The sequence below is a fragment of the Rattus rattus genome, chromosome 2 (genome assembly GCF_011064425.1).
Source record: "Rattus rattus isolate New Zealand chromosome 2, Rrattus_CSIRO_v1, whole genome shotgun sequence".
In the NCBI taxonomy this organism is placed as follows: Eukaryota; Metazoa; Chordata; class Mammalia; order Rodentia; family Muridae; genus Rattus; species Rattus rattus.
Genome location: NC_046155.1, coordinates 102,064,937 through 102,137,025, shown reverse-complemented (window position 1 = coordinate 102,137,025; position 72,089 = coordinate 102,064,937). Strand labels below are relative to the sequence as shown.

Genomic DNA, 72,089 nt, shown 5'->3' with positions numbered 1-72,089 from the left:
ATTTCATTATCTTCAAGATACGGATTAAAATTTATCTCTATTGTTTCCATTTGTACAATGGCATAACTTTCAGCCATTTTATGTCTATTAAATACACTAATATAGCCCTAATGATATATGAATATATATGTTAATTATATAATCATATATATGATTATATATATGTATATATATATATATGATTAGTAGATATCATCTGGAGTACCACTGTGTGTTTGTAATTTAACACATAATAGGTTTTGGATATTTGACTATCTTATTTTAGCCTCTGAATCATTCCAATGAATTCACTGGAATAGATAAGGCACTAAAACAAAGGATTGTATTGTGGATTAAATAGAGTATTCTATTTAAAAACTCAGAACATGTGCCAATGACTATGATTCTATTATTTACTAAAAATATTGGAATAAATAATACAATTAGTATGAAAATCACTTTCTATTAAATGACACATTAAACGGTTAATCAATTATAATCATTAAATATAAACAACAACGAAAAATTTTATTATTGTACTATAAAAATTCAAATATGGTAGGGGTTAAAGAAATTCTCAGTTGTTAACAACACTGAGGGTCTGCCTTAGTTTCCAGCACCTACATAGCAGCTTACAACTATTCAGAAGGCCAGTATCTGGGGATCTGCTGCCTTTCAGGTATGTACATGGTAGTTATACATACATACACTAAAAATATATATACAATATAAATTAAGAAAATATGTAACTTCAAAAATTCCATTACCTAGTGGCTAAAGGCTTCCAAGGCTCTAATTCCTGCTAAGGAGCTATTAGCAGTTGATGGTGATATGAAGGGAGGATCACTTTTCTTTGTTGGGTTAACCACTAATAGGTTGTTCATTTCCTAGTTGAGAAGCACATATCCCTGCATGTATTGGCATCAACTGGACATTATCATTGGTCAAAATTATATACATTGTCATGGTCTCTTTGAGATTTTATGTGCCTCAACCCTGTTGTGTCTGGAAGGCACCTTTTCTTTGGAGTTATAGAACACCCCTAGCTCATACAGTCTTTCTAAATCTACTTTCATATAGATCTCAGAACTGAGGGGAGAGGTTCAAGAATTATAGGACATTTAGGTGGGATATGCCAAAGGTTTTTAAACTTTGCATATTGTCTAGTTGTGGATCTCTATATTATCACTTATTGTCTGAAGAAGCTTTTCTGATGAGGATTGTGTGATGTACACATAAGACTTGCACAAATTCAAGAAAGATTTTAAAAAATCCCACAAGGAAGAAGAAAAGTGCAAACAAAGTCTCAACCTTAGACACTAACTGTTTGTAATCAATACCTCCTGGGAAAAGGAAAATCAATTTTCTCTAATGAAGTGACACCAAGTATATCCATCACACTCTAAGGGAAAGCTCTATGTTCAGGAATAGTTGGCCTAAAGAAAATGAACTCCATTTTTTATGTGCTTATTGGTTTGTTGTGGTTTCTATAATTTGTCTCCCTGAGAGGTGTTCAAGGTGTGTGTGTGTGTGTGTGTGTGTGTGTGAGAGAGAGAGAGAGAGAGAGAGAGAGAGAGAGAGAGAGAGAGAGAGAAAGAGGGGGAGAGAGAGAGAGGGAAAGAGAAACAGAATATGGAGATATGAAGATATGTATAAAGATATGAAGGTAAGTAGAGAGGTGGAAAGGAACTGAAGGTAGTTGGAGAGTTGCAAAAATGATCAATATATTGTATTACAATTTTAATAAAAAAATATTGAAATTAAACAAATTTTTGAAAGGCACAAAGTTGGAAGGTGAGTGGGCACAGACATGTATATACATATAACAATGTATTTAAGTGTAAAATGGAAATGTGATATTTTTGAAAGCAGCAATGTACATGAACAAAAGAACAATTCTGATTTCAGAGAATCTGAAGTGGGGCAAAAGAAACAGTAGAAGAGGGAGTCATCAAAATTTGCTTAAGTCTGAGAGATCTAATTTGAGATTTTTACCCCAAGTTCTATCCTGAAAATTCATAGCAAAAACAAACAAACAAACAAACAAACAAACAAACAAACAAAAACAATGGCCAGCAAAGAATGTGAATGGGAAAAAGGAGTCTGGAACAAATTCAGTGGAGACTCAAATCCTCCTGCAGCAACAAGCCACATCGGGATTCAAACCTATATGATATCAACATATATTAATATATATTTAAATATTAATATATCTTTGAGAATGTCTCAGACTATCTGGATGCTAGAGGTGTGCACAATAATACCTAAAGTTAAAAAAATTTAAACTAGTGATGAGGGGGAACAAGAATACCCTTGGCAGGGAATAGAGAAATTGTATGTTACCTCATCAACACTCACCTCCCTAAGCAACTTTGCAACATTAAATTTGGGAACCACACGCTGAAGAATGAAAAGAATTGTATGTTTTATCTGAGTTGGTAAATTTATCTCTGGTAGAAATTTATATAAGCAATTTTAAGCTACGAAGTAATGGCCTGATGAAAACACAAGTGGCAAAAAAATAGGACTCAGCCCAAGTGATGATGCCTCAGTGCCACTTGGGTGGGAAAAGAAGGCCATCACAAAGTGAGAGGGAGAAAGGGATAGGGGAGGGAAGGGAAATAGGGATCATGGGAGAGGAGAACATGATCTGGTATTGGGTGGGGTAAAAGGACTGAAGCCTGGAGGGCCAGCAGAAAGAATGGAAACAGGCAACTTTGGGAGGAAGGAGGTTGGAAGGACCTCCAGAATGTACAAGAGACCTGGGAGGTGAGACACTCTCAGGAATCAAAGGGGGACCTTAGAAGAAATGCCCTACAATGGAGAGAGGGAACTTATTGAACCCTCCTCCAGCAGAAAGACAGGGCATCAAGTGAGGGATGGGGTTGCTGTCTCACAGTTAAAGCTCTGACCCATAATTCTTCCTGTTTGAAAGAAATGCAGGGATGGAAATGGAGAAGAGCCTGAGGAAAAGAAGGTCCAGCAACAGGCCCAAAGTGAGATCCAGCTCAAAGGGCAGCCCCAAGACCTAACACCATTACTGAGACTATGGGGCATTCACAAAAAGGGACCTATCATGACTGCCCTCCAAAAGACCCAACAAGCAGCTGAAAGAATCAGATGCAGATATGCTCACTCAACCAATGGATAGAAGCTGGTGACCCCTATGGTTGAATTAAGGAAAAGCTGGAGGAAGCTGAGGAGGGTAACCCTGTAGGAGGACCAGCAATCTCAAGTAACCTAGACCCTTGAGATCTCTCAGACACTGGGTCCCCAACTAGGTAGCATACACCAGCTGAGATGAGGCCTCCAACATATATACAGCAGAGGACTCCCCGGTCTGGATTCAGTTAGAGAAGATGCACCTAACCCTCAAGAGACTGGAGGCTCCAGGAAGTTTAGAGGTCGGGTGGGGTGGGTGAGATGGGGACATCCTTGTGGAGACTGAGGGAGTGCAGGGAGGACATATGGGATGTGGAACAGTCAGGGTATGGATTGGGAGGAGAAATAAATCTTGAGTATAAAAACAAACAAACAAAAAGGACCCAAGGTTTTCCATGCTGGAAAAAGAAATTTCAAAATAATTATTTTTAAAGCTATATGAATAAAGGGGAAATTTGCAACTTATAATTCAAACAATTAACATTTTTATCATTAAGGGAGTATTATGAGGTTAGAAAAACTACAAAATGTCAATATATATATATAAATGCAAAATTAACTTTAATGACATAATATTAATCTTTCTCAAAATATTCCACTAACTGTACCACATGTATTTAAAGATAGGAGCTTATAAGAGCTATTCTTATTCAAACTATCACAGCTTCCCTGTAAGAGAGGAAATTCTGTATAATGCAGCTTTCAGAGGTGAGGCATTGTTGCCACAGGAAGTGTGTCACCAGGGGATGGACTTTCAGATTTTGGAAGCATATTGAAGTTCCCCGTGCCTTCTGTTCCTCATTGCTGTATCTCAGGGAAAAAAGGCATCATGGGATTGCATGTAAGAGGGGTGGGCTCATCTGGAAGGAGTGGCTGGAATGCAAAGTATATATTGTATGAAATTACACATCAATTAAAATTTTAATTAAAAATAAAATATTAAATATTCACATTGAATTTTTTACTTAGCTCATAGATTTATGTATCTACAATGTGTGATATAATATTATTCAAAATAAAAGAAAATAATAAACAAACCACATGACCAAATCTCAATATGGTCCTACTTAGTGAAGGAAAGTAGATTAAAAGAAATTAAATCTAGTTTATCGATTCATACATTTTGAACTGTAGAAGAAACTAATACAAACTAATGTATTTGAGTTGCTTGGGGTAAAGATGTCAGCAAAGTATAAGTGTTCATAGGAGACTTGTACAGTATGATTTATCTTGACTGGGATTATGGCTCTAAAAGTTTTATACCATTTAAAAATTTATCACATGGCGTATGGTAAACCTGAGTCATTTAGCTCATGCCGATATTATTTCGGTCATATTATTAAAGTCAACACAAAATTTAGCAAAGTAGACAAGCATGGGGTATGAGGATTTAAAGAAGGGTTGCTTGGACAATAGGAAATTGTGGCAGGCAGGTAATGAGACGTCCATTTATACTGGATCTGTACATAGGTCAGAAATGGAAGAGAAGTGGAAGAGACTGTATTGCCAAGGGAGAAGGAATGGAGGCTGCTGCAAACAGATTCAAGAACAGTTTCTGTAAAGCATGCTGCCAACCACTTCAAGATGCCCCTGGAGCACTTGACAAGTGTTTTCTGCCTAGAATGAACAAACTGAGGCCGGATCTATGGAGAGATATGGTCATCATCAGAAATACCAAATTTCCCATGTGTGTTTCATTTTATAGTCTTCAAGTGAAGCTTTTTAAATACAAAAAAAGGCTCAAAATCACAGTAATCACATGGGCTCACACTGCTATGAGTTCTAAATATAGAATTCTTCTTCCTGTTCCGAGGACCTAAAGACATTAAAAAAGTATATTTTTATACAATGTCATTCTTCAGTCCTGTGTTTCATGCCTAGAAAGTGGTATTCTACTTTTGTTACTTTAATCAAAATATCTTACTGTACTTTAATATGTTTATTCATAGTAAATCCCTAGTTTGCAATTTGTATTTTGGCATTGTATTTGTTCCCATTTTTCTATTATAGCATCTCCAGTGAATTTGCAATATAATCTGGCCTGAAGTATTAGCACCTACGTGAATCCCCTACCTGACCTAGTAGCAGTTGTTTTCTCACTAAAGCAATTCCATCAGGAAAGCCAGTTAAATCACTGTGGCAACAGGCCATAAGTTGATAGCTCAATTTCTGTGGCTATGATGTATTTATGAGCCAGTTTCCATAAAACACCCTTCTAAGTTGTCTACAGGCTTACTTCCTAACACTGTTCCTAGTGGAGTAAGGGAGATATGAGCTGTATCTTGAGCCAGAAATTCAATAGCTACAGTGATTCTTGAAAACATGGATTTTCCATGTAAACCCTGAAGCATATGGAAGTTAGCTCAATTGAGAAAGATAGAGACTATTGAAGTTTCTACTCATCTCTCAAGAGATAACCTATAAGGAAATGTACAGTTGCATATTTAAAGTTTCAGACACCATAGTTCAAGAGTTTTATTTTTAAATATACATGCTACTCTTTGAGATATTTATTCAGTTATGTTTTCAGAGGTAATCTCCAATTCATAGTTATTACATAAATCACAAAAGTATGATATATTACCATTGGTTATGCTTGCTGTTATTTCTGAAATTACAACTAAATGAGGCCTGTCTGAGCTTGTTTTCAGAATTTTACAGTGTTTATCAGAAACAGACATTAGATGTACCAAGCACCCATTCTTATACTCTGCACTTTTACATGACAAGTGTAGAAACAACACTCTTGAGATGCAAAAACTTCTCCCGTGATAATGCTTTCAAAGACAAAACTGACTTTTGAATTTTAAGAATTACGATTTTCCTATGGATCAGTTATGGGTTCGAAGGACCGAGGAATCCACACTGTATTCTTGTTGATGTGTCTAAATAGTGTGTAGACTGGTGATCTAGTGAGGATAACACTCTGCTACATTCTGTTGGGATGTCCTCAATCAGACAGTCTTTACCTAGGACTGAGGAATTGTCCAATGATATTTCAATGTTTCTTGGGACGGAGCATCTTTAGAATGCGAACCCGAATCTCTTTGGTTTTGACACTGTAGACGATTGGATTGAGCATTGGGGGCATAAGAAAATGAAGATAAGATAGAAGCATGTACACCTGAGCTGGTAGTTTCTTTCTTCCGAAGCGGTGAATCATAGACAGGCTCACCAGTGGGGTATAAAATAGAAGAACAGCACAAATGTGGGAAATGCAGGTGTTAAAGGCTTTTAATCGTTCAGCGTTAGAAGCAATGCTCAGGACTGTCTTCAAAATCAGCACGTAGGAGAGGAGAATTAGCACAGAATCCATCCCCAATGTAGAGAGCATGACAAAGAGCCCAAAGCCACTATTGACGACTGTACTGGAACAGGACAGCCTTAGGACATCGGGATGAACACAGTACGAATGAGACAGAGCACTGACAGGCTGGAATGCCAGCCTTCCTAAGAGCACAGGCAAAGGCAGATGAAGAGCAGCACTGCGGACCACCACGGCCAGTCCAATGGCCCCGATACGTCTTGTTGTGAGGATGGTAGCATAGCGCAAAGGCTCTCTGATGGCCACACAGCGGTCAAAAGCCATGGCCAAGAGAACGGCTGACTCAATGACCGAAAATGTGTGAATAAAGAAGAGTTGCATAAAACAGGCTGCAGCTCCTATCAGTCTTTGGCCCAGGAGAAAAACAGCTACCATTGAAGGCAGTGTAGAAGCTGAGAGGCCCAGGTCAGCCATTGACAGCATGGAAAGAAAGAGGTACATAGGTGTGTGAAGGCTGGGCACAGACTTGACAATATGCATTATTATTATGTTCCCCAACACAGAAAGAATGTAAATTAAGCAGATGGGAATTGCTGTCCAGGAATGAGAAGTTTCCAGTCCTGGAAGATCCATCAATATAAAAAAGAAGCTGCTGGCATTGCTATGTTTAGAAACAGCCATAACACTGGAAAGGGATTTCCTCAGAAAACTGTAATAAAATTAAAACAAAACCTGTTAGTCATAGCACTCTTCTTGCGTGATACCTCATGTGCATTGCCTCACTGGCCACAAAATAGTGACCCTCAGTGTTTACCCACACTACTAAACCCCACCCTCTCAGCAGTTTCTACTCTAAAACAATGCAGACTCACTTCTTACCAATAGCTTTACGTAAAACAACACACTTGGGTGACTAACACGAACATAGCTCCCTTTCACCTTGAAGGTTTTTCAATGTTTGAAACTTGAGATCAATTCTATGTTCAGAACATAAAGCTCAAATACATGGGATATATTATTTCTAATAGCAGAATACAAGTACATTTCTAATGGAAGCAAGGTATGGGTAATTTATTGAATGAGTGTGTAGGAATTTAGAGGATAAATTATAAGTATATTGAACTATATTATCAGATATAACTTTTGTACTGAAATGGTCCCAAGGCATAACAAACCAAAGATAAGGTCAAAAATATATTAGAAAAGGTGTGTATTTACGTGCTCATTCATGTTATCTGAATAGTTTTCTCAGTATTTATGCCTGATATTCACTGAAATTTGAGGTAGTTGGTGTACATATATGAAACATAGATAAACTAGACAATATTCATATTTGAAAAAATATTTTTGGTAGAATAAAAAAATCAAAGCTCCTTGTCTAGAGGAAATATTGGTAATAACATCAGGTAATATATAGCTTCTACCATTGAAGAGCTATTGACTTACTGGTCAATATAGAACATACGTTTAAGCTAGATCTAGAGAACACTGACTTTAGACAGATTAAATGTATCGAGTAGCAATATCAATTATCATTGTTTTCTCCAGTTTACCTGACTCAAAATAATGTCAAGTACTGTAAAAGCACTAACAAAAATAAGCATAAACCAAATCCTGAGTATGGGGAGTTTTAGAGAAACCTTACAAACATCAAAATTGTACATTAAATGGCATTTTCTCTTCTGAACATCTTAAACAGTTTTCTTTAAAAATAGAAACTTTAAATGTACATGAGAAGTACATTAGGCAACATCTTGGACTGTTATGATATTCTAATTCTTGCTTATCAATAAATCTAAGTGGTGTGCCACATAGCAGAAAAAAAGCATCTATAATCATTAGTCCACATGTTAACTATTGACTCGGGGAATCCTGGAGTTACATTTCTATGAAGGTTAGACAAGGGTGTCTCATTTTGAAGTGACATGTAAAACTGAGCAAGAAACATGTTTGGTAACAAATGTAGGACAGATGAGGAAGCAAAATAACAGTTGCTCATAAACGTCTTCCATGCTGTAGCTGACCTATTTGAATGCAAAAATGAATTAATAAAAAGGTTGGGGTTGGGGATTTAGCTCAGTGGTAGAGCGCTTGCCTAGCAAGCGCCAGGCCCTGAGTTCGGTCCCCAGCTCTGAAAAAAAAATAAAAAATAAAAAGGTGAACTTGATTGTGCAACTACACTTTTGGAAAGGCTAAGAGGAGTTAACTACAAAAAAAAATCTAAAATGCACTGAGAAAACTCTGAATATTGACTGTAGAAAAAGAAATGAAACAAGGAACATGTTTTTCTTGATCTGCTTCTGGCAATGTTTATCTATATTGTGCACCACCAGAATGCTTCCAAGAATATAGGAAATTGTACCCTCTTTCCTCCAAAATTATTTGCCAATATGCTGAAAATTTCACAATTTGGGAAACTTGGCATTGCACCCATTAAAATTGAAGCACTTACAATTTAGTAGCCCTGAGTTGGACTTTAACATTCAATTGGATTTACTTGGCTAATAATTTCTTGAAACGTGGCAAACATGACTTGTTGGAAAGCCCCGTAGGTGGAACAATTCACTGACATGCTGATGAGACTCCCTGACAAAATTCTTGCCTGAGGAGAGAGGTGCCTAGAAATTGGATACAATTTTCTTCAACTTTTTCTGGTGTTTTTTACTTGCCTTAATTTTGCTTTTTTAATGAATGTTATAGGAGAGAGAAATGGACTGGAAAATAATACTTGGATTAAAAACAAAATTTTATTAATGAAAGCATTAAGCAGGATGTTCTTACCTTGTCATCAAAAGTTGGGACAGGTCAAGACTGTTCATGTAGACTCCCACAAATAGACTGAAACATTTCTTATTTAACCCAAACTGATAATATCAGTCTGAGTATATTTGTAGAAAGAAAGAAATTGAAGGAGATTTTAGGAAATTGAGAATTAGAGAAACAGGGTACAACTTCACATTCTATTGAAATTGGGTCGATAAAAAAGGGACAGGAGGCTTTCAGAAAAACCCCTCCAATAGTTCAAATAAAGTTTGGCCCTGAGTGCAAGTTTGGGGGAATGTCTCTGGTATCCTCCAATAGAAAAAAAAACCTCATTGCCATCATTGGAAATCTTAGAGCATCCTACAGGAAAATATCAATATAAGGATAGTGACTTTGTAGAGACTAGGATTAGGTATAAAAATAAAGGGACATGGCTTTTATCAATTTCTAGCTTCATGAAAAGACTGGGTAGATAGGGTTTACCATGGGTCTCTAAATAACTGAAGAAAAACTATCTCCAGTAAAACAAAATGTCCAAAGGAGTTTTGGAGGTCCTGAAACACACTCCTCATACACAATGGTGTAATGAATTAAAAGCATATCAAGAGACAAATACGAGAATTAGAAATAAGAAATAAAAAGGCTTAAAACTTGGTTATCACTCAACTTGGTAATTTTTTTGCTTTGCTTGTTAAAATTTAATATAAAAGATTTACTTCTCAAACTTCAAACTATCTGACACCTATAACCATAACTCTCTGACTCCAAGTTTAAAGCTTCTCCTCCCCCACTTATCTAAACTTTGTCTAAGCTGTGACAGGTTATGTGATCTTTGGACTTTAGACTATAACTACTAAAAATGTTTTGTTTTATTTTCCTTATAATAATTATGTATTAGAAACTCTTTGGAATGTAAGTGTTGTAATCACTGCTGTGAGGCATGTAAATATATCTTGTAGCTCTGAGAAAGCAGCTTTCATCTGTGATCTGTCTCTCAAGTACAGAGACCATACATTCTCAGAGGCTCAGAAAAGCTGCAAACTGCTGTCCAGAGCAATCCTCTTTGCATTGCCTGCTAAATCCACTCTGCTCAGGCCCTGTCCTCTGCTGGAGCTGGTTCCCAGCACGTGGTTCCATAAAACAGCTCTACAGATGTGTCACAGTGGTGAAAACCCCCATAGGTGGAATCCTAAGTCTACATGAAAATCTTATGTTTTATCTTTGTCAGTCTAGCCTATATTTATAAGTTATATGATAATTGGAAGGCATATTTCTTGTTTTACTTCCTATTCCCATTCTTCATATCTTTTTTCTATAACATCAATTTCTTTGCAATTCCAGTATTCTACATATAGTAGTATAACTTGATTTCTATTTGATCTTAAACTCTAAAGGAAACAGTTGAATGATTGACAGATGCGAAAATAGGAGTCAGAGATTGTTATCTAAAGTACTATCATATATATATATCATATACATCAATCAGTAGAACTGAGTACCTTCAACAAGTGTTCTTTCTGCCTCAGAGATCCTTGTAAAGAGTTAATATGTCATGGAATAGCTTCTGTCTTACATCCCAAATATTACAGGACATGATTTGACCTAACCTAGATTGGAGTGTTTTCATCACTCACCAGACTCCAGGGCAGAGCCACAGGTTGTAGAGCCTCATGAGGCTCCCTGCCTTAAGTGCAATGCCAATGGAGCAGGCTTATAAAGCTCTGATTCAGGCTCTCTCATGAGGCCCACAGCTATCTACCACAGGTTGTGAGTGTATTAACAACTAATGAGTCTTTGTAAACTTTCCAGAATAACTCTAGTAACTTGAAACTGGTTGCAAGCTTTATTTCTTATATTCTCAGTGTAAAACCATGTTAGCCCTAAAAAAAAATTCTATAGCCTATGTTCATTCTAACAATAACTTGCTTAATATTAGGAACTGCAGACAGACAAATCACCTGCATTTTCCAAAGCATTTTCTTTATTCTGTTCAAGAAAAAATTCTTAAGTTATAGGAATTTTGGAGCTAGAATAGGATATCTTTAGCACAGTGTTGGTGCTTAATGATTTTAGTAAATGATGTCTAGTATAAGTTTACCCCATAAAGAACATTAAGCCAGTTTTTTATTGATCTCACATTTTTTTCCTTTTACATTTTAAAAATGCGCTCTCATTTTCTGTGGAAATATTTTAAGGTTTAAGGTAGATTCAAGCTGATTCAAGAGGCACATATAGAATGAGCCTGGAGTGTTTTTGTTAAGTCGAGAAAAGGAAAAGTGAAAAATATTATAAAGGTAAAGAGCTACTATCAGTTGAAACAGAAACATCAGAAACAAGCCACAAGTGATATGAGATTATGTACAATAATTCATTGGTTCTTCAGAGTCATAGTATGCAATGTGATATATACTCATGGATAAGATTTAATACACAGCAAAGGATGTGGTACACTTGTCAGAAGCAAAAATACATAGGCAAAATTTAACCAAGTTTCTGTCTTCCATTTTTCTCTCTTCCATTAGTTGCCAGTGCCATGAACCTCAGAGAAACATTAAAGATAGTTCTGTCTATAGAGTGTGCTTGCAGTTTGGAGCCAGACTCCCTATGGAAACCAGTCACAAAGGTACACCATCTGTTACATGATCAACATTACAGTCCCCATACTGGACAGGAGACGTACGTAGATATTTAATTGTTCCTTACCGTGTAGCACTGATGTGGCTCATTCTGAGATGTTGCCCTGGTACAGATGATTGAATCACTACTTGGTAAATGTCTTGATATTACTCAGATATAGCCTTGGAGTTTTGTCAAAGGCTGTATTGATAAGCAACAACTTGTAAAATAGGTCCATTGCTGTAACATGGTTCCTAGAATATTTCATGTCATTTTAATGAAAATTTTATAACACATTAGAAATATTTTTAAATTGTTTTCATGTCTAAAATATGAATAATCTTTGGCTTTGGAATATTTTGACTGTAGTGGTGGAAATATATTAATTACATTCTAAGTAAGAAGTCAGATAATCAATAAACATTATAACCTTATGTGAAGCTATATTTGGATATTTAGCTTGAAATTTATAATTTACGGAGATCAAAAATACTCTGAACTATTAACTTTAAAGTTTTTGATCCTAATACACACACACACACACACACACACATACACACAAAGGTAGACTATATATAGGTGTTTATTATTTAATCATATTTTCTGTGCTAATAGGCATGCTAATATGGAAAGAAGAAATCTTACAAGCAAAGAACTACATGCAACTAATAAATTGAATCCCAAGAATAGGGAAAATGGCCTTCATGGGAGAAGATGTACCTAGCCCTGAAGAGACTTGGTATGCCAAGGTGTGGTGATACCCAGGGCTCTCCTCCCCCTCTCAGAGGAGAACAGGAAGGGGGTGGAGGGGGGGACTCTGGGAGAGAGGACTGGGAGAGAACAGCAATTGGCATATAATGTGAATAAATAAATTAACTAGTGACAAAAATAGTATTAACTAAAACCTCTCCAATTGGTCATCCAATATCAAGTGGTCAACCTTCAACAAACAACACTAGATGAACTAAGCACATTGTATTTATATATTTAGGCTATACAAGTAAGTATGTCTGCATACATGTGTGGTATGTGTGTGGGGGTGGGGGTATATATGTGTGTATGGTTATGTGTGCAAAACTACAGCAACTAAAGAAAAAGAGGCCATGACTTTGAGAGAGAATGATATAAATGATAAAATGATAAAGATAAAAATGATATAATTGTATTTTAATTAAAAATAAAATTCTTGTAATTTTGTCAATTGTGTGTGTGTGCGCGTGCGCACGCGCGCGTGTTTGTGTGTGTGTGAAAGCAATTCTACTAGAGTATAATATTGGCAAAACCCCATATGATCTCTAAAAGACTAATTTAAAGCTGAATCAATTTTGACCTTTTCTTCTAGGTGATACAATTATCCTTTTTATGGTTAATAGGAATATGCAGTGTGTAAATGACTTCTGAACCATTAGGGAGGAAAATAGAGTGAATTACATGTATCTAGGGGATAGTTACAAATATTTAAGGCACATCTGGGGATTGTAGAGAAGTACTGATACAGCCAGTGATGTATTATCAGCATTGGAAAACAAACTGACTAGATGATTACTTTGTTGTCATTTCACTATGGGTATTCTAGTGTCCTTAAGAAGCACAGAAATAAAAAAAATATTTGAACTGATTACAATGTCTCTTGTATAGTATAAAGTCATAAATCTCTGGCATGAATAGTCAAGAGTCCTTTGTGAAAAAGTTTGTGCTTATAAGTACATGTGAAAAATGAAATAATGCTGCTCATTATAGACTTAAAGAATATTGGAGGGGCTCTGCATTTCACACCTCAGACTTGTACTATAAAAGAATATGTCACTTATGAATAGTAAAGATATTGAAATGTAAAATATTAAAAACTGTTAATTTATATCATACAGTTTGAAGGATGTAATTCATGTTGGTAATATTTTCCCATCTCCTTTAAATACTCCCCTCTTTTACCACACCTCTTTCCACAGCAAGTCCCCCTCTTACTTCCTTCTATTTATTTTGTATACTCATTAGTGGACCATTGAGTTTAAACAGGGTTGTGGGAAACAGTACATATTGGGGAGGAGGGCAATTACTCAAGAGAGGAGAAATTAACAGTAGCTACACTCCTGAGAATATGACTTCCCTTAGTTCAACAATCATTGACTGTAAATACATGTAATACACACACACACACACACACACACACACACACACACACACACACATATATATATATGGTCATGGAGGGTTGGTATTTTGTTAGCCAATAGCATCCAAAATTTTACAAGATGAATGCAATCTTGTACAATACATGCACATCATGACTTCTGCTGTGTTCATAGGTGTTACAGACGTCATTTCAAGAATTTCTTCTTTTCTTCTGTCTCTTATATTCATTGTAAGAGGTTAATAGAAACATCTCATTTATAGTACTGCACTCAATAGTCACATACATACTCTTAGCAGTTTTTGACAATGTATAGTCCTGGTTTTATAATTGTATTCAATGTCAGTTTTTAGATACATGTTTACTTAATAATTTTTTGTTGTTACCCTGTTTGAAAAACATCAAAAGCCATTATAAATACAACTTGATGGTACAAGCTTCATAACATCAGCACTAAGAAGTAAATAGCTAAGGATGGAGAATGTAATTTTAAAGTCAGAACAGAGCGAATAGTGAAGTTTTTTCTCAAGCAAAAAATAAATAAAATTAAAAAAGAGAAAGGAAGGAAAAATGAACATAAAAAAAGCAGCAATGGAAAGAAGGCAGGTGGAAGGGGAAAAAGCTACTATGAAGGAAATTAACTTGTTGAACTTGTAGCTTATCCCTAATTCTTAAAAACATTAAGGATAAAATAAATACCACCACTCTATACAAACATACACAAGTGATGCAAAAATTAATTTTCTTCTGTCACATGATGAACCAATGTCTTTATTGGCCAAAATATACAGAAACAGTGAGAACAATATATTGCTTCAAATTTTCAACAGGAATCATGTGACAGAAATGGTTTCATAGTTCACCTACTCTATCACTTAATTAAAGACTAGAGAGTGAATAGAGCTCATGGCATGCTAGGAAGCACCCTCATTTGTAAACTAAGCCCATAAAAAATCTAGAACATCATATTCATTCGTACTCTCAGAGCAGATATTGCACACAATTTTATGCTACCCAACTTCAAAATAATTCATTTGTGCATGATGATACTAGGAAGAAGTGGACAGAGTAGCTGTTGCTGCTGCTGCTAATGGGAAATACCCATAAGCATTGGGGTGTCGGTGACTAAGGTAACCAGAAAGTTGCCAAACATGATATTGATGCCAAAAGTAACACCACATAAGAGATTATCTTGACTTTTTTTACGGTAACACATATTGGAATATAATCCTATTTCTTTGTTTTAATAAAAAAAGAATGTGTTGACTATTTTCTCTGGATGAAGCTTGATTGATACATAGCATCAGAGGACTGCCATGTCTGGACTCAGTCAGGGAAGATGCACCTAACCCTCAAGAGACTGGAGGCCCCAGGGTTTGGGGAGGTCTGGTAGGGTGTGGGGGTGGTGGGTTGGGGACATCCTAATGGAGGCATGGAGACAGGGGTGGGGCGAGGAGTTCTGGGATTTGGAACAGTCAGAGGGTGGACTGGGAGGTGGATAAAATCTGGACTGTAAAAAGATTAAATAAAATTTTTTTAAAAAAATGTTAGATTTTTCACAAAAAAAAGAAAAAAATAAGGACCATTGGATGTATGTTAAACAGAAAGTCTATAACAGATGTGGGTAAAATTAAAGGGAGGAAAATTAAATTGAGTACAGAAAATATAAAAATCAAAGCATGAAAATGTTATGGTAGATGTATACAAAGTCACACACACACACACACACACACACACACACACACATCCTTGGATAAGACTCACATAGTCAAATATTTGACTTTATTGACACAGCACATATTTTTCCATCCTCTGCATTTGCCCCAATATAGCCCAGATTCTGTACCATTTTCTGAAATGTGTTGGTTATGAGTGAAGTTATGGGAATTCATTATCTGAATTTTGTTGTTTTTACCTCCTTCTCACATTACTACTCAATCTATGCTGTTGTCTGAGATTGTACAACTTACTTGGTTTAAGGAACAAAGACAACACAATGAAGACAAGACAACCATCATATTTAAATGTCCTATATATCTATTAGATAAATAGACAGCTGTATTTAAGTGAAGAGAAAATGGTATGAAAAATGATGCAGGGTTTATCCTCTAGAAGACAAAAGAGAAATTGAATATCCTGTTCATGACACAAACTTACAACAATATATGTTAGAGAGATGGCTGAGAAGTTAAGGTTATGTATTGCTTTTGTAGAAGACCCAAGTTCTGTTCCCAGTACCTGGTCTGGCTAGTACAAGTAGCCAGGACTTTCCATGGCTTAGCTAACAACCATCAGTAATTTCACCTCAAAGGAATCCTGGATTGGCACCACTTGTGGCTTTTATGAGCACCAACACACTGGTGCATGTACATATACACACATACACTGAATTTAGTAAAATTTAAAACTGTTTAAAAGTTATACACATAATAATGAGCATTATTTCATGAACAAACTTTGTGATGAATTTACTTGTTGCCTTTAAACAACACCTGAATGGCAATATTTAAACAATAAGATGACAAATAGGGCATGAAAAGAAAAGAAAATTTTATGAAATTTGAGAGAATTTTGTGGACTTGAAGAAATTATATGACTTTATAGTTCTTAGTTTTCATATCTGTACAAAGCTCAATTTAAAAAAACTAATATTTTAGAGGAAAGGTTGCTTTTGATTGTGTTTAATATTACATAAATTTTTCATAATTTATGTTGTAGGTGAAACCCGAGCTTTCTCTGTTGCTTTTTTAATAAAGAGTTTCTGAATTTTGTCACGGATCTGCTTGGTTTTCACCACATAGACGATGGGGTTCATCACAGGAGGAATTAGAAAGTGCATGTTGGCCAGGGTCACATAGACATGTGAGGGGAGCTTTGGACCAAAACGATGCAGCATGGATAGGCAGATCATGGGTGTGAAGAAGAGGACCACAGCACACAGATGAGAGATGCAGGTGTTGAGAGCCTTGAGGCGGCCACTGTGGGAAGCCATACACAGTACTGTTTTCAGAATCAATATGTATGAGAGGAGGATGAGGAGAAAGTCAAGCCCCATGGTCGAAAGCACCACGAAGAGTCCAAAGATACTGTTGACACTAGTACTGGAGCAGGAGAGCTTTATGATGTCAGGATGCAAACAGTAGGAATGAGATAGTACATTGGAATGACAAAAGTACAGCCTCCTCAAGAGGATGGGGAGAGGCACCTGCACAACTAAGGTTCGTACAACAATTGACAATCCTATCCTGGAAATCACAGTGTCGGTAAGAATGGAGTGATAATGAAGTGGATGGGAAATGGCCATGTACCGGTCGAAGGCCATTGCCAGAATGATAGCTGACTCAAGGTCTTGGAAAGTGTGAATAAAGAACATCTGTGTGAAACATGCAGAGGTTGTCACCTCTCTAGCATTCAGCAAAAAGATTCTCAACAGAGTGGGGAAGGTAAAGAGAGAGAGACCCAGATCAGAGGAAGCTAACATGGCCAAGAAGAGATACATAGGAACATGAAGAGTCTGCTCATGCCAGATAACAATTATGATGGTCATGTTGCCCACGATAGTAATGAGAAACATAGCACAGAATGGTATGGATACCCAGATGTACACTGTCTCCAGCCCTGGAATGCCTGTAACTAGGAAGGTGGAGAAGATGGAGTTGGTGATGTTGATGTGAAGCATGTTGTCAGGGCTGCATGCCTCGCCTATAAAATGTGTTGTCCTAGAAATAGATGCAGAATCCTGTCTCTATAACTTTTGTACCTTGAATGCACATTCTTTTTGTCTCATCCTCATACAGTCATGAGTGGTCTGTTGTTTTGTGTGATAAAAGATTTTATGACCTTTCCTATTGTATAAGTTGAACCCAATAAAGAGTATTCCTTTATGGAAAATCTTCTTCAGGTATGATGTATTACTGAAGGAAAAAATAAAAATATGTTTTAGTTAATTTAAGCTATAACACTGATATAATGACATTTTAAAATGAAAACCTTGGAAATTATCATTAACTAAATTCCCATTCACTAACTGAAATTTTCACTCTATTTTCCGCAGCACACTATTTTGTGGAATTCTTCAGTCTTACTTATAATGAATAAATGTTATATCAGTTGACTGCTTGTTCATAAAATTAAAGCATTTTGTGGTATTGGGATTGAAACCAGTATTTTGCATATAACAGACAAAACTTTACCAAGTAAGGTGTGAACCTAGTCTTCAGAGCAAGCTGGGAATTGCTAATGCTTTTTTCTTCTTAAAAATTTCTGCATGTGAGTGCAAAAACTAAAAAGACCTACATGAATTTACATTTTTTACTCATATTTAATATAGTACAAAATACTTTATGGTAGATTTAGATTATTTTATTGTCACTTCTCCATCACTAATTTTTAGAAGTACTGTGACAAGTGACATACCATTCCTTAATACAAACATGGTTTCTAAAATCATGTACCACATAAAGTAAAAGTAAAATACTTCTTTTTTTACTGTGTCATATCTTTTTTATTATATATATTTCTTTACTTACATTTCAAATGTTATTCCCTTTCCTTGTTTATTTCTATAAAATTGAAAATGTACCTATACTTAAAATATTTACATACTAATTCACATAGCATATGGACTAATTTCAAAGTATAGAATATTAATTTTGTGACTATCAACATATAGATATTTTCATAAAGATTATTGAATGTGATTGAGTTCATTTTGAGTCAGTATGTCTAAGCACATTATAGTAGGCCTACTTTACATATGTGGTTTGGTGTTAACCATTTGTTCTTAATTCAGGCTAATACTTCATAGATGTTTTGGCTATGTGTTTAATTCTGAAATATATTTTGTACTAATGACACAAATTAAATCTGGAACATTTAACTAGTTTCACCAAAAATATTAGGCAACTATCAATACAAAAATATCATGCAATATTTATGAGATGATTCCATTTTCATTCTCTACGTTAAGCACAACACATTTATTTTAGAAAAAAATTCTATGAACACATTTAAATTCTTTCAAGTTTGCTATTTTTATCTTAGCTCACCTTCCATGTTTTTTTTTTTTTTTGGAGCTGGGGACCAAACTCCAGGGCCTTGCACTTGCTAGGCAAGCGCTCTAACCACTGAGCTAAATCCCCAACCCCCATGTTTCTAAAGTTAAAGATTAACCACGTTTCTCAGTCTTCCCATCATAAGAAATGGTACCATGAGCATCAGCCCTAGACATCTGGTTCTTCACCTGTCCACTTGCCATCACTGCCCCTGCTGTTAGCTTTACTGGAGATTGCATTGTGAAATCTTTATTCCCTGCATATGAGCATACATTCCCATTGACTCTCACTATTCCTCTATGACTCGTTTAAAATTTCTTTTGAGTTCAGGTTCTGATAGAGAAAGAACATGAAGGAAAACCACCGAAATCAGTCTCAATCCTGACTTACCTTTTTTTCTGTTACTAGTTCTGGGATGTTTCAGGATCCTGCTGACAGATTTCTACTTTCAGCCACACATTCTACAGCTCAAATTCTCCACCTCTATCCTTTTGGTCAGGCTCAGAAGTTAATGCAGTGATTAATCAGTAATTAATGCAGTAATTAATTATACATGCTTTAATTATGAGAAGTAAAACCTCAGAGATGAAATAAAAAATTAGCTTCACTGAGAATGGGACCCCCATTGAAGGATTCAGAGAAAGGACTGAAAGAGCTTGAAGGGGCTCGAGACCCCATATGTACAACAATGCCAACCAACCAGGGCTTCCAGGGACTAAGCCACTACCCAAAGACTATACATGGACTGACCCTGGGCTCCAACTGCATAGGTAGCAATGAATAGCCTAGTAAGAGCACCAGTGGGAGGGGAAGCCCTAGGTACTGCCAAGACTGAACCCCCAGTGAACGTGATTGTTGGGAGAAGGACGGTAATGGGGGGAGGATAGGGAGGGGAACAACTTTATAGAAGGGGAGGGGAAAGGGAATGACAATTGAAATGTAAATAAGAAATACCCAATTTAATAAAGATAAAGAAAAAATAAATAAATAAAAGTTCCTAAAAGAAAAAAAATTAGCTTCAGAGGACTGGTTGGAACTGCCCCTTTAATGGACAGCTGCTCTATCAGGAAAGTCTGAGTGGAAAACTCAGCCTAAATGTGATAAGAATACACCTCTCTGAGTCCCCTTATTTGCAAAGTGTCATTTGTTCAGTTCTATGTGTCACCTGTTTCTAAACGCTTTATTATGTAACTGATGTTTCTTTTTGCTTAGACTGTATTTTCAGGGCACTTTCTGAATGTGTACTTTTGAATGTAAAAGTATGCTTACATTTGTGATGAAGGACAGGTCACTGGTCAGCATCAGCATGTGTTTAGACAGTCCTCCTTCTCCAGTTCATTTTAAGTGCTTTACTACCATTTTCCGTACATCTCAGATATTTGATAGAACCAGCATAAGGATGTTTTTCCCTAAAAGATCCCTTCCTCAGGCCTGGGTTTTTCCTCCTACTTAATTAGCTCGTCCCATACACACTAATTTATGTATAATATTTTACCTAAATTTCTATTTCAAATCACACATAGTTTTTCTCTCACCTGGCTTCTTAAGACAGTGTCCTCTCCGGAATTCTGTAAGCACAGCTTCTCCTTCTCTGTTGAAGACCATGAGTAGTGTTGGCCTAGATTCAGCTAAGTTGTTATGTGAGAAGCTCTCCCCTGAGAATTATAATTTCCCTAAACACTCCTTTTCTTAATGTGAGTATCAGCATTGGACTTTCTACTCCCTAGAGGCAATGCAAAAATGCTGAGGTGCCGATTATGTGACTTCATCAGATGTGGTAGTAGATATCCAGGTTGTATTAATTCAATTCCGTTAGGAAGTCAGTTTACCAAAGAATGACATAGTATAGCATTATGTGAAATTTACATGTATGCAAACCATAAATAAGAAATCTAGAACATTTATATAATTGAAACCTTTCCATTCAAGGTATTGCCCTTTAATTGATTTGATCCATTCCAAACGAAACACTATTTGGTGTTCCTAAAACTATATCAGGATTCAGAAAGCAATCCTTTTTTTTCTGTCATCATTCTTTGGCCCACATACTCCTTACCAATCAATGCTAGTGGATCATTTTACATAATATTTTAAGCATCACTAAAGGTATTTTGTGTTATTTCTTAAAATAGCATGTGACCCTAGACCCATAACAATATAAGCTTTTAAACAAGTTTTAAGTTTTAAGCATATAGGGAGGGAGCAAAGGGAAAAGGGAAAGTATGAAGTTACATTATAAATTTTAAAATAAAAGCACTATAAAAACATGTAGAGTGCACCATCATTGCAGTTAGCCTACTCTGCAACAGCACATTTGAACTTCTACCTGACATAGTAGTTCTCCTTCCATCAGATGTTCTGATAAAGAGGATTCCTAAAACACAGACAGAATCTCAGATCACTTATGCAAATGGATGTCTTGATCACCTCCCAAGTGTGGCTATTGTCCTTCTTATAGCACTCTGCGGGTTCAGCTGTACAACACTGGTAATAATGTGTGTTTAACAGCTGTGAGTATGGATGTTTGCAGCTTCTGTAGAGACACTGTGAGCAACCAACATGGAAACTGCCTTTCAGAATTGACAAAGAAGCTTAAAATGTAAATGTCTTTCCCAATTGGGCTAAACGATGTAAGACATCTAAGTCTAGCTATATATGCACCTGACAACAGCATTCAGAATCTATAGATGCCTCTATGTTGATTATATCTGAACTGTGGAAACAAACTATTCCTATCACTTTCCCATTTGATCTGAGAAATTTCCTCAGAGATAAACACATAAGTGAATAATGATATCACCAAATGTTGTTCAGAATCCCAAAGATATAAATGACACTGTCATTAGGACAAAATGGCAATCAACGTATCTTTACCAATCTGACATCTGATAGGAGGCTAATATCCAATATACACAAAGAACTCAAGAAGTTAGACTCCAGAGAAACAATATAACCCGATTAAAAATAGGATACAGAGCTAAACAAAGAATTCTCAATTGAGACATATCGAATGACTGAGAAGCACCCAAAGAAATGTTCAACATCCTTAGTCATCAGGGAAATGCAAATCAAAACAACCCTGAGATTCTACCTCACACCACTTAGATTGGTTAAGATCAAAAACTCAGGTGACAACAAATGCTGGCAAGGATTTGTAGAAAGAGGAACACTCCTCCATTGTTGGTGGGATTGCAAGCTGGTACAACCACTCTGAAAATCAGTGTAGAGGTTCCTCAGAATTGGATGTAGTACTACCTGAGCACCCAGCTATACCTCTCTTGGGCATATACCCAAAAGATGCTCTAACATATAACAAGGACACATACTCCATTATGTTCATAGCAGCCTTATTTATAATAACGAGAAGCTGGAAAGAACCCAGATGTCCTTCAACAGAGGAATGGATATAGTAAATGTGGTACATCTACACAGTGGAGTACTACTCAGCTATTAAAAACAACAACTTCATGAAATTCATAGGCAAATGGATTGAAATAGAAAATATTATCCTGAGTGAGGTAACCCAATCCCAAAAATACACACATGGTATGCACTCACTGATAAGTAAATATTAGCCCAAAAGCTCAGATTACCCAAGATACAATCCCGGACCACATGAAGCTAGAAGGACAACCAAAATGCTGATGTTTCACTCCTTAGACAGAGGAACAAAAATATTCATAGGAGGAGCTATGGAGACAACGTTTGGAGCAGGGACTTAAGGAATGGCATATATATATATGCCAGAGCATGACAAATACGGAGGCAAATGCTCACAATAAACCATTGAACTGAGAATGGGTCCCCATTGGAGGAGTTAGAGGACGGACTGAAGGAACTGAAGGGGTTTGCAACCCCATAATAACAACAATACCAACCAACCATAGCTCCCAAGGACTAAACCACCATCCAAAGTGTACACATGAATAGACCCATGGCTCCAGCTGCATTTGTAGCAGAGGATGGCCTTGTTGGACACCAGTGGGAAGAGAAGTCCTTGGTCCTGTTAAGGCTGGAACCCCCAGTGTATGGGTATGACAGGGCAGGGAGGCAGAAAGAGGTGGGTGATTGGGTGGGGGAAAGGGGTTAACATTTGAAATGTAAATTAAAAACTATCCAATAAAAATGCATGGATAACAACAATGACACAAAGAAAGGGATCAGTTTGCTTTAAGTCACTTGCTCACAGTCTTGGGTAGTTTTTTTTTTTTTTCTCTCAGCCTTGCCTTTTCTCCTAGGATAGTCTCGTCTACAAGTAAGATCATCTCCAAGCATTTGATATTCTAGAAATTAAATATTTACTGAATCTGCCATTGAGACTGCCAGTGATTCTGCTATTTTAGATATATAGGCAATTACATTTCCCAAACATTATCAAACATTTTTTGTTTTATTTAATGTGTGTAACCATTTCATGACAGATTATGAATTCTGCTGCTTAGCAACATAAAAACTGTAGTTTATGAAGTTACCGTTCAGTTTGAGTAGTTATATGAAACATAATGTAGAACTAAATGAACTTACTGTAAAGCATTCCACATCTAAATAAATTCTACTTCCTAGAGTAGAAGGAAGGCTAACCATGACTTTCTGACTTATATAAGGAAGCTTCCAAAATATTTTTAGTTCTACTGTTAAAATAGATCCCACTGTGGTCTAGATTAATCAATATAATTGTGTAATTTTAAGAGTTCATGTAATTATTTAGTATTAGTATTATTGTGGATTTAAAATAGCAACATTTCATAGGTTAATAGAAACTTCGGCTGTAATAGCAATTATGATTTTCATTTTCTTTAATGTAGTTTTAACAACTTCATACGTGAATATAGTTCATTCCAATGCTATGTCCCTCATTCTTATATTTCTTTTTTTACCCCTATTATTCTCCATCCCACTCTATACTCCCCTCTCTTACACTCCTTCCTAGATTTCTGACTTTTAGGTTGTTTGTGGTTGGCTTTGTTTTAATCAGGGTCATCACATGACTTTTCTATTAGAACTATTTATTAGAACCTGTTGGACTCCCCATTGGACACACACCTAAAGGCCATCTCACCACTTTCCCTTAATCTCTCTGTAGTAAAGATTACAGCTAAGTCTCCACTAGTCTACACAATGAACAATCAGGTACACATAAATGATAAGTTGAGGGTGCAAACAGTTTTGTGTTGTTGTTATTGTTATTATTATTATTATTATTATAGTAGTAGTAGTAGTAGTAGTAGTAGTAGTAGTAGTAGTAGTAGTAGTAGTAGTAGTAGTAGTAGTATCACCAGCAGCAGTAGTTGCTGTTGCTGCTGCTGGTTTTATTATTAATTTTATTCTGAGAATATAATATAATTACATTGTTTCCCTTTTTTCTTTATCCAGTCCTTCCATTCACCCACTTTTATATCATTTCAAATTCATGGCCTCTTTTTCATCAAGTGTTGTAACATGAATATATGTATATACAATATTATACATAAAAATCATCTTTATGTGTCATTTATACTTTTGGATAACTAACTGGTCAAAACTATTTGAACAAATTAAGTATTTTGACATTTGGATGACCTAAATTCTGAATTGATTCAGAACACAGCAAATATATCAAAAAAGAGTTAGTATTGGGAAGTGCACACCAGCCACTTTCATGATGATGTCATGTGGGCCAATGAAAGAAAAAGCCAAGAAGAGAACCAGTGCAATAATTTTTTTCACATTTAGACAAAACTCAAAAGTAAGACTTTGAACACATGTATTTTCTGACTTATTTTTAAGGTTTTATACATTTTTACAAATCATAAAATAACAGATAAATTATTTAAGGGTTCTGATTAGGAAAAATTCTAAAATCAAATTGAAAATGAAACTTGTAATTTAGCTAGGTCAATTAAAGCAGTATATTTACTATCAAATATATTTATTTCAAGACATCATTCTATATTATTCTCACATAGAAGAAACAGGTATATATACCTTAAAATCACATGAAGTGGCTGTGTATTTTTGACATTAGATAGCACATATGGACATATTTTAAAGATTTCTACAAATTGATTCCTTTCATATTTAAAAACTAAGGGTTCTTAGACTTTGACCATTATACATTTTCACTTCAAATCGCCTTTCCTACAATAAAGGAAAAAATTGACAGGTCTTCACTTTCTAATAAAATGGTACTTATCCATTTCTCCAGTATAATAGGATTGAAAGACATGCTCTACAAGAAAAGCAGCCTCCCCAGATCCCTTGAGGAAAAAATAAATGCAAGCATTTATTAGGATAGTTGGAAATTCCCTAACTTTTAAAATCTCAGTAGAGCTCTCAGGCACCTGGGAGACGCTTTTGTTAGTTTATAAATCAGTATTAAACCTGTGAGGTAAACATTTCCTCTCCATATTGGGTGAAGGGTTCCTGTGTCAGAGAGGAGAGTCTTGGTAACAGATGCTCTTGAACGAGAAGTGGTTGTCTACAGCACAGTGAGTGATGTATTCTGAAAAGAAGTGATAGTATCAACTGAACCATGAGAAAGTCTATTTAAACAATGCTGTATAAAATAACAACTTCACATTTGCAGTTTATGAAATTTCAAAAATACCATCATATATATTTGTTTCCTATGATAAAAAATAATCAAATCAAAAGAAGCTATATTGTTAAGTTAGAAAATATTTTGTCAGGAAATTATTTTGGAGAATTTTGTTTAAATAAATAATAATTAGAAATTAAATTATTGATTATTTGTATTTTCTATGTAATATTTTTTGTATTTGTCAGTAGTTTACAAAACTAAAAGTTGATGCCATTAATGCATACTATGTTTTAAAAGCTAAATAGATTGTGTGGGTTTTGTTTGGTTTTGTTTGAATCAGTTTCTCATGAATATTCAGTAAGCATTCATGAGAATTAAATACACCAATAATTCATTTCATATAGCAACTAAAGCAAATGCAATGCAAATAAAAAATGATGCTATATTTAATGGAAAATATATTATGGGAAATATAATGTAATGAAAATATATCTAATTAATATATTCATTTAATTAATCAATTTTGATTAATCAATAATTTAATTTTTATTTCTTATTTCTTTGCACATAAAGGGAAAACTGCATGCTTGGAAAATGCTTCCTTTACACAGAAGTTAACCCCCAAAATTCCTTTCTTTCATATAAATATTGCACTTACACTTTATAATGACGTTTTTTCACACATTTCAAGATATTCACATAGTAGCTAGTACTATTCAAAGCCAATTTAAAAGTATCAGTTTAAAAAGAAAGCTCAAGATTTTTTTTGACAGGAAACTCTTTCCAGACTGGGTAGTCTATTTCAACTTCGCCTATGTCCTTTTCTTGTTTTTTTTAACTTTTCATGTGGTTGGTAATTTACCTCTAAAAAGATGAATTCTTATTCAAAAGGTAAGTGAGAACATAAATAATACTAACGTTACATTTGATGATCAAAATATGTATAGTTCTATAAATCTGACTCAACATTCATATATCCCTTAGATTTATTTACATGGTATCAATTGCAATTACTCAGTTTACTGATGTAGAGTAATTCTAGTTATGAACCAGTAAATATGTTTCAACTTTATCATTGGAATATGGAGAGCTACTAGACACAGAGTTCTAAATAATGACTTTAACTGAAATTTTCTTTCTTTCCTCTTCTCTTTTTTACCATCTTTGTCTATGTTTGAGTATTTCTTCAATCTTTATTTATTTTGTATTTTTCTTTTATCCATTATATATTTAAGCTAAAATGAGTGACTAGAACTGGATGAAATATATGGTCTTAATCTTAATACTCTCAAAAATATGAATGATTCATAAAGATGATTTATATATAATTAGTTTATAAATGTGTGTGTAGACCCATATTGTGACATGTGTATATACATGTCTCAATATAGAATCATATATGTAATTTATATTTCATAGTATTATCTTATGCTATCATTTTAATGAGTTCAGGTGTATGTATACAAATGTTTTTAATGACATCCTAGATTTAATTAATTCTAACATTTTATTGATTTACAAAGATAACAAAATTTTATTTTATAATATCTAAAATTAACCTAGATATGTTTTTGTTAAATTGAATTCTCTGACAAAGCAGAAAGAAATCCTAATTGCTTATCTTTTAGGACTGCACTATATCCTTTTTCTCTTGTATTTCATAGGCTTAATCCACATAGCAACATAAAAATGTAATATTATTGCAAATGTAAGTAGAAGAAACAAATACAGTTTTTTGAAATCAAATTAATAAATTCAATCATTTGAATAAAGTCAAATTTATATGCACTTATAAATATGTCATTGATACTAATCCCTTAGATATTTCAAATAATGTCTCAAAGAAACCAAAATGTTGTGAAAGGAATTATTAGAATATGAGCCAATGAGGAAAAAATATAATCACAATTCAAAACCTTATGTGTGCAACTAGTGAAGTAGAAATTGGTAACTCTCTATCAGATGATTAGATGATATCCTTTGTTGGAGATAAAATTATGGTTATCTAAGAATTAAAAATCTTAATCAGATTTTGCTCGATGACTATGAAAGATACAGGAAAGAATAAATGGTGTAGTCGCAGCATTTGGCTTAAAGGAAGGTATAATTTCAGAAACTAATAAGAGAGTATAAATTTAGATTTTATGAACAATGAGTTTATAAGTGTTAGCCTCTACCGAAATGATTTATTTTGTCATTTCTGATTTTAAGCCTGCATGATTCAAGTAACAGCTTTCTAAAAATAGGAGAATCAGCACAGAGAGATAAACAAAGACAAACTGGTCATGCATTGCAGGTATAATTCAAACCTTTTATGATCTTTTCTGAGTTCTTGATCTCATAACCCAACATCAAATAAGCAAGCATTCACAGATGATTATCTCACTCATTTTTTTCTGAAGAAAAACTTAACTGTGCAGATTTAGAAGGGTTTAAATAATAACAAAAATCTTCATGTACTGTGTAATGTATGTCCAAAAAATCTTTAAGTATGGAATGGGTATGGATATGTACGCAAGACTTTGGGACTCTGAATAGATAAAGCACTAAAAATAATATTTAAATAAAAATGTTGGAGAGATCACAGATCTCTGTCACTGTGGAATGGGGCATTCTATAAGGGTCTAGGTAGCTGAGAGTGTAAGACAAGGAAGGTGTCTTTGATATAAAAAGTTTCCAGTAATGAGAGACTAGTAATTTCACAGATATGACAGGCATTTCATTTAATAATCAACTAATAGACAGGATTATTGAAGAAATCACACACACACACACACACACACACACACACACACACACACCACATCAGAGAATATTTAGTGTCATTGAGAAACCATTTTCCTGACAAAACAATATTTGAGCAAGTTTTATTAAGTTAATTAACAGCTGATAGAACATAACAAATTAATAGTAATTAATGTATACAGCCATGAAATCCCAACATTATTCATATATGAGACACCTTCAGTACATTTTTTTTTAGCCACAGTCCTTACAATCTGTCTCTCCCAGTCTCTGATCAGCAATCTGGCATTTGATTCTGTCTTCATGTACATGAGATCAGGCAGCATTCATATTTTCTATTTCTCTTTTTTTTTCACATAACATAAATGATAAATTCTTGCCTTTGTGTCTTTCAGTGATTTCTTCCTTTTAAAATTTAAATGAACAAATATTTTGTAATTTATGCATCCATACAACAGTGAATGTACAATCATTTTCTTCTCAGTTTTTGGCATCATAAATGGTACATATGAATAATTCTATATGTCTTTATGATGGTGCATTTCATTTCTACTAAATTAATAGTAGTGCAATCACTGGGTAAATATTCAGTACATCATCAGTCTGTATTTTACTTTAAAAGAAACTGTCAAAACATTTTCCAATAGAGATGGTACAATTTTATGTCCCATCAATACTCTTTGAGAGTTCTAGTCGTTCCAGTTTCTGTCTAAAATTTGATGACCAAATTTGAAGTCTCCATGTCTCGGTTTTTTCTTTCATGCATTAAAAATATTGTTTTCCTTATTGTTCAGTAATCAAGTTTCTGACTTGATTTGTCTTTTATAGGTCTGTGAATGCCCTGACTGCTCCACCTACGTCTCATCATGTCAGATTTGAATGCTACTTTGAATTGGCCTACTTTTTCCTTCATTGGTATCCCTGGTCTAGAGGCTGCACATATGTGGATCTCCATTCCCTTCTGTCTCCTGTACCTGGTAGCACTTGGAGGCAATGTTCTTCTCCTCCTTCTGGTTAGAGCAGAGCAAAACCTTCATGAACCCCAATTCTATTTTTTGGCCATGTTAGCCCTCACAGACCTTGGCCTCTCACTGTCAACGATGCCTAGTGTCTTGGCCATCTTCTGGTTTGATATTCATGATGTCGGTCTGGATGCCTGTCTGACACAAATGTTCTTTATTCACACACTCTCCTCTGTAGAGTCAGGGGTTCTGGTGGCCATGGCTTTTGACCGCTTGGTTGCTATCTGTGCTCCATTAACCTACACCAGAATCCTGAATCACCATACTGTGGTCTGCCTCAGTGGAGCTGCCCTCATACGAGGAGCCACTTTATTGGCCCCTCTGCCATTTTTCCTCAGGACGTTTCCTTTCTGTGGGGCCAATATCCTCTCACACTCCTATTGTTACTACCCAGATATGCTTAACTTGGCCTGCGGCGATGTCACATTCAGCAGCGTCTATGGATTGGTCTGTGTGCTCTGCACATTTGCTGTGGACGCAATCTTCATCTTAGTTTCGTACATGAAGATCTTGGGCACTGTGATGAAACTGGGGATCCAAGATCGAAACTGGAAATCGCTACAAACCTGTGTCTGTCACCTATGCACAGTTCTGGTGTTCTACTTGCCTCTCATCAGCCTTGCAGTACTGCATCGTTACACCCAGGAAACATCTCCGATTCTCTACACCACCATGAGCAATGCTTACCTCCTCATGACCCCACTGCTAAACCCGCTGGTTTATAGCCTCAAATCCAGGCAGATCCAAGCTGCTTTGCGCAAGCGATTTGGAGTGCAACGTGTTGTTGCTGGGGAATGAGGTTTTCTATGTATGAAACCTGCAGTGATTTTAAAAATATTATTCAGGCTCAACTGAGTGCCAAATAGTATTCTGGGCACCATGAGTTCTAACATTAAATAGTACTCATTCCCTCAAATAAGGGGCAAAGGATCAGCAGAAAGCTCTCAAAAGAGCACAAAGATGATTGCGTTTGTTGACTAATGAGCGTATATTTTGGTAGTAATGAGGAAAAATCCTATTTCAAACTTACTGAATACTACCATGACTGAGAAGCTGAGGGATCTAACTCTGTGTCATACATAATTCATGAAGGTCTAGCTACAGAGTTAAATGAAGATAACATGAAAATGGATGATAAATATGTAATCATATAATTCACAATACCTGATGACAACATAATAATCGTCAATAACATAATTAAAGATATTCTCTGGAAAATATTTTTAAACATCCAAGAAGGGGTTATTCTCATTCATTGAGAATTGATACATTACTCAGACCTTATCTGTTTCCAAGTTAAATGTAGGCATTTAAATCTTGCCTTCCAAAACAGAGAAAGAAAAATCAATTATCTCTGATGATCAATAAGCTCGTAACAGAATAACAAAGGTCTGATTCTGCTTTAAGAAACTTTAAAGGCTTACCACGTGGTATTGGTCAATCCTGAAAACATACATACAAGTAACGTTATACAGACTGAGAATGCTGTATGTAGAAACATATAATCATACACATATACATATATGCACGTAACAATGATTAGTGAATAAGGAGGTTATGGCTTTGAACAAAAGCAAGGATGTGTATATGGGAAAGCTTTCAGGGAGGAAAGGGAAGGGGAAAAATCAGTAATTACATTATAATCTGATCAAAGAAATGAAGTAGTAATAATAAGAAGAAAGTTAAGTGAGACTTGAAATAATAGTTGAACTCATTGATCATAAAATTTTTACAATTATGATTGACACATTTGCTAGTTAGCAGGAAAAGAAGACACCGTTGTCATACAGTCTCCACTCTAGTACTAAAGTCAGGGCAAAGCTTGCCACAATGTAATTGGTGGGGCCTGACCTTGCTTTGACTTAGCATATGAAGGGGAGGAAAGACAGTGAGAATCAGGATCAAGAGCTTCTCAGAAGATGGACATTCCATGAGTAAATAATAAAGGACTGAAAATGGTCTTCATTCCAAAAGCATTCGCCTGGTTCTGCTCTGTTAGACACTTACTGGCTAGAGGCAGGTATTTTAATAAGCATTGAGTGCGGCCTTTCTCTGGGAAAGAGATTATTTAAGAAGCATCAGAAACACAAATAACGGGAACTTCTGTCTGTTTCCATCCCCTCTGGCTCAAGTACATTTCTAGATTTCCAGAAAACTGACATCGATTTAAATGTTTCTTGTCAGAGATCAAGGGAAAGGAAGTCTTAGAGGCTATTATGTTAGGGATATACTTGATTTTTGTATACCTTAGCAGTCACATGCCATAAAAAATGTTTTAAGAACAGTTTCTCAAATCTTTTTAAACTTTTATCATCCTTTTACATATTGTAAAATTAATGAATATTTTATGCCATTAAACATCTGTATTAGTAACTTCATTTAAAAATATTTTCATTTTCTGATAAGTGTTTTTCTTCTTATATGTATGTACAATACATGAATATCTGATTTCCATAAAAGGGCATCCAATCCCCTGAAATGAAGTACAAATGATTGTGAGGCACCACATGGGTGCTAAGAACTAAACCTGGATCCTCTACAAGTGCATTACATGTTTTAACCACCAATACATTTTTTCAGTATCAATAACTTGTATTAATGTGACAAAAATTTATTTAACTATATTTAATCCATTTGACTGCTTTCAAATAATCTGGGAAATAGTGTACTCTAAAATAACAAGTAATTTTGAACAACTTCATAGTTGACACTATTAATTATTAGCAATTGGCTGGGTACCTCTGCAACAGAAGACAAACGAACAGTTCTGTAACTAATGCAGCTTAACACATAAGTCACTGATATATTTAGACATTGCTCTTGGTAAAAATTCTGAAGTAAAGGGGTTGGGGATTTAGCTCAGCGGTAGAGCGCTTGCCTAGCAAGCGCAAGGCCCTGGGTTCGGTCCTCAGCTCCGGAAAACAAAAAAGAAAAAAAAGAAAATAAAATTCTGAAGTAAAACAGCAGAAAAATAAATTTACCTTTGATTTCTGATCAAGAAACTAATTTAATAAATAAAAGGAAGTAAATTCATTAAAATTCATTATAACTACAGTAATACTGTTGTCTTGATTTTATTGAAAACATTTAGCTCATATTTTCATTATTGAACATATTTTGTGTAATTTCAAAGAATTACTTTTAGTAATAGGATTTATCTTCATTTTCTTAACTATCTTTTCTAAGACCCATACTTCTTAAAACAGTTACAATATGTACAATATCTGATATAAGAATATCGTCTAAAAAGATGTTTTATATTTCACAATAAGTCTTGACTATTAACTCTTGGCATTAAATTAACTTTTTTTAACATGGATATTATGTTATATCAGCAAAATTTGTTGAAAAGATCAGCATTTACCCATTTGGTTGTAATTTTTAAAAAAAACATTCAACTTATTTGGTTATTTATCTATTTTGTTCACGTGGAGGTTAGAGGCTAACAAGCAGTTCTTGATTTTTCCTTCCAGCATTTGGGTTTCAGAAATGGAACTCACGTCCTCAGGCTCTGAAGAAATCGTCTTCATCAGCTAAGCCTTCTTGCCTATTCCTTTTTATAAAAGAAGTCAAACACTTTCCTTTTGTATGTGTATAGATTTTCTAAGCATATAGTTGCCTCCTCATATTCTGTGTTATTCTCCCGAATAACAAATACATTATCAGATTTACCAATTAATTAGATAATATGCTTTTATCTCTAATTAATGATACAAAATTGATATTTATCATAACATCTCTAGAGATTAGACCTCATCTAACCTTGGCTCTCATTTTCCTATCCTTACTAACAAAATTGAAACTTTTTTGGTTTTAAATGTTTGCTTTCTCTTGACAGTAGTCTCAGAATATGATTAGTGTGTTTTAATTAATAACCCTATTGCTGATCATCCTTAACCAAATCATGTCTTACTTCATTATTTATTTTAAAAACTGTTGAAATAGGTGCGTGTGTGTGTGTGAGTGTGTGTGTGCATGCGTGCGTGCGTGTGTGTGTGTGTGTGTGTGTGTGTGTGTGTTCATCCGTATGTTTTAGTAACAAGTAAAAAGAGAGGTGGAGAAAGAAATAGAGAGAGGGAGAGGGAAGAAGGAGGAGAGAGATTGTATGCAATGCCTTTGGGAACATTAGCTTATACAATAAATACTCCATTGACAATTCTGAGAGAAGTGAAGTGCAAGCCTCACTCAACTTCTCCAGTCACAGATACCGAGGTAAATGGAAGCTTGGTGTACTTGGGACTCTACCTAGGATATGGATGTAGAATAGACAATAAGAAAACAGAATGTAAATATAATGATCAGACTTTTTTTTCATTCACACTGAAGAGCTCTTTTACATTAAGACATAGCATTATTGGGTTGGTCTTAGCTTATTCTGATTAATATTTATACATTTATACAGAGGAAGACTTAAACGTTACTGGACAAAAATCACTAAGCATAGTATGACAATCTGATGGTATAACAATGATTTAAAACTATACTGAAACTCTTCAAGATAAAGGTTGAGATCATTCACTCTTAGTCTCATAAGCAAATACATCCTAATCCTGGTTTGTCCATGGGAAGCTAAACTATGCTTATAATGTGTGCCTTTTCATGTAGTTTTTCCCACTTATTTTCTAAAGATCACCAAAAAATGGATTTAAATAAAGGAAAATGAAGTTACATCATTGACTTTTCTTTAAAACCTTTGGTAAGTGAAAAGATTATTGCAATGTCGTCTTTGTAATATATGCAGCATTATCTTGGCATAATCTCAGCCTTTCTCTGCCTCCTATCAGCCACTCTTTGATCAGTTGAGTTATCTTTCAGCTTTTCTCTTCCTCATGTCCTTGGCCTTGTTTTCTCACTTAATTATCTGGAATTAATTTCTCTGTGTATGTTCCTTCTGACTTACCAGTTTCTTTCACACACTTGCTTCACTGTCCTCTATATTTAGTATACTCTAAGACCATAATCACATAAGCCCAGGAAAACTGTTTTCTTCTGTGTAAATGCCTATACAATGTTGAACTTCAATTTACTTTTTTCCTCAAGGATTTTTTAAACCTTTTATGACAAAGTTGAGAATAGGTCACTTAGTTCACTTTCTAAAAATATTAATGTGATTATGTAGCTGTATGTCATGGCAAGTTTTAAAATAAATATGAATGCTATTGTAAACAAAAATGTTTAATAGATGTATCCTAAGTGCATAGAAAAATGCCTCTATATAGTTTGTTCAAGAAATATGCAATTAATTACTGGATTGATGAAGACATGGATGTCACAAGACAGCTGTCAATCTTAGGGTGCTTGAATGACGTTGCCTTTAGACTGACATTCATTCTGATCAAGTCTTGCCTTCATAGGTTCTTTAAGAAAGAGACATCCACTTCCCTCTTTCCATTCAACACGTGCCTAGGAAAGACGACAGGAGAGGACAGGCAAGAAGAAAGGAAAGCGAAACTGTCTCACGGTAGCTATACTTAATGAGCAGAGTTTTAATTACTCCAGCTCTGACTCCATTTTCTCTTCCTGCTCTCTCCAGTTCTGTCCGTTCCTGTCTGAACTTGGGAGCTCTCTAAGGTTCTGTGGAACCAACAGCTTATGTTTTAGTGAAAATTTTGTCATCGTTCCTGAACAGTTGCTTTTGTCTCTTACCTAGTTATTTTCTCCCTCGTAGAAAGGTATCGAACTTAATCTTTAAATGAACAAACAGCAAACATTTTAGTGTAATTTTAATTAATTTTTGTTTTATTGAAAATGCGAAGAGAAACTTGACATTTATCCTACAGTTAAAGAAGAAACTAAAATGGTACATAGAGACAATATTCTTGATTTGATATTTTCTATAATGTTATCTTAAAATATATTTAGAATTTATTTTTTGAATAAAGGAATATTTATTCACTTTTGGTGAGAGTGTAAACTATTAGAACCACTATAGAAATTGGTGTGGTGGTTCCTCAAAAATCTGATAAAAGATCTGCCACACAGTTCAGATATAACCATCTTGAGCCTATGTCTTAAGGACCCTACATATTACTACAAATTGTTTTAGAAGGTATACATTTCACTTGTCCAGTTCAACACTTTTAGATACTAAAAAATTACCTTGTTAAAATCATGGGGTTTTTTTTCAATAACATTGTATATTCTATCTCCAAATGTCTTTTTAATTCTCTCTTTCTCCTAAAGGCCCTCTTTTTTCTGTTGAAAAGAGGTTCTTCTCTCATACAATATATCCCTACCATATTTTTCCCTCTCACTACACCTCCCAGCTCCCCATCCTCCTCTCTTCTCTCTGCTGGATCCACTCCCAATCTGTTTTTCTTCAGAAAGGAACAGGCTTCCAAAAGACAACATCCAAACCTGATAACACAAAACACAGTAAGACAAGACAAAAGCCTGTACATTGAAGCTGGACAAAGCAACCCAGGGGGAAGCAAAAAAGTCAGAGATATACTAGTCCACTGTTAGAAGTCCCACAAAAGCACTGAGCTAACAGCCATAGCACAGATGCAGAGGACCTGATTCAGACAATGCTGTTTCAGTCTCCAAGATCCCATATGGGGCCTGCCTAATTTATTCTGTGCTGGGTTTTTTGTTTTTGTTTTTTTTAAATTCTGTTTATTATTTAATTCAATTATTAATTCAATTATTAATTATTAAGATCAAGTAAAAATTCAAGATTAATTAAAATACTAATCTGCAGCAATATATCTAATTAATGTAGGTTAGTTATGATGAATTACAGATAGGAAGATTAATAAAGATTATTAGATGGGCATATCACAAAAACCCTTGCGATATCTAACTGTATTGAGAGTATGGCTTTAGTTTCAGAGATTTTAAGTTTAAAGTTTTCTGAAGGTAACATTAGAGATTAAGATGAAATTATGTATTTAAAAGCATCCAGAACCAAAGAATAAATATAGTTAGTCGTGGAGGAGGAGGAATTGATTGAAACTGATACTAGTCATTGTTTTTAATGTCCATAGAAAAAAGATATTTAAAAATATAGAAGAATAATTCACAAAAGTATAGATGTTTCACAAGCATTTATTTTTTTCTAGAAATAAAGGAAGATAAGTTTTCACAGAAAAAAATATTTTAGATGGTCCATTATTTTTAAAAGACCAAAGAGGCGGAGAGGGGAAATATATCCACAAGTGACATGAGCCTAGTTTGTAAGCTTCTAATTCTTTATCAATAATTATTAGGTATTACATTGAAATTATTGGAATTAATATATGGAATGCTAACAGGTCTCAAATTTATATTTCTATCATTGAAGAAGAACATAGAATAAAGAAAGTAAAATGGTACATGTTAAATTATTATATATATATATATATAGTTAAAAATAAAGAAATATAAATATGTCTATAATAAATATATTAAATATTATGTATTCTGATAGATTTAAATATGTTTACATAATATTTTAAAGATACAGCAGAGACATAGAATCATCATGTATTTAGAGCAGGAATATATCTAAATACACAAATGTGTGCCTGTGGGGAGCAGAAAAGAAAGAGCCAAGGCTTGTTTCAACTCAGAGTTCATCTAGAGTGAGAAGACAGAGGCGCTGGATACTCTGCCATCAAGGGCAACTGCTTCTGTTTTTATAACGTTGTATGTCCATTAACATATATGTGGGCCACCATACAGAAGCACACACATAGAATTTCAAGGGTGACAGTATATGTCCTGCTGTATCACTCTCCACAATGCTCTCTTGAATCAGAGTCTCTCGCAGAACCTGCAGATTGGCTTATAGCCAGTAAGTCCCATTGATCTCCCTTCTCTCTCTGACCCAGCAGTGCAGGGATTACAGACACCTGCCACCATACTCTATTTTTTGCATTGTTCTAGAATTTGTACTGGTCCTGTGCACGCAGAGCAAATGCTCTTACCCACTTAGCATCACTCCAATCCCATGTTTGTTTTTGTTTCTTTGTTTTAATTTGTTAGGACTTTGAAACTGATTTTTGTTTGTTTGTTTGTTTGTTTGTTTGTTTGTTTTATTAACTTGAGTATTTCTTATATACATTTCGAGTGTTATTCCCTTTCCCGGTTTCCGGGCAAACATCCCCTTCCCTCCCCCCCTTCCTTATGGGTGTTCCCCTCCCCACCCTCCCCCCATTGCCGCCCTCCCCCCGACCGTCTAGTTCACTGGGGGTTCAGTCTTAGCAGTACCCAGGGCTTACCCTTCCACTGGTGCTCTTACTAGGATATTCATTGCTACCTATGAGGTCAGAGTCCAGGGTCAGTCCATGTATAGTCTTTATGTAGTGGCTTAGTCCCTGGAAGCTCTGGTTGCTTGGCATTGTTGTACATATGGGGTCTCAAGCCCCTTCAAGCTCTTCCAGTTCTTTCTCTGATTCCTTCAACGGGGGTCCCGTTCTCAGTTCAGTGGATTGCTGCTGGCATTCGCCTCTGTATTTGCTGTATTCTGGCTGTGTCTCTCAGGATCGATCTACATCCGGCTCCTGTCGGTCTGCACTTCTTTGCTTCATCCATCTTGTCTAATTGGGTGGCTGTATATGTATGGGCCACATGTGGGGCAGGCTCTGAATGGGTGTTCCTTCAGTCTCTGTTTTAGTCTTTGCCTCTCTCTTCCCTGCCAAGGGTATTCTTGTTCCCCTTTTAAAGAAGGAGTGAAGCATTCACATTTTGATCATCCGTCTTGAGTTTCATTTGTTCTAGGCATCTAGGGTAATTCAAGCATTTGGGCTAATAGCCACTTATCAGTGAGTGCATACCATGTATGTCTTTCTGTGATTGGGTTAGCTCACTCTGATTTTTGTTTTTTATGTACTACTACTTATGCTTGCCAACCCATGGTGCTCATTCTAGGCTCTTGAATCCAGCTTGTTCGGGAATGGACTGAAAACAAAAAGAACTATTTATTTTCACTGCCATGTTAACTGGCTCTTCCCTACATGAAGATTAGTGATGAAAGCATTAAAGGTACCCCCAAGGCAATATTCAGGAAAACATCCGTTCCTTGCTGTAACTGTTAACGTCATTTTACTCCCAATATGACTATTCTCCACAGGTGATGTCTACCACAGTCGTTAGAACTTTCTGACGCTGACATTTAACTTTCGCTTTTTTCTAGGGTTCAGTGTCAGAGAAACTACTTTGCACAGCGATTCTCACAGTTTCCATGTCTGAATTTAACACCACATTTCAACCTTATGTCTTCATCCTCACTGGCCTCAGAGGGCTGGTGGGTGCCCGCCTATGGCTGGGACCACTCCTGAGCCTAATGTACATCACCACATTGGCAGGGAACTGTACTGTCATTTACTTAGTGAGGACTGAAAGGAGTCTGCAGGAGCCCCAGTACCATTTTTTGTCTATGTTGGCTGGGGCTGACATTGTTTTGTCTGTTTCCACGCTGTTCTCGGTGCTAAAAGTTTTTATCTTCGATCTCTATGAAATTGCATTTGATAGTTGCCTTGCTCAGCTCTTCTTCATCCATGCATCTTCTTCCATGGGCTCGGGAATCTTGTTAGCTATGGCTTTTGACCGCTTTGTGGCCATCAGTCACCCACTGCAATATACGACTATACTAACCAGCTCACGAGTCACCAAGATGGGGCTGGCAGCCTTTCTGAGGGGTGTGGCACTCATGATGCCCTTACCTATTCTGCTCAAGAGGCTACCATTCTGCAAGGGGCAGATGCTGTCCTACTCCTACTGTATCCACCCAAACGTCATGAAACTAGCTTGTGGCCAAGTCAAGATCAATATTTTCTATGGCCTTGTTTTGGTTATATTTTCCTTTGGGGTGGACTTTCTGCTCATAGCCATCTCTTATGCTCTGATATTCCAAGCAGTTATGGGGATCGCTTCCAGAGAAGGTCAGATGAAGGCGCTCAATACTTGTTTGTCTCACATCTTCATTGTCTTTATTTACTACGGCCCTTTGTTGGCAATAACTGTGATGCATCGGATCAGCCACAGAAGTTCTCCAATAGCGCATGCAGTCCTGGGAAACATCTATCTCTTCATGCCCCCGATGCTCAACCCAATTGTATATAGCCTGAAGACCAAGCAGATTCGTTCTGCCCTGAGAAAATCTTTGAAGATCCAGAGAAGATGAACAGTTCAGAAAATTAATGACAATTTTAATGAAGAAAAGTACAATTTTCAATTTCACAATTAACACGATTGCTTATTTTACTGTATTTTTACATCTGGGATGTGTATATAGATATGAAAATAAGGTAAAATGTTGAAATTACAACTTTACGAATAAAGACATTGCATTTATATAATCACGGGTTTTATTTCCTTCTACACTTCTTCATGAATGATTTGATAGACTTCACTAACTGAACGGTAAAAAGTAGTTCTTGATTAGATATTTTGCTAGGTTCTATTCATGGGTACTGCATTTTGATAGTTCCAAATGAGGGTTATAACTAAATAATTCCATAAAATATTCAGAAACTTCATCTAATCCCCAATCGCATTTCTTCACTTTCCGCTCAGTCTTCTTTCCTCTAGCTCTTACTCTGTTTTATTTTCTAAAATATCCTCTCTCTTTCTTGCACTATTTCCACGAAACAAAATTCATATCCACCGTCAACCCTTTGACCATCCATCCTTGCCACAGAGTGTGGATTAGTTTGTATATATCTTCCTCAAAATACTCCTGGATCTGTGTTCACATCCGTTTAGAGGAACAAACCATTTATTCCGACTTCCTATGGCTCACCTAGTTACCTAGTTTTGTGTCTTTCATTTGCTCCAGTTACAGAAAAACTGGATCTTCACTTTGAGGAGCTGGTTTGCGATCTTCAGATGGGCGTGGCCGTATGCATGTGTTCTTCTTAGCAATAGACTTCAACGGCATGAAAACCAGGGTTAAATCCACAGACTTCTTCCAATGCACTTTTCCTCCCAAATGCCCACTATACCTAAGGGATGACTATATTTTTTTTGTTTCCAGGGTGAAGATTAATATCATTATCTGTACATTCTTTCAAATTCCTTTTTCATTAGTATCATTCACTAATATTTCTTAAATTAACCTTAAATGCTTTCATTTTTCTACATCTGAATGTTAGCTTCCCTCATATATTCTAGATGCCTTTTTTCATGTAATGCGGAACTGAATTCCATACTTCTAACCTCACCTGTAGTTAAAAATGATGTGCACTGTGTTATGTGAAAGGCACATTGACCCTCTGGAATTAACCCAAAGGAGTTTATTACCATGGAAGGCAAGTGGGGGGTGGAGTGGGACTGCAAAAGCAGCTGCAGCAAACAGAAGCAGGAAGACAGGAACAAAGACACAGAAATGCAAATGAGGGCATTTTTATAGGAGTGAGTTTTAAAGGGAAATGGGGAGTCTGTGCTAAGGTGGCTAGGCAAGTCCTGTTGGACATAGTAACCAAATAATGAAATTTGATTATTGGACCTTAGTGTTTTGTCTCAGTGGCCTAGTAAGGGAATAGACCTGGGGTGGGGGTAGCTTTAGGAAATTAACATATTTAAGGATGGGGAGGAAAAGAAGTAAAAGTGCAAAAACTTGTATGCAATGTGTGTCATGCCTAGGCCTGTGTTCGCCTTAAATTGGGACTGTTAGAGCCCCTTTATTACATAAAAGTTTTTTTAAAATAATTATGATTGCATTAAATCTTTATTATTACTTTAGCAGCAATATATATTTTTAGGCTTTGGCTTATGACTGATGCACATTTTTTTCTCTTTCCTCAATAAATTACTTGATCATACTTTAAAATTTGAGCTCATGATAGACATCTACAACTACTGAGAATTCCATCAAAATGCCATTGAAAAGAACTCACTGTTGGTCCAGTGATTCCAGAGTTGGAATAGTCATTCAAGATTCAACCCTGAATCATTTTGACTTAATGCTGTCTCTAGGTAGATATTATCAGAACTTAATTGAAACAAAGGACACTCAGCTATTCCACTGGAAAATTACTTGGTAGCTGGGAAAATATATGTCAGATATCAGAATTTTCTATGTTGCATTATATGATTATTCAAGAATTAAGGGAAGTATTTTAAGTGGGTTTTTCATATATTCTATGATCATGTATATGAGGTAGAAGAGAAAGAGAAAGTGAAGAATATTACAAAATATAACAAAAATAATAACAAAACAAATATCCTTTATACTAGACTTCAATTATAAAACTACAATATTAACCAAAAAACTGTATAATTTCCAAATATGTATATGGAATTATTTCCTAATAGATACTCAGTATAATTGTATTATGGGGGTGCTATCAGAATAAGAGCAGCTGTCCATCCCAAGCAAAGTATTTCAGTGGCCTGCTAAATTTATTAAAGTCAATAAATTTAAGTAAAATTGGTATATAAATCAATTTTATCATTAATTAATTAAGTAAATGTAAAAGCTGATGGACATTCAGATGTCCCCTCTTTTGTTGGCCTTTGCCATGCTTTCACCAGAGGAGCTTCTATGATTATATTCTACTTCCTCCAAGTATAATGTTCTTTCCTTCTCCCACATTTCAGAATATTCTATCTTTGATTTCTTGAATGGATATTTTTAAATTTAAAAGAACAATTTTATTTGCAATATTAAATATATTAACATTCAAAAATATTTTAAAAATAAATAGTCACATTTCCCCCTTATGTTAACTAAGCTTGCTTTTGTTTTCTAAAAGAGGGTAGCAACTGCTAAGTTTCCACATCCCTTCAAATTTTTCATAACTCATTTGTTTCTTTAAAAGTAACTAAACAAAAATATATGCATATCCCACACTGAATGTCATTATGTATTCTCATTTTATAGTGTAGTAGATCACGATATTTTTAATGATAATCAAAATACTGCTCTGTTCTTGGAAGAAAAATATCTTCTCATTTCTCCCCAAATTATTCCATGAAATAAAAGCATATTTGTGAGAAGAAGACGAGAAGAAAGGACAGAGAAGTATGGCATCTCTTTTGCTAAGACCTATGTGGCTATTTGAGCAAGTTTCCCCAAACGTTAAATATTTTACACACTGCAGACCTTATCTGTTTGGTTTTTAAGCTATAAACCAAGGGGTTTAGAACAGGAGTCAAGAAGAGAAAAAGATTGGCCATGGTGACATGGAGGAGAGGGGATGCAAATGTACCAAACCTGTGAATTAGGGCCAGAACAATGAGTGGGACATAAAATATAAAGACAGTGAATATGTGAGAGACACAAGTGTTGAGTGCCTTGAGCTTACCATCTCCCGAGGCAATACCCAGCACTGTTTTCAAAATCAAGATGTAAGAGATGACAATAAGCACAGAGTCCACTCCAAATGAACAGAGGACTAGAGACAATCCATAGATGATATTAACCCTGACAGGACCACAGGCCAGCTTCATGATGTCAGGATGGTAGCAATAGCAATGGGACAGGATGACACCCTTACAGAAAGGCAACCTCTTGAGCAGGATTGGCAAGGGGACCATTAACATCACACCCCTAACAACAGCTGCAAGTCCCATCCTGATAATCCTAGGGGGAGTTAAAACTACAGTATAGTGTAATGGATTACGAATAGCAACAAACCGGTCAAAAGCCATGGCCAGTAGGATGGCTGACTCCATGGAAGAAAAGGTGTGGATAAAGAACATCTGTGTCAAGCAAGAGTGGAACTCAGTATCTCTGTGATTCAGGAGGAAGACATTCATTACCGTAGGCAGAGTTGATACAGAGAGACCAACGTCTGTAGCTGCCAGCATAGATAGGAATATGTATTGAGGCTCATGAAGAATGGAGGTGGTTTTGATAACAAAGAGGATGGTGCAGTTTCCAAGCAGGGCAATTAGGTACATGATACATAGTGGGATACAGAACCATATCTGCACATCTTCTAGTCCAGGGATGCCTGTTAGAAGAAGGGTAGGTGGCTGGAACCAGCTACTGTTTGTAATCTCCATAAAACCTCTTATCCGTCTGATAACAGCTTCCAACGGCTTCTGCTGTAAGACAAAAATGATAGATTACAAGACATAAGAGAAAAGTATAGCGGTCTCCTGGGCCAACACTCTAGTCTGACATGTTTATACGAAAGAGACAGGTTTTTAAACCTATCTGAATAGTTATGTGCAGCTGGGACAAAGAAGGACTGCTGTTAAATGTAAGAAATGCTAGAATTCTTGACTTCCGCAGTACACTCAAGTCTAGTAACTCTGATCAACTGCAAATGAAAAGTAAGGACATGATCTCTGTGTCTCAGTGGTGAAAAGCAAGTATTCTCAAAATCTCATTTTCTTGATGTTATTTAATAATGTCAATACTGCTTTGTTTGTACTCAACTTTTCAGAGTTCTCAAAGCAATCCTTACATTTCCCCACATCTTAGCATCATATATGTCATCCGATAAGATCTTAGTAACATGAACATTTTCTTGATATTCCTTCTGCAGAAATAAAAGGCATGGTCATATAACTATTATAATTTCCATGGGATCTGGCAAGCTTCATTTGATGATTTGTTCTTCCAAGGAACTTCTGTCATTTGGTGTTTTTCTTTTAGAATGAAAGGCTTACTCTTTCAAAAGACCATGTTAATTAAAATACAAGGAAGTTATGAGAAAAATAAAAACCACCTTTTTTTGTTTTCTCACACTGTGCTAGAACAGGACTGGACATCACACATAGTTTCTTGGAATAAATGGAAACATCTTCTTGACAAAATAATGCATCAGTGAAAAAGAAAGCCAATATTTTAATAAATAGTTCAGATCAGTATCATTGAAGGGAGAAGTGTTATTTCATATCTTTTTCTTTAAAGAAGTAGAAACAAATATTATTTATTAGGTGAATACATTTAAATTCTATGTGTTGAAAGTCTCCCTCTTCCATACAGAAGAAACAAAATATTGATGTAACTATAATTGGATATGAAGACAGGAAAGTAAGAGAAGTAGAAAAGTCAAGCAAAGTATCTAAAAGATACCTAGAATCCAAATATGATATTTTATGTATAGTAAATATAAGTATGATCAAATATAAAATATCACCTGATGATCAATTAAATAGAAATACTTTTTTCCACAAGAAAGAGACCTTTGGTAACTTGGGAGATAATTCAGCCAAGGAAGTGCTTCTTGTACAAGTATAAGGCCCTCAGGTAGATGCTGGGCATAGAGACAGACAGGCAGATTCCTGGAGCTCAGTGACCTAACAGTTTAATGAATCAGAGTCCCAGGCTTAGTAGGAATAATGAGAGAGACTGAGTAAAATCTCAACCTCAAGTGGTCTCCAAAAGCAGTCACACATACACCAACATGTATGCACGTAGACACTCATATACACACATGCATCATACACATACAAACACATACACATACACAGAGAGAGGGAGGGAGGAGGGGCAGGAAGGGAGACAAGACAGCAACAGCAACAGACAGGGAGAAAAGAAACACACATACACACACACACGCACGCACACGCGTGCTCACACACACGCACACACACACACACACACACACACACACACACACACACACACACACACACACACACACACACACACACACAAAGACTGGGGTAAGAAATTTCATTTTCCTTAGGAAAATCAGAATTTGAACCATTTTAGAAATATGTAAATGGAAAAAATCACAGATGCTATTTTTAGGAGTAGGAGTGTCTCTAAAAAGAGGTTCCTCAGTGAATCACGCTTTGCACCCACTGCTATGTCTATTATATTGCTCTTTATCTGATGACTATAGTATCGTTTCACATTCTTATGGCATAAATAACTGGCAATGAGTTTTACAAAGCCTGTCTGTTTTTATGACAGAAGTACAAGGAACGTGTATAACCCTAAACAAGAAGTCTCTTTGAAGACCTAAGACACTAAGAACAAGGGTATCTTAATATAATTTCTTGTTAATTTTCTAGAATGTCAGATTAACTTAAATAAATGATTTTTAAAGCCACAGTGCATACAGGACTGTAGCATCCAGTCATACAACAAAACATCCATGCTCAGACATTCATCACATGGGATCTCATCACATTAAAACAAAGAACTTGTTTACAAACCACAGAATACTCCTATCTTAAACCACATAATTGCAGGTTCCTATACATTTGTCTAATAGTAACCCCCCCCTTTTTTTTAACTTTATTCTTGAACATGTTGGAATTCAGTGCCCTATTTCCTTTTCTTCTGTGTGCTCAGCACTTCTTAGATCTCAAACACAACTAGATATTAAGATCAATATCCACACCTTTGCAAGGCTTACTGTAAAACTCACTATATACTTACTCCATTACATAGCCTATTTCATGTTTGCTATTGTCTGTAGACTTGTCACTGACTCTTTTCTCAGAAGATGTGTTTCGTTCCAAAAGATTTGATTCAGTTTTAGTTATGTTGCTATCCATTCACATTGGAAGGTTCAACACACTAGATACAGCTTAATCACTCTTACGTTAGGTTGTCATCTTTTGATCACATATTCACAGAGACAAACTGTAGTTTAGGTCTTCTGACAGAAATTAAATCAACTGATTAATACTTTTACTGAAATATCTTTGGCTATTTCAGATGATGACAATTACTCTAGCCATTGCTCCTATAATAACATTCAGCAGGTTTGATTTAATGCAGTCTTCTTTATTTTACCTAGATAAATCTTTCTTACTCACTTGATGTTAAGTGTCATTAATGTTGGTATCATACACTCTCCATAGCTTGGTGACATCATTCATTTATTCTTTATCATACAAGTGACATAATGAATATTGCCCAAAAAAATAAATTGAAAGTTTATACATTCTTACTGTACCACATGTATATTAGCATTTGGAAGAGACATAAAATTCACCAGTAACATAAAATCCATTTTAAATTCTAGTGTGTAAAAAGTTTTGGGGACTCATACATTGGGCATTTAAAACCAAAGAGTAAGTTCCAGAAATTAAATTAAAGGAAAAGGTGATTGTTATCTGAAAGGTAGCATTTTAGAACTTACAACTTACTCAATCTGCAGTTACATGTGCCTTGACGTCCATGTTACTTTATGGTAGATTTTTCATGCTAGCCAAAACATTTTCTACTTGAAGATTCAGAAGTCACTTCACTCCTTCCAACTGCTGGGACTTGCTTCTAGCCCGCCTCAAAGCCTCTTATAATGTCTACCTCTCCAGTCTTCCTTCAAGAGAACTTATTCTGCTATTTCTCTTCCCTGACTTTCCCATTGTGTGAACTCTTAACTCCTGCAATGTTTTTCTTTTCTATTAGATGTCTCTCTTTTAGTCTCTGGCAAGCTCTCTTTCCTGTCTTTCACCAAGAACTCCAAGTTTCATTCTAAACTGGAGCAAAATTTCAGTTAGGAAACTCCTGAACAGACGGTCTTGCTTGTGCTGTTCTGTTGAACACACCATGCGATTACCTCACCTTAAAACCTAAACTCTTAGATGGGCAAACAAGTTCAGAAGCACAACTCTTACTTCCCCTTTCCAGTTTACCCACCTGGGCACAGGTGGAGAATGGGTGGATTCTTAAAGAGATGCTCAAAGCCGCTACTAGCGGAAGCTGCTTAGCATGAGAGTTATTTACTACAATACATGGAGAAACAGATGGCAGGTACCAGAGGGAGGCTATCAAAATATCCCATGAGAGAATGCCTCCAGCATGCCACACATGAGATGACGAAAAACACATGACTTTGAACTGAAGCCTTTCTAATTCTTCTCAATATCTCAGACTCTTTATAATTTGTCATACACTAAATCATCAAACCTAGTATCACAACTGTCTATTGCCAATGGCCACAAGCTTTCCCTTACAGGTGATATAAATGATACGAGTTCTGGTGTCTAAACTTACTTTGAATAATTTTTAAGTGAACCATCTTTAAATGTATTTTTTTTACTTTCTATCTGAGAAATTGCTATAATCATTCATATCATTCTTCCACAAATCAAGATGCTATAGATTTATGATAGGTAAATGTCTATACAGACTGAACCAATGGTCTCATTAATGTATTCTTTTCTCTTTTTTCTTCCTTTAAAATTGTTGGTTATCAATTTCACCAATGTATATTTGTATATCAATGCTACTAGCTCTAAATTATTGATAAATATATAATCTTATAATTTTTATTCTTTTCTCAAAGTTGTATGTATTTACTTCCAACCTAACAATAAATCATGAATGTAGGAGGCTATAAAAATGCAACGCAGATTTTGTGGGAGTAAGTTGTGCTGGAGCAATGGTGATGCTGCAGAACTTGTAAGAGTAGCCAACCATGGCTGGTTTAACTTGAGGCCTAGGGTACCAGAAGAAGCACCTTCTTGAAATGGCCTGAATGGCCGAGAACTTGAGACTGGTTAGCTCAGAGACCTTGGGTAGAACCAGCAAAGCAGGAAAAGCATATTCTGTTATACTCAAACTTCAGTGCCTTGTCCGGTCATCATCAGAGAGGCTTCCTTTGGCAGTAGATGGGACCCAGTGCTGAGACCCAAGGCCGTATGCCAAACAGGAGTCTAAATTGGAGGTCTCTATCAAGTTCCTCCCCCTGGAGATTGGGGAACCCTGTGAAAGGAGGGAAAAGAAAGATTGTAGAAGTCAGAGGGAGTGGAGAACACCAGAACGTGGTCCACTGCATCAACTAAACTTGGCTCACATGGGGTCAAAAAGACTGAAGCACTAAGCATAGGGCCTACATGGGCCTTGAGCAACACATCTCCTGCATGTATGTTATGGCTGTTAGTTTTGTGTTTTTGTGAGACTCCTCAGAGTGGGAGCAGATGTATCTCTGACTCTTTTGTCTGCTCTTGGGGCTCTTTTCCTCCACCTGGGTTGCCTTGTCCAGCCCTGACATGAGGGTTTTTGCTTTCTCTCACTGTATTTTGTTTTGTCCTATTTAGTTGTAACCTCTTGTGGGCCTTCTCTTTTCTCGAGGTGTTGAAAAGGAGGGGAGTAGATTTGGGGAAAAGAGAAGATGAGGGGGGAGCTAGGAGAAATGGAGGGAGGGGAAACTGTGGTTGGGATACATTTTATGAGAGAAGGATCTATTTTTAATTTAAAAATTAATAAAAAATAAAAAAAATTAATAAACAAAGCGTATTGAATGGGTGTAAATTTTTATACTTGCCCAAAAGATATAGGAAAGGTAGTTTCATTTATCTTTTAACTAACACAACTATAATAGAATTATGAAACAGTCATCCCCAAACAACTAAGAAAACAGTAAAGTCTTTAAGTTTCTGTTGATGTTGTCATTAAAGATGACCAGTAAATCCAACCCTGAAACACAAGATGTAGCCATCACTGTCCAAAGCCTCTTCTGGGCTTAACCTTTTGGGTTACAATGAGAGGCCTCAGAAGACTGAAGCAAAAGCATTGCTGTTGAAGTTTAGAGACAAAACCAAATGTATGGAATTTGTGTTAATTGAAAGCACAGGGTTTCATTCACAGGAAGATACTGTCAGTTTCTGTGCACTTGTAACAATGTCTCCAAGGTACAGAAATGTGAATATAAGCTAAATATCAATTTGTTAATTTTCAAGGTATGTGTTATCAAAAATTTGTAGAAATCTGAAATACGCATTTGAGAACACCTATTAATCAGAAGTTATATCATTGAATATGTTTCTGAAAATGTGAAGTTGATTTTAATACCAAATATTTTTGTGCCATCAGGCAAAATACCCAGTTGACAATCTACAAATTTTATTTTAGGTGCAAGCAGAGTCCTGTAGTGGCTTGTGTTCTCATGCTAATTGTATTGTCCAAAAAACAAAACCAAAAAAACCAACCAAACAAAAAACAAATAAACCTGTTTGTGGTGTCTTGCACTTAGGCTAAAGGAAGCGTGCCCCATGTTGGCTCTGACTGGGAAATGAAGTTGCCAATGGTCAGTGAATAGGCAGACAGAGGCAGGACTTTTAGGATTCCAGGGCTTGGGAGATGGAAAGAGGAAAGAGGGAAGATCAACATGAAGGGGAAGCAAAAGGATGAAACTTAAAGGACCACCTTACAGTATCCATATATTTAAAAACGTTTATTGGCAGTAATAGGGTATGGCTAAACTATCAGAATTGTCTCAGATAGAGTATCTTCCTGGAAGTTTGACTATTTAATTGATCACTAGGTTGTATGTTTTGGTTTTGGTTTTCTTACCTAAGGACCTGGGCTTCAGAAGTCCCCAGGCATTTTCTGGGATTCCTCAACTCTCCTGAGTCTTAGGCCTCTCGGGATTATACAGCATTTGAATGAGCAGTAGGACATAATTAATGAGAAACCATCCATCTTGCTGACCGCCAGGGAGTCTGCAAACGCAGAGAGAGGCGGTAACATCTGTCATTAGAAATAAGGGAATTCAAGTTCTGTCTGCAGAGGGCGTCCTCTAAGAGCAAGATAGATGGTTCTGCTTCCTAGGAAAGGGACAGTGACAATTTTCCAGCCATTTCTGTGCCAGGTATGGCACTTGTCCAGGCAGTGTCTTTAGCTATTTTGAGGTTGAAGATGGAATAAGGTGTTACACTCATGAAATATGCTCCAAATATTTCTAATGGAACACCTGAAATAGAAGGGTATTATTACTGTTTCGGTCCTAGAAGAGCTCAATGATAAGTAGATTATATATTTTGAAAGGTAATCACCATGACAGAAATGTCTCCAGAATGGGAATCACTTTTTTTCCAAAGTAATAAGCCCCAAGGTAGTCAATCACAAGTTAGGTTTTCTACAAATGAAGAATAATCTATGATTTGGTTTCAGATTCTACCTCAGAGTCTTCACTGTGCTAAGAGCAACAAGAATGCGCCTCGCATCATTCAAACCAGAAATGAAAGAGCACATTAACTTATAAAGCCTTCCCGGAGTGAGGACATCTGATTCTCGAAACAGAAGAGCTTAGTGCACTGGAGGATCTCATGGTAAGTTTTATTTTCTGGTCTGTTTAGTTCCTGAGATGCTCGATTTGGTACTATATGTACTCTCTTTCACATTTTTCACATTGGGTAAATTTTTGAACAGAGCGAGAAAGGTGAAATATGAGATGCTCAGAAGTCAAGAGCATAAGAGTGATGTGGATAGAAATGAAGAGAAAAATAACTTTAATATGAGCAAAAAATGAGACAATTCTAACAAATCTATAAACAGCAAGCTGTACAGGGACCTTAGTATTTTTATGCATTTCACCTAGTGTTAAAAAACAATTCAGGCCTATCCTCACTTTCAAAAGAAGGTTTATCAAAGTTTGTTGATTTCCAGTGACTTCCTTTCTGATTGAGTGGCTATCCCCTGAGCAGTCACCAAGCACAGTGATTTTACACCATCACATATTCACCATCTTTATCTCTTTGCAATGTCCAGACTTCCACTAACCCTTAATATTTCAATAAATTCTAGTGATGACCTATGGTTTTTATTTCATGTTTTGTTCTCAACACAAAACTTGGCACATCACACTGAATAAATAAATTAATAATAATAATAATAATAATAATACAAAAACAATAACAACAACAACAATAACAATGTTGCAAGGCAGAGCTATTGAACTCTGTAAGAAGATAAGAATAAAATTGCATCAAAGGCCAGGTGTAAAGCCAGTTTACAGACTGTTGCTTTGTGAGTGGCAAATGAGGGCTTAGTTAGAAAAAGGTGAGCTGAGCTCATGCCTTGTTGGATACTGGTTATGTGAACTAAGCAAGCTGCTTAGCCTGTCATATCTTACATTTATAATGTGTTGTACATAAATCATACAAGTAATGATATTTACATTAGCATGATGTCTAAAATATATTTCATGAGCTTTAAGCTACAAAATCATGGCACAAAATTGATTGGGAAGGCCTTCGAATACTTAATTTAACAATATATACAAGGCAAATTATTCAAATGCACCCTGTGGATAGAACAGTCTGGACAGTTGAGAGCTGTCACTGTTCTTACCTAGATTATGCACCTGAAACACATTAAAAGTACCCATACAATCTGTTCTGTTACATTTCAATAATTTTTTGAAATCTAAAGAATGAATTATAATAGGACCAAAAACCTGACCCTGGCCCTTTTGGTCTTTGAACTCCATATCGGTTGTTGGATTTTATACTTTGTTTCAAATAGAATAATAACATGAGACGTTTTTACTTCAGCTGTAGCAGGCATAAAGGTTAGAATATGGCAGTAATTCAGCCAAGATCATGGTGACTGCGAAGAACTGAAGGGAGAACTCAGAGATGTTCAGTTGACTGTCTAGTGCCCTATGCACATTGGATAAACTTTCAGATTGATTTACATATTTTTCTAGAAATGCAAAATATTTGTCTATTATTTAAAGACAGAAATGCAACTTAAAGGACAAGTACTTTTATGTTGTATTATGTAATATTATACTTTGTTATTTCCTAAGAAGGTTGTTTGTTTTCTAACGATACATAAAATGGATGAGTCCAGATTGGGAGGGAGGGAGATGGAGAGGAACAGGGAGGAGTAGAGGGAAGGGAAAACATAATCAAGATATGCTATATAGAAATATATTTTGATAAGAAAAAGGGATAGCTATATATGCATTCTTAATACATACATACATACACATTGCCTTGTCAAGTTTTTAAAAGCCAGCTGACTGCATGTTTCCTGTTTATACTTCCTCTAATCCTAGTACTTTATAGTCTTTGTTTAAGACAGAGTCATTACGTCCCGGGGTGTTTCCTAAACACTCAAAATCCAAGTGATTTTGCTCCCGACAAAACATGCTAGGATAAAATCTGGCTCAAGGGTTGGCTTCTTTCTTTATCTCATATCTGCTATGATGCATGCATCAGTTTTAGAATCATGTTTGTTATAATGTGTGCATCACTTATAGAATCATACCTGATATGTATGCATCAGTTATATGAATGGTTACTTGTTGAGTAACTGTGAGAGGCTTTGTTCTGATTCCCTCATTTCATAAACACAGCAACCTAGTGGTGAACCATGGTCACCGACCTCTTCAATCCCTCATACACACAGATAAGTATTTGGGGGCTAGAATTACAGTGTAGACAAGAGTCTGGAGTCAGAGTCTGGAACCAAAGCTCTTACCGAACTGTCTTTTACTATTCTTCAGGATGTAATAGATGTTTTACAGATGATGTGAACTACATCAATATCTATTAAAGAACGATTCACATGAGCAACTAACCAACGCATATCACCGGAAAAGTATAATTAGTAATATTCTCATGATGGTGACAGCTTATAGAGTGCAAAGATGCTTTTGTTTACCAACAAACACGCAAGAAGCCAAATAATTCTTTAAAAAGTACAACTAATTTTACAACATACTCCTTTAATGCTTGATTTACTCTATGTTGATCAATGGCATCACTACATTTTTACCAAATTATATCAAATAATTTATGAGATTTGTTTATCAGATATTAATCTCTGTACAGAAATCTGTTTTATGCATTTATTGTTTTATAATGCACAGCTAACCAAACACAGTTTTGATGGCTATGTCATTGTTCTGCTTATGTTTGCCTTCTTGAGTCACCACTTTTTCCTAATGGGAGGCAATGGTAGTACTGTATCATCCATTTTACTGGGACAATATTTTCCCCAACAAAAATTTCTTATGCTATATGCTGAAAATATACTCATGGCTATCATTGAATCTAAGGTTGAATTGATGAATTAAAATGTAAATTCTGTTGTTATGTAATACATCATTATGTAACTGGAAAAGAACAAAAATAATCACATCATCCCTTTAAAATTTTACTTTAAAATAATAAAACAGTATTTGTATATGCACATTGTATATGAATATGAACATATAAGTGTGTGTATGCATGCTTGTATATATTCTTTCTTCCATGTTTAATAAATCATTTTTAGCATCAATATTTACTCCAAATGCCATAAATTCTGCTATGTGAAGTTCAATGGTTACAATCTAAGTGTCCACTCACATGTCTAATTTTGGTTAGCCCTCAATGGGCTAGATGGTTTGAAATATGTGCAGTTATATCTTCCTTATCTGAACTTTTATTGTATTTTCTTGCTCTTCCCAAGGACAGGCTTTCATTTGTGAGTTAAATGTGTCTCTGATAAACAGATTTAATGATAATAATTTCATAAATCTTTATTTCTTTTTCAACATGGAATATACACGATGAGTTTCTCCAAAAATTCCTATCCTGGCCTGTTTTGAGATATGGTTGTTGGTCCATGCTTTGAGTCCTCTGAAAGGAAAGAAATTTAATTGAGTGCATTTATGATATTCATCTGATTATGTTTAACATAATACTATACTAAAGTGAATTGAAGATTTTTATCTTGTTTCTTTGATTTGTTTATAATTTATTAATTTTTCCATTTTCTATAGTATTTTCCCCACGTATCATTGAAATTTCTTCATAAAATTAATAAAGAAAAGAGGAAACCTGAACTATAAACAGAAACTAGAAGACGTATGCCATATGCGTGAACAGAAATCAAATAGGTGAGGATAGAGCGAGGGAGAGAACTCCTTTATATAAAAGATAAAGATTATGTGTGCTGATTCTAATGGTGTGGCATAAAAGTGCATTAACTCAGTGGTGGTCGCGGTGTGACTAAACCATGGTTCACAAGCTCCAGTAGCCAAATGCAGCAGTGAATGTGGTCCAATCACAGTTGTAATTTTACATAAAACATTACCATAGTTCTATGTGTGATTTTGTTGTAACTTGCTTCACAGTTCTCAAGCATGAACTCTGTAGATTACAATATGGTCCAGAGAAGACAAAATGTCAGATGTCTTGTTTAGCAGAAAAAGTGGTAACTGCACTAATGTCAAGCAAGCAAACAAACAAGTAAACAAAAATAGATCCAATATCAAAACACAAAACTGATATAGGATTCTTCAAAACATGAAATACCTAAGTTTTTATATCCATGATTTGTCAAATAAATTACTCAAGTAAGGAAAAGGGCTCTTTTTAACTATAAGTTTTATACTAAAATAGTCTGTAGGTATTGGTTAAAACTGATTTAAGAGTTATCGTTCCTCAAAAACAGTTCGTTTCTAACCACTAGAGCTCTAGACCTCGAAGAAGAGAACTGTGTTTGAACATCAGAACTGCCAGAGCCTCTGATGTCTGAAGCAAAAGTAATACATATAAGACATGTAGTAATGAAGAGTCTAGTCTTAATCTAAGCCAACTGTTAGTATTCACATTTAATCTAATAAAGTAATCATAATTTATCTTCTCTTTTTTGTTTTTGTGTTGTTCTGCTTTGGCAGGTCCAGAACTAGTAGGCAAAATAAACATGACAACACATTCAACCATTTTAAATTACACCAATGTCAGAGACATCTGGTATACCATGATTGGGATCCCAGGACTGGAAGAGTCACACATATGGATCTCCATCCCCATCTGTTCAATGTACATAGTGGCCATTGCAGGCAATGCCCTGCTATTATTCCTGATCATTACTGAACGCAGCCTTCATGAACCCATGTACCTTTTCCTGTCCATGTTGGCACTGGCTGATATCTTTCTGTCTACAGTCACAACACCAAAAATGTTAGCAATCTTCTGGTTCCAAGCTGGAGGCATTTCCTTCGCTAGCTGTGTGTCTCAGATGTTTTTCCTCCACTTCATCTTTGTGGCAGAGTCTGCCATACTGCTGGCTATGGCATTTGACCGTTATGTGGCCATCTGCTATCCACTAAGATACACCACCATTCTAACCCCATCTGTCATCATCAAAATGGGCATTGCATCTGTGATTAGAAGCTTCTTCATCTGCTTCCCCCTGATCTTCCTTGTTTATAGGCTCACCTATTGTGGGAAGAACATCATTCGTCACTCATATTGTGAACACATGGGCATTGCCAGGTTGGCCTGTGACAGCATCAAGGTCAATATTTACTATGGTGTGATAGTGGCTCTGTTTTCCACATGCCTAGATGTTGTGCTGATCATTGTCTCATATGCCCTTATCCTTTGTTCTGTATTTAGAATTCCTTCTCGAGATGCCCGGCTCAAGGCTCTAGGTACTTGTGGTTCCCATGTTTGTGTTATTCTTCTGTTCTATACACCAGCATTCTTCTCTTTCTTTGCTCATCGTTTTGGGGGTCACCGTATACCGCTGCATGTGCATATTCTCCTTGCCAACCTCTATGTGGTAGTCCCACCCAGTGTCAACCCCATCATTTATGGAGTGAAGACGAAACAAATTCAGCAGAGGGTTATCCAAGTCTTTTCTTTGGGCAAGTCATTTTGTTGATCTAAACCAAACAGCTTAATTCTGCTCTTAATATTTTCTCCATATTCAAAGAGTATTTGAAGTTACAATGTAAATGTTAAATCAAGTCCTCATTTCTTAGGGCAATTACAGCAATTTTGAGCAATAAAAAAAAGGAGTGAATTATAGTCAGCACTTATTTTGTTTAGAACAAGGACACATTGCTTTATGTACTTTTTTTCCATTTTTGTTACAGCATACGTAATTCAAAATGTTTTAAAAACTTTCAATTTTATGTTGACACATTTATATAACCTTGTTCATATACCAAAAACAAATCCTATATAACTTTTTGCCCTGTATTCTTTTTTTTTTTTTTTTTTTTTTTGTAAAACTGGGAAATGGAGAGTAGTGCGTGTCCAAAACATTATTTTTTTTTTTCATTATCACAATAAATCGGTCAGAGAGCATTTGGGTTACAAGTTAAAGTTTTGTGTTTAAGATGTTTAGTTTGGGTCAAGAGTATGTAGTCTTATTTCATTCTTGTACATTCATCTTCAGTTTGCATTGATAGATGGATGGATAGATAGACAGGCAAATAGACAAAAGTATCCCACATAAAAATTCTAGTGCCAGGTATAAGATGAAAATAATAACTTTGTTTATTGTTATTATTTTAACAAATAACAATGAGTAATGAATCTGGTAATCCTAAAGATTTTTTACTTTATTTCTTCTTTCTCAGAAGAAAATTCTGGAATATGCAAATGTTAATTTTTTTCACTGTAAATATAGCAGAAAGACTGCCAGAGACAGATTTTAGCCACATTACTGTTTATATTACTTGCAACAACTGAAATGGAATAAAGTCCCTAATTTTCCCTGAAAATAAATGTAATAGTAGCAGCTATTCCTCTTGGCCATTGTTTGATGGCACAGCAAACTGCAAAATTCTCACACAGCATTACATGCAATTAGTGGTAGCAGTATATTTATCAAAGAGTTAGTATGGTGGAATGTTAGAGAACATTTAAAAATTCTAAGCATTTGAATACAGTGGAGCCTCACATATTGATTTGTATGATTCTGTTAGCAAATTCGCTAGCCTCTGTGTACATGTTCACAGAATTGAAAATGAGCATGAACTAAAACTATCATAAACGATCATGATTAAGTTGTTACAATACAACCCAAGTTATAGCATAATAAAACTTATAAATCACAACAACGTGTGCACAAGGAAATAAAATACTTTTTACATAAAGTCAAGAGAATATAAATAAAATTAGGTTTATGTAAGAATACATATATCCATCTGAAACAGTAGGTTTATTTGGTTTTAATAAAATATGAAGAATAAATAAGATTTCATTACTAATTAAGAATTTTTAAGGAACGAATTTAGTGAAAAAATTATATTTAGCACTTTAAGCTCCATGAAGTCTTTCCTTTTAAGAGTGGACACCTAGTGTTATTATTACCCTGTTCTACTAGTCTATAGATATTCTTGGGTTTTTTCAGGCAATATCATTCTAGTCAAAGTATCACCTAATAAATCATCCAAGATTCTTATTTGCTTGCTTTCTTATATACAAAATCAAGTTTTAAATATTTTTAATTGAATTTTTAAGTTTACATTTATAATGTTATCTCCTTACCCAGTTATCCTGTCAATAAATCATGATCTCATGACCCTCCCACTTCTTTTATGAGGGTGTTCCCCTACCCATCCACCGACTCCTTTCCTCTTCCCCTCCCTGACATTCTCCTTCATTGGGGGAGGGGAGGTTCCAGCCTTAGCAGGACCAAGGGCTTCTCCCATTGGTGCCCAACAAGGATATCCTCTGGTACATATGCAGATGGAGCCACGGATCTCTTCATGTATATAGTCTTTGGAATAGTGGTTTAGTCCCTGGGAGCTCTCGTTGTTTGGTATTGTTGTTCATATGGGGTTCCAAACACCATCAGCTTCTCCAGTCCTTTCTCTAACTCTTCCAATGGGGATCCCATTCTCAGTTCAATGGTTGACTGAGAGTATTTGTCATGCTCTGGCAGAGTCTCTCAGGAGACAACTTTATCAGGCTCATGTCAGCATGCACTTCATGGCTTCAGCAAAATTATCTGGGTTTGAAGGCTGTATGTGTATGGGCTGGATCTCTAGGTTGGGCAGTCTCTGGATGATGTTTCCCCTCAGTCTTTGCTCGAAACTTTGTCTGTGTATTTTCTCCTATGAATATTTTTGTTCCCCCTACTAAGAAGGACCGAAGCATCCACACTTTGGTCCTCCTTTTTCTTGAGCTTCATGTGGACTGTGGATTGTATCTCGGTTAATCCGAGTTTTGTGACTAATGAGTGCATGAGATGTGTTGTCGGGGATTTTTTTGTTTGTTTGTTTTTTGTTTTGTTTTGTTTTGTTTGTGATTGGGTTACCTCACTGAGGATGATATTTTCTATTTCAATCCATTTGCCAATAAATTTCATGAAGTCATTGTTTTTAATAGCTGAGTAGTACTCCATTGTGTGAATGTACATTTTCTGTATCCATGCCTCTGGTGAAGGGACATCTGGGTTCTTTCCAGCTTCTGGCTATTATAAATAAGGCTGTTATGAACATAATGGAGCATGTGTCTCTGTTATATGTTGGAGCATCTTTTGGGTATATGCCCAGGAGATGTATAGCTGGATCCTCAGGTAGTGGAACGTCCAATTCTCTGAAGAACCTCCATACTGATTTCGAGAAGTGTTGTACCAGCTTGCAATCTCACGAACAATGGAGGAGTATTCCTCTTACTCCACATCCTCACCAGCATCTGTGGCCACCTGAGTTTTTATCTTACCCATTTAACTGGCATGAGGTGGAATCTCTGGGCTGTTTTGATTTGCATTTCCTGGATGACTAAGGATGTTGAACAATTCTTTAGGTGCTTCTTAGCCATTCCTCAGTTTTAAATTCTTTGTTTGGCTCTGTGCCTCATTTTTGAATAATAGGATTATTTGATTCTCTGGAGTCTATCTTTGTACATTCTTTGTACATATTGCATATTAGCCCTCTATCAGATCTAGTATTGGAAAAGATCTTCTCCCAATCTTTTGTTTGCCATTTTGTCCTAGTGACAGTGTCCTTTGCATTACAGAAGCTTTGCAATATTATGAAGCCCCATTTGTCATTTCTTGATCTTAGAGCATAAGCCATTGGTATTCTGTTCATGAAAATTTTCCAAGTGCCCATGTGTTTGTGGCTCTTCCTCACTTTTTCTTCTATTTGTTTGAGTGTATCTAATTTTCTATGGAGGACCATGATCCACTGGGACTTGAGCTGTGTGAAAAGAATGGATGGATTTCCATTCTTCTACATGCGGATCGCCAGTTGAACCAGCACTATTTATTGAAAATGCTATCTTTTTCCACTGGATATTTTTAGATTCTTTGTCAAAGATCAGGTGACCATAGGTGTGTGGGTACATTTCTGGGTCTTCAATTCTATTCTATTGATCTACCTACCTGTCTCTGTATCGATACCATACAATTTTGATCACTATTGCTCGGTAATACTAATTGAGGTTAGAGATGGTGATTATCCCAGAAGTACTTATATTGTTGAGAATAGTTTTTCCTATCCTGGGTATTTTGACTTCTTTCTTCCCAATTTATATCCCTTTGACCTCCTTTTGTTGTCTGATATCTCTGAGTAGGACATCAAGTACTATATTCAGTAGGCAGAGAGAGAGTGGGCGGCTTTGTCTAGTCCCTGATTTTAGTGGGATTGCTTCAAGTTTCTCTCCATTTAGTTTGATGTTGACTACTGGTTTGCTGTATATTGTTTTTACTATGTTTAAGTATGGACCTTGAATCCTGATTTTTTCCAAGACTTTAATCATGAAGGGGTGTTGAATTTTGTCAAATGCTTTTTCAGCATCTAACAACACGATTGTGTGGTGTTTTTCTTTGAGTTTATATTGTGGATTACCTTGATGAATTTCTGTATATCGAACCATCCCTAAATCCCTGGGATGAAGCCCACTTGATCATGGTGGATGATAATTTGATGTGTTCTTAGATTTGGTTCGTGAGAATTTTATTGAGTATTTTTTATCGATATTCATAAGGCAAATTGGTGTGAAGTTCTCTTTCTTTCTTGGGTCTTTGTGTGGTTTAGGTATAAGCATAATTGTGGCCTCATAGAATGAATTGTGTAGGTTGTGTTCCTTTCTATTTTGTGGAGTAGTTTGAAGAGTATTGATATTAGCTGTTCTATGATGGTCTGATAGAATTCTGCACTAAACCAATCTGGTTATGGGCTCTTCAGGTTGGGAGAGTTTTAATAACTGCTTCTATTTCTTTAGGGGTTAAGGGACTGTTTAGATGATTTATCTGATCCTGATTTAACCTTGGTACCTGGTATCTGTCTAGGAAATAGTCCATTTCCTCCAGATTTTCAAGTTTTGTTGAATATAGGATTTTATAGTAGGATCTGATTATTTTTTTAATTTCCCCAGATTCTGTTGCTATGCCTCCCTTTTCATATCTGATATTGTTAATTTGGACACACTTTCTGTGCCCTCTGGTTAGTCTAGCTAAGGGTTTATCTATCTTGTTGATTTTATCAAAGAACAAGCTCCTGGTTTTGTTGATTCTTAGTATAATCCTTCTTGTTTCTACTTGGTTGATTTCAGCCTTGTGTTGGATTATTTATTGACTTCTACTCCTCTTGTGTGTATTTGCTTCTTTTTGTTACAGAGGTTTTAGCTGTGCTGTCAAGCTACTAGTCTATACTCTCTCCGGTGTCTGTTTGGAGCCACTCAGAGCTGAGTTTTCCTCTTAGCATGGCTTTGATTGTATCTCATAAGTTTGGGTATGTTGTCCCTTCATTTTCATCAAATTCTAAAATGTCTTTAATTTCTTTCTTTATTTCTTCCTTGACAAGTTTATAATTGAGTAGAGTGTTGTTCAGCTTCCATATGTATGTGGGTTTCTGTCGTTTTTGTTGTTATTGAAGACCAGCCTTAGTCCCTGGTGATCTGATAGGATGCACGGGATTATTTCCCTCTTCTTGCATCTGTTGAGGCCTGTTTAATAACTAATTATATGGTCAATTTTGGAGAAGGTGCCATGAGGTGCTGAGAAAAGGTATATTCTTTTATTTTAGGATGAAATGTTCTATAGATATCTGCTAAGTCCATTTGGTTCATAACTTCTATTAGTTTCCCTATATCTCTGTTTAGTTTCTGTTTCCATGATCTGAGAGTGGTGTGTTGAAGTCCACCACTATTATTTTGTAAGGTGCAATGTGTGCTTTGAGCTTTAGTAAGGTTTTTTTTTTTTTTAATGAATGTAGGTGCCCATGCATTTGGAGCATAGATAATTCAGGATTGAGAGTTCATACTGGTGGATTTTTCCTTTGAGGAACATGAAATATCCTTTGTTATCTTTTTCGATAACTTTTGGTTGAAAGACAATTTTGTTTGATATTAGAATGGCTACTCCAGCTTGTTTCTTGGGACCATTTGCTTAGAAAATATTTTTCCAGCCCTTTACTCTGAGGTAGTGTTTGTCTTTGTCACTGAGTTATATTTCCTGTATGCAGCAAAATGCTGGGTCCTGTTTATGTATCCAGTCTGTTAATCTATGTCTTTTCATTGGGAACTGAGTCCATTGATGTTAAGAGATATTAAGGAATAGTGATTGTTACTTCCTGTTATTTTTGTGGTTAGAGGTGGAATTATGTTTGTGTGGCTCTCTTCTTTTGGGTTTGTTGTAAGAAGATTACTTTCTTGCTTTTTCTAGGGTGTAGTTTCCCTCCTTGTGTTGGTGTTTCCTATCTATTATCCTTCATAGGTCTGGATTTGTGGAAAGATACTGTATAAATTTGGTTTTCTTTTACTCTAAAGATAAGTCTTTTATTTCTCAGATGAAATAAACTTGTTCATATTTGTTTGCTTTTAGGAATGAATAGGACTTGTTAGTTTTGTTTCTCCACATATGTGAAGAGTTGATTCTTGGGGAAATTTGAATTTTTGAAAATTCTCCTGTGACTATATTTATTGTCAGTTTGTTATCAATGATGAGAAAAGAAAATGTAGTTATCAACACATAATTCTTAATTGTTATTTAACAACATATTTTTTCATAATTTCAAATTTATGTATTCCAAATATTTTCCAAAGTCTTCAAATAAAATATTTTGTTTTTATAGACTGGGAATATTGTTTAAAATTGATGTTTTAGAAATAAATCTTTGACAACCAATATTATTTCTGAAGATCCCAGAAGATAAATTATTGTTCTTGAGAATAGAAGAAAAGAACTTTATAAAAAAGTATAGTGGAATAATGATTAAGGAAGATACTGATTCCTTGCCTATTTATAAGGAAACTGCATGGGCCTCAAATACCTACCATTCCACAGTTAATAGAAAAAGAGTTCAACTCTAAAAGGCCTACAACAGTGAGCTTCTCCAACCAGATTGAAATATCTTATAACTCACAAGGCACACAACAGTTTCACAGAAACAATGTAGGTTGTATTCAAAATTAAAATAAAAAGCCCCAGATGTGAGAAGTAGTTAGAAAGCAGCCTTTGAGTAATTGGTCTCTTGTTACTCGTGTTGAACCTTTAAAAGAAAAAAGATATTATAGATCAAACTATTTCTAGGTCATTCTTTCAGAATAGTTTCAGTGTGGAATGTTAGTGCTGGTAGGATTTTTGTCTTAATCCATGAAAATGGCCTCTGAATGATAGTCTTCCTATGAACCTAGTCCCCTGTTTAGTGAGCCTCTTTTGTCATTTGTTTGTTTGTTTTTAATTTTCATTGGTTGGTCCTGGTTAGGTCTTAATTAAGGATCCAGGGCTCAAAAGACCATGCTCATTTTCTTAGATACCTCAAGTCTACCAGGGCTGGGCTTCTAGGGAATGGCAATGCTATATAATGGGCATCTGGGTGAGTGTGTGTATCTACATCCAGGAAAGACGACCATCTCGCATAGCATCAGAGAGCTCACAGTTGCTAAGTAAGAAAGGTAAGAACACCTAGAATCTCACATTTGAGAGTTGGTGACTGTTACTTTTTGACAAAATCCTGTGTGCCATTTCATTGTAAGTACATTTCTAATTCCTAGGAAAAGATATTCCAGTTTTTAAAGCCATGCCTGCTCATGTTATGACATTTCTTCAGGACAGTGACTTTGGTTTACCACTATAAGCAATGAGAACATGTCTCACTTTCATGACACAGTAACTGCTATAAATCGAGTGGGCTAAGCAGTAACCCAGGGAGAAAGGAGAAGTGATGTTCATTTCCATAAAGGTATGGGGATCCTGGATGATACTTAAGTCAGCATTAAATAACTGTAGGTGAGAACTACATTCTCCAAGAATCATGCCGCCATCTCTGCTAATTTTAATCAGCACTATCTAAGATATTTTCCATGAACAATTTATTTTCACAAACCCAATAGTTTCATATTTTAATTTACATTCATTTAAATGTAGGGTTTCCAGTATATTTGAGAGGAAATTACAAAAGTGAATATATGAGATGAAATTCTAAATGAGGAGACTTGGGTATAAGCAATTTTAAACAAATTGGAAGGAATAAAATAGAGCCATTTACCTAGCCAGTATAGAGTAACATGTTTTCTTGTCCAAAGATGCACTTTTTCATTTGACTTCTGGGCATTGTGTCTATCCTTGAGAATCATTGCCCCACCCACCCACATAACCTTACTCTGCTAGAGAATTATACATGTTTTGTAGTAGTATTTGGCTTCTCTGATTTATTATCCCTTGATCCTGAATTATTGGTTATATAGCCAGACACTGTTTCAGAAAAAAATATTTTTATCATCTCACTGTAGGACCCTCATTTCTAATGGCTAATTGTCCGTGGTTCACAACACATTTTTTCTCAATTAGGCACCTTGCAAAAGCATTGAATTTTTCAGTTTTTATTAACTTACTTAAAATATTATGCAATATATTTTCTAATGGTCTTTACCCTTTGCAACCTGTTTCTGCATTTCTATCATTTCCAACTCCCTCCCCAAATAACTTCATGCTCTCTTCTCTGTATCTCTCTGTTCTCTCTCTCTCTCTCTCTCTCTCTCTCTCTCTCTCTCTCTCTCTCTGTTCTGTTCTCTCTCTCTCTCTCTGTGTGTGTGTGTGTGTGTATGTGTGTGTTTGTTTATGTGTCTTGTGAAACTAAACAAAACAAAAATGAAAATCAAATAACATACACACACACATACATATGCACACACACAACCTTAAGCCAAAAACTAAACTATGATGTACACAAAAATACATGTGATCTGCTTTGTTCTATCCAACTTCTGGACAAAAGGAATGCCCTAGAGTGTATTTGATATATGCAGTGTCACTGCCTTGGAAAAAAACGGAATTTTCCTTTTCTGGTTGGTATGAAAAGAAGATAGCTTCTTGTTATGGGTAGAACTGTGTGTCTATCTGTTCTTAGCTCGCAGGTCTGTGTATCCTGTCACAGTCTCTGTCCCTTCACATGTGCTTCACTCTTGTTGCCTCTGGATGACATTATTTTCTTGTAGTCAACCAACACTTCCAGTTCTTACAATCTTTTTTTTTTTCGGAGCTGAGGACCGAACCCAAGGCCTTGCACTTGCTAGGCAAGCGCTCTACCACTGAGCTAAATCCCCAACCCCCAGTTCTTACAATCTTAACAACTCCCTTTCTTCATAGAGTCCTGAGCCTAAAAGGGACACTCTTATAAAGACAACTTATTTAGGTCAGAACATTCATAATTTCTTCCTCTCTGAACCTTGTCCAGTCGTGGGTCTCTGTTACTTTACATCAGTTCAAAAAAGTTTCCTCTGATGTAGGTTAAAATGATGTAATTATCTGTGGATTCAGCAACATGGCATTAATAGTCATTTTATTATTATGTTCCTGTAGTAGAATATAGCTATACATTTTCTCCCGGTGCCTATAGCTTATCTTGTCTCAGGTTCTTGATACTTTGGCAATATTAAGTATAACTTTCATTTCTAAGAATGTGCTCTACATCCAGTCAAACATTTTTGGTTATTCCCATAACATTTATGACACTATTACACTCATATTTTTGGCAGGCTGGTCAATATTGTTGGACACAGAATATTATAAATAGGTGATATCCATGATTACCTTTCTAGTGAGTAGGGGTGGTGTTTCCACATAGACAGTGGCTCATTTTCTCAGTGTTTGATGACGTAAGTGAGTGATGTTTTTACTAATAGAGTCTTGCTGTTAGGTTGCAGAAGGTAACTAACAGCCTTGGGAATAGCCTGTGAGGGGTTTGGTTTATGGGGCCTCTTTGGCCAACAGGTCAATATGTAGCCCATTCTGAGTGAAAGTTTAACTTGGTGGCATAAAATGTCCAGTTGGTATACTGTCTCTTCCATTATTATGGTGACTGAAACAGCTCTCATATATGTAAATATTTTACGAAATTCTACAGGACTATAGTTGTCTGACTTCTCTTAATGTCTTTAGAGTCAGCTGAACCCCTCTGTGTTTCCTACTTTACCCTGGACTGAAATCTTCCTCTCTAGTTAATTGTCCTCTTTTAGTGTCCCTTTTGTAAAGTTACCTCACTTGGGATACTTGATTCTAGTTTTATCCATTTACTTGCAAATTTCATAACTTCATTTTCCTAAATACCCAAATAATAGTGTAGCACTATGTAAATGCATAGCATTTTCATTATCCCTTTATCAATTGATAGATATCTAGACTGTTTCCAATCTGGCTATTATGAATAAAGCAGCAACAAACATGAATGAACAAGTACCTCTGTAACAAGATGTAGAATCATTTGGGTATGTGCCCAGAGTAAGTAATATAACTAGATCTTATGGTAGATCAATTTTAGCTATTTTTTAATATGAGGTTTACAACAAATAAGAATTTGCTCTTATTTTATTATACAGATATGTTTCCAACTTAGTATTTCCAAAACTCTGACACATGCACCTTAGTATTTTCCTTTGTTTCATTTTGGGTCAATGGGGTGGGGGGCTAGAATGCCAACATTCATTGACTTTTCTTTCATTATGGCATACTTTTAATTCCAAAATGTGCCTGTTCAGATCCTTCCCTCAACCTCTTCACTACTTAAGTCATCTGACATAGACCAATTGCAGGCCTTCATCTTTTTTAACTTTAAAGGAAAAATTCCAGTATTCTTTGATCCTTCATGTTGTAGCTTTTCTTGGATGACTCTTTCTCACTGTCACCAGTAATGGTGACTTACTGTTGTTGCCATCCAACATTTCAAACACTTAGTAGTTCAAGAAAGCTTGGCCCTCATTAATCCATTGAAAGTTTTAGAAACACTGACCATGGTTTAATATTTTCCTTTCATTCTTATTTTCAACACAATAATTTATAAGATAAATATGATGGTTAAATGGTAGTGATGATTAAAGCAATATAAGAAGAAGAAGAATAGCAGTTTCACTCCAAGGTAGAACTGTGATAACATCTTTGGAAGGCATTTTTTAGATGGATCAAGGAAGCCAAAAGTAGAATATTTAAGGAAGAGTTCTCTTTCCAGTGCAGTGTGCAACACTGAAACAACCTTCTGATTTAATTCACCTAGTTCTTTTTAGAAACAAAATATGTGTCTACTATTTCTAAATAATAATACATTCATGTATTTATTGTCTAATTTCTGAAATTCTTACATTACTTATTACTATTTTTTCTAGATGATTTTTGACAAGGCAATCTATTTCCTTTCTTCCATGACTGATTTACCTGCCACACAAAACTCATTATTTCATCCACTATATAGACACATTTCTCCATTTCATCTTGTTGGTAACATTATGTTTATGTTCTGCTTAGTCTTAGTTTACCTAGCAAATCCACTTTGCAGAGAAAAAATGTTAGTCACCACATCTCTCTTCAATGCTGACTGATGCATTTTTTTCTCAAGAAAATATTAAGTCACATGCTGAAAACATACTCCTGCCATTGTAGAATTTATTGTTTATTGATAAAGAACCAAATATATTTTTAGGAAGTCTATTAGTAAGTGATTAAGAAAGCAGGTAAAAAAATCATATTTTCCATTAGAATAGATTCATGTGCAAGGATAAGATCCCAGGTCTTTAATCCCAGCACTCAGGAAACAGAAACAGGTGGGTCTACATAGTGAGTGCCAGGCCAGTGAAATATAGATAGTACAATTGACCTCAGGAAAAATAGCAAAGAGAAATCTGTGAAATGATCAAACGTAAGGAGCACATTGTAACAGGACTTTCACCGACCCACCAGCTATATAAACAATGACAGAGTCTTTTTTAAATAGAATAAAGCTTAGGCATTTTAGCTAGAGCAGTCTCCCAGCCAGCTATCTAAACTTAACATGACTCACAAGCCTATGTGTCTAGCTCTGTACCTTTATGCTCCACTGCAGTAAATCCCTCATTGTCTGCTGGACTTTTTTCCAAGGGTCCCTTTTTCTGCCTGGAAGTCCTCCCAACTCTCACAGGCATGCCTTGCTTCCAACTTAGATATTCTCTTTCAGATTTTTTCTTTCCTCCATCTTTAATAACTTGGTATTTCTCATTTACATTTCAATTGTTATTCCCTTTCCCGGTTTCCAAGCCAACATCCCTCTAACCCTTCCACCTCCCCTTCTAGATGGGTGTTCCCCTCCCCATCCTCCCTCCATTACCGCCCACCCCCCAATAATCACGTTCCCTGGGGGTTTAGTCTTGGCAGTACCAACAGCTTCCCCTTCCACTGGTGCTCTTACTAGGCTATTCATTGCTACCTATGCAGCTGGAGCCCAGGGTCAGTCGATTTATAGACTTTGGGTAGTGGCTTAGTCCGTGGAAGCTCTAGTTGGTTGGCATTGTTGTTCATATGGGGTTTCAAGCCCCTTCAAGCTCTTTCAGTCCTTTCTAAGATTCCTTCAACAGGGGTCCCGTTCTCAGTTTAGTGGTTTGCTGCTGGCATTCGCCTATGTATTTGTCATATACTGGCTGTGTCTCTCAGGAGAGATCTACATCCGGTTCCTGTCAGCCTGTACTTCTTTGCTTCATCCATCTTATCTAGTTTGGTGGCTGTATATGTATGGGCCACATGTGGGGCAGGCTCTGAATGGGTGTTCCTTCAGCCTCTGTTCTAAACTTTGCCTCCCTATTCCCTCCCAAGGGTATTCTTGTTCCCCTTTTAAAGAAGGAGTGAAGCATTCACATTTTGGTCATCCTTCTTGAGTTTCATGTGTTCTGTGCTTCAGATTTTTACTGAAGCCAGAGAATGCCTTAGGTAGGTGAGGACTGAATAAATATTTACATATACTGCCAGTAACTGGTGGTGTCCAGACACCAATCAACAGTTAAGAATACAGGGACACACTTTCATAACCAATCAATACAATATGTGTGGTGGTAGATTATCCAACAACACTTCAAATATTGTAAACTAATAATTTAATTTGGTGTTTATTAACATAAAAAACTAAACCAATCCCCCCAGGTGATCTGCCATACAAACTTAAAGGTCACAGTTTACTTATCCAATCTGATATCTTATTTCTCAAATCTTTCAGTATGCTATATGTCTTCTTGTATAAAGTGATATATACTATTGGTAGAAGACTTTTACTTACCTCTGTTGTTATTTCCAAAACTAACATTATTATATAATCCACTTTCCCAATAAACATATTTTATAAGCATCAACCAATGTACCATTGATCTTTTTAAATTTCTATTATGAATTCACAAATGAATGTGTCCCAACATTCCTATACTGGCCTGATTTGAAAGGTGGTTGTTTATATTCATATTTTAGAGTTCATCACTGGGGAAAAGTTTCTGATATAGAATATATGCATGATCAATATTTGCTTATTTATTCAGTATAAGATGATCCAAGGTTGGTCAATAACTTTTCATTTTTGTGACGTGATGTGTTTTGTCAGTTTGTTCTCTCTGAGAAAATTCCCTTTTCTCTATGATTATACTTGATCAGAAAACAAAGAAAAACACTAACATATAAACATGTTCTATAACCTTTTTTATCTATTAATCATTTTATTTGTTTACATTTCAAATTTTATCTCCCTTCCTAATATCCCTTCCATGAACCCCTCCTCCCATTCCCCTTCCTTTTGCCTCTAGAGGGTGCTTCCCCACCCATCTACCTACTTCTGCCTCCCACCTCTAGCATTCCCTCCTTGGGCCACCAAGCTTCCACAGGACCAAGTGTCTCATCTCCCACTGATACCACATGAGGGGGTCCCCTGTTACATGTGTAGCCAGAGCAATGGACTGGACCATGCATGTTTTTTGGTTGGAGATTTAGTCCCTGGGAGTTCTGAGGGGTCTGGTTAATTGATATTGTTGTTCTTCCTGGAAGGGCTGAAGGAGTAGCTTATAAGATTTTTTTTTAATTTTTTTCTTTCCTTATTCTATTTTTTCTTTTCTTGAAATTTTTTTAACTTTTACACTCAAGATTTTATTCCCCTCCTGGTCCACCCTACTGTGTTCAGCATCCCATACCTCTTCCCCATGCCACCTGTCTCCACTAGGATGTCCCCACACCACCCTTCCTGCCAGACCTTAAAGTCCCTGGGTAGTCCCTCCAGTCTTTTGAGGGTTAGATGAATCTTCTCTGACTGAACATACATATATAATCTGTATATATGTGTTGGGGGCATTATATCAGATGGTGTATGCTGCCTGGTTGGTGATCCAGTGTCTGAGAGATTTCAGGGGTTCAAGTTAATTGAGACTGCTGGTTCTCTTACAGAGTTGCCCAGCCTCCTCAGCTTCTTCTAGCTTTTCCATAATTCAAACACAGGAGTGAGCAGCTTCTGTTGGTTGGGTGGGTATAAATATCTACATATGATTCTTCTAGCTGCTTGGTGGATGTTTTGGTGGGCAGTCATGATAGGTCCATTTTTATGAGCACCCCATAGCCTCAGTAATGGTGTCAGGCCTTAGGGTCTCCCCTTTTATTGGATCCCCTTTTGGCCCATCCCTAGATCTTTTTTTCCTCAGGCTCTTCTCCATTTCCATCCCTGTAGTTCTTTCAGACAGGAACAATTATGCATCAGAGTTTTGACTGCCGGATAACAATCCCATCCCTCTCTTGATGCCCTGACTTTCTGCTGGAAGAGGATGCTGAAGTTCCCTCTCCCCACTGTAGGGCATTTCATCTAGGGTCCCTCCCTTTGAGTCCATAGTGTCTCTCACCTCCCAGGTCTCTGGTGCATTCTGGAGGGTCCTCCCAACTTCCTACCTCCTGAGTTGGCCCATTTTCATTCCTTCTGTTGTCCCTCAGGACTTCAGTCCTTTCCCCCACCCAATACCAGATCATGGCCCCCTCTCCCCCTGACCTGTTCCCTTCCCCTCACAGGTTTTCTCCCTCCCCACTTGTGGATTCTTTCTTCTCCCTCTCAAGGGGGACTGAGGCATCCTCACTTGGGCCTGTCTGCTTGTTGATCCTTTTGGGTTCTGTGGACTGTATTTTGGATGTTCTGTATTTTTTGGCTAATATCCACATATTAGTGAGTACATAGCATGCATGTCTTTTTGGGTCTGAGTTACCTCACTCAGGATGATATTTTCTAGTTCCATCCATTTTCTTGAAAAACACAGGATGTCCACATTCTGTACCATTCTTCTGTCATGGGATATCTGGGTGGTTTCCAGCTTCTGGCTATCACAGATAAGGCCTCTATGAACATAGTGGAACACATACTCCTATGGTATGGTGGGGCATCTTTTGGGTATATTGCCAAAAGTGGTATTTCTGGGTCTTGAGATTTGCCTCAAGAGGAAAACTCCAAATTGATTTTCAAAGTGGTTACAACCATTTGCCATCCCACCAGCAATGGAGGAGTGTTCCACTTTCTCCATATCCTTGCCAATATATGTTGTCATCTGAGGTTTTGAAATTTAATGGAGTAAATTGAATTAGTATAACAATTCAATTTGAATTGTTGAAAACACTGGGGTAAGAGAATGAGATTTAGAAAATAATAGGACAAAATATTCAATATATTCTGAGTTATCTCTAAAAGAATACTCATGTGTTAACTTTAGTTGAAAAATTGTGTACTGTGATCATGTAACAAGAATATATTTCCAGTGTTACACTTAGTAATTACAAGACTCAGCAAAGCAAACACTTTGTACATTCTTTTTACTTTCGAAGAATATTTTACAATAATCCTAAAAAACACATTGCCAAATGAAAAGATTTACATTAGGTTGTAGGATTAACATGAATTTCAATAATACTGGGCTCTTAAAAAAATGAGTATCCTGACCATTACAATTCTATAACTTCAGTAATAGAGTATTTTGATTAAGAATCAAGAAATGAACAACAAAATAAAACCGTAAGGTCAAAAACTCAGGTGGCAGTAGATACTGGCAAGGATGTGGAGAAAAAGGAACATTTCCATTGTTGGTGGGATTGCAAGCTGGTACAACAACTGTGGAAATTATTGTGGTGGTTCCTCAGATAATTGGACATAATACTACCTGAGAATCCAGCTATACCACTCCTGGGCATATACCCAAAATATATTCCTACATATAGCCAGGACACATGCTCTACTATGTTCATAGCAGCCTTATTTATAATAGGCAGAAGCTGGAAATAACCCAAATGTCCCTTCAACAGAGGAATGGATACAGAAAATGTGGTACATCTATACAATGGAGTACTACTCAGCTACCAAAAACAATGACTTCATGAAATACTTAGGCAAATGGATGGAACTAGAAAATACCATCCTGAGTGAGATAACCCAATTGAAAAAAAAAAAACCAAAACCAAAACCATACACACACACACACACACACACACACACACACACACACACACACACACACACAGTATGCACTCACTGATAAGTGAATAAAATATGATTTAAAGACCACATGAAGCTCAAGAAAATGGAAGACCAAATTGTGGATGCTTCAGTTCTTCTTTAAAAAGGAAACAAAATACTCACAGGAGGAAATAGAGAGACAAAGTGTGGAGCAGAGGCTGAAAGGCCATCCAGAGACTGCCACACCTGGGGATCCATCCCATATACAGCCACCAAACACAGACAATATTGTGGATACCAAAAGTACATGCTGGCCAGAACCTATAATAGCTGTCTTCTGAGAGGCTCTGCCAGAGCCTGACAAATACAGAGGTGGATGCTCACAGCCAAACATTGGACTAAGAATGGGGTCCCCCATGGAGGAATTAGAGAAAGGACTGAAGGAGCTGAAGTTGTTTGCAACCCCATAGGAAGAACAAGAATATCAACCAAACAGGCTCCCCAGAGCTAATAGGGACTATACCACCAACCAAAGAGTATACATGGAGTAACCAATGGCTGCAGCTGCATATGTAGCAGAGGATGGCCTTGTCAGGCATCAATGAGAAGAGACCCTTGGTTCTGTGAAGGCTCTTTTTCCAGTGTAGGGGAATGCCAGGACTGGGAGGTGGGAGGGAGTAGGTGAGAGGCTCAGGGAGCACCCTCATAGAAGCAAGGAGCAGGAGGATGGGATAGGTGGTTTTTGGAGGGGAAACCGGGAACAGGGATAACATTAAAATGTAAATAAAGAAAATATCCAATAAAAGAAAAAAACAGCCATGATGTGCAAA

The 72,089-nt window shown here is 36.1% G+C and overlaps 6 protein-coding genes across 6 annotated transcripts; 3 read left to right on the top strand and 3 right to left on the bottom strand.

Annotated features, from left to right (window-relative positions):
• Nucleotides 1-6,139: 6,139 nt before the first annotated feature.
• On the bottom strand, nt 6,140-7,087 carry LOC116894036 (olfactory receptor 51G2-like). The gene has a single exon (XM_032895755.1). It carries the CDS (start codon nt 7,085-7,087, stop codon nt 6,140-6,142), a length of 948 nt encoding a protein of 315 aa, XP_032751646.1.
• A 9,536-nt stretch (nt 7,088-16,623) lies between these two features.
• LOC116894035 (olfactory receptor 51G2-like) lies at nt 16,624-17,595 on the bottom strand. The gene has a single exon (XM_032895754.1). It carries the CDS (start codon nt 17,593-17,595, stop codon nt 16,624-16,626), a length of 972 nt encoding a protein of 323 aa, XP_032751645.1.
• An 11,506-nt stretch (nt 17,596-29,101) lies between these two features.
• On the top strand, nt 29,102-30,055 carry LOC116894034 (olfactory receptor 51G2-like). Its single transcript, XM_032895753.1, has one exon. It carries the CDS (start codon nt 29,102-29,104, stop codon nt 30,053-30,055), a length of 954 nt encoding a protein of 317 aa, XP_032751644.1.
• Nucleotides 30,056-38,420: 8,365 nt separating this feature from the next.
• Nucleotides 38,421-39,362, top strand: LOC116894033 (olfactory receptor 51E1-like). The gene has a single exon (XM_032895752.1). The coding sequence runs from the start codon at nt 38,421-38,423 to the stop codon at nt 39,360-39,362; it is 942 nt and encodes a 313-aa protein (XP_032751643.1).
• A 2,873-nt stretch (nt 39,363-42,235) lies between these two features.
• LOC116894032 (olfactory receptor 51G2-like) lies at nt 42,236-43,189 on the bottom strand. Its single transcript, XM_032895750.1, has one exon. It carries the CDS (start codon nt 43,187-43,189, stop codon nt 42,236-42,238), a length of 954 nt encoding a protein of 317 aa, XP_032751641.1.
• Nucleotides 43,190-54,524: 11,335 nt separating this feature from the next.
• LOC116894031 (olfactory receptor 52Z1-like) lies at nt 54,525-55,490 on the top strand. Its single transcript, XM_032895749.1, has one exon. It carries the CDS (start codon nt 54,525-54,527, stop codon nt 55,488-55,490), a length of 966 nt encoding a protein of 321 aa, XP_032751640.1.
• Nucleotides 55,491-72,089: the final 16,599 nt, after the last annotated feature.

What these genes read in the sequence shown, in the direction of transcription:
- LOC116894036 (XM_032895755.1), bottom strand. Translation starts at nt 7,087, where the DNA reads ATGGCTGTTTCTAAACATAGCAATGCCAGCAGCTTCTTTTTTATATTG.
- LOC116894035 (XM_032895754.1), bottom strand. Translation starts at nt 17,595, where the DNA reads ATGCTTCACATCAACATCACCAACTCCATCTTCTCCACCTTCCTAGTT.
- LOC116894034 (XM_032895753.1), top strand. Translation starts at nt 29,102, where the DNA reads ATGTCAGATTTGAATGCTACTTTGAATTGGCCTACTTTTTCCTTCATT.
- LOC116894033 (XM_032895752.1), top strand. Translation starts at nt 38,421, where the DNA reads ATGTCTGAATTTAACACCACATTTCAACCTTATGTCTTCATCCTCACT.
- LOC116894032 (XM_032895750.1), bottom strand. Translation starts at nt 43,189, where the DNA reads ATGGAGATTACAAACAGTAGCTGGTTCCAGCCACCTACCCTTCTTCTA.
- LOC116894031 (XM_032895749.1), top strand. Translation starts at nt 54,525, where the DNA reads ATGACAACACATTCAACCATTTTAAATTACACCAATGTCAGAGACATC.